This window comes from Onychomys torridus, chromosome 22, assembly GCF_903995425.1.
Source record: "Onychomys torridus chromosome 22, mOncTor1.1, whole genome shotgun sequence".
Lineage (NCBI taxonomy): Eukaryota > Metazoa > Chordata > Mammalia > Rodentia > Cricetidae > Onychomys > Onychomys torridus.
The window spans coordinates 37,772,760-37,832,751 of record NC_050464.1 but is presented as its reverse complement, the minus strand read 5'-3'; the positions used below and the strand labels follow the sequence as shown (position 1 = coordinate 37,832,751).

At 51.0% G+C, this 59,992-nt stretch overlaps 2 protein-coding genes across 4 annotated transcripts; both read right to left on the bottom strand.

Annotated features, from left to right (window-relative positions):
• Positions 1-11,024: 11,024 nt before the first annotated feature.
• Mlec (malectin) lies at positions 11,025-20,458 on the bottom strand. Of its 2 annotated transcripts, XM_036171934.1 has the most exons (5): positions 20,057-20,456; positions 13,686-13,864; positions 13,061-13,237; positions 12,922-12,979; positions 11,080-11,383 (listed from the first exon to the last, which is right to left on the bottom strand). In XM_036171934.1, the coding sequence occupies exons 1-5, from the start codon at positions 20,280-20,282 to the stop codon at positions 11,154-11,156; spliced, it is 870 nt and encodes a 289-aa protein (XP_036027827.1). In that variant the 5' UTR covers positions 20,283-20,456; the 3' UTR covers positions 11,080-11,153. The 2 variants fall into 2 exon arrangements, with proteins under 2 accessions (XP_036027828.1, XP_036027827.1); XM_036171935.1 differs by lacking the exons at positions 12,922-12,979; positions 13,061-13,237 and having other exon boundaries at positions 11,025-11,383; positions 20,057-20,458.
• Positions 20,459-29,274: 8,816 nt separating this feature from the next.
• On the bottom strand, positions 29,275-55,696 carry Cabp1 (calcium binding protein 1). 2 transcript variants are annotated; one of them, XM_036171498.1, is made up of 7 exons: positions 46,728-47,316; positions 41,478-41,660; positions 36,327-36,357; positions 35,692-35,835; positions 31,905-32,014; positions 31,561-31,708; positions 29,275-29,732 (listed from the first exon to the last, which is right to left on the bottom strand). In XM_036171498.1, the coding sequence occupies exons 1-7, from the start codon at positions 46,770-46,772 to the stop codon at positions 29,707-29,709; spliced, it is 687 nt and encodes a 228-aa protein (XP_036027391.1). In that variant the 5' UTR covers positions 46,773-47,316; the 3' UTR covers positions 29,275-29,706. The 2 variants fall into 2 exon arrangements, with proteins under 2 accessions (XP_036027391.1, XP_036027390.1); XM_036171497.1 differs by lacking the exons at positions 41,478-41,660; positions 46,728-47,316 and adding an exon at positions 54,971-55,696.
• Between the last annotated feature and the right edge of the window lie 4,296 nt (positions 55,697-59,992).

The window sequence follows — 59,992 nt, the reverse complement described above, 5'->3', positions numbered from 1 at the left end:
ACACACACACACACACACACAGAAAAACAATGAAATAGTTAAATGTAACAAAAAATATTAACCTTGATGTGTCTGTCAAAAACAGTATTAGAAGTAGCTAGAAATATTTACTCTTGGCTGAAGAGATGGCTCACAGGTTCAATTCCCAGCACCCACAACTGTCTGTGACTCCAGTTCCAGGGGACCTGACACTCTCATACAGACATAAATGCAGGCCAACACCAATGCATATAAAAATAAAAGAGTAAATCCTTAAAAAAAAAAAAAAAAAAAAAGGAATAGAAGAGCTGGGTGGTGGTGGCACACACCCAAGTCTTCGAAAACCTTCTTTTTCCCACCAAAGATTTATTTTTAAATTTTTACATGTATTGTGTATTTTGCCTGCACACATATCTGTGTAGCACATGCATGCCCAGTGCCTGTGGAAGTCAGAACAGAGTGTTGGATCCCCTGGAATGGAACGGGAATTGCAGACGGTTGTGAATGTTGCCAATGTGGGTTCTGGGAACCAAACCTGGGTCCTCTGTAAGAGCAAGAAGCACTCTTAACCACTGGGTCATCTCTTCAGCCCACCCCCAACCCATATACATTCTTACAATTCAAGGTCAGCCTGCACAACAGATTGAGCTCAGGAAGAGTCAGAGCTACATATTGAGATCCTGTCCCAAGCAAGTAAGGAGGAGGAGAAGGACCATGGAATGGCTCAGCAGGTAAAGGCATTTGCCACTGAGCTGTGATCCAAGCTGTATCCCTGGGGCTCACGTGTTGGAAGGAGACAACTGGTTCTCATGGTTTCTTCTCTGTCCTCCACACATGCATCAGGACATACATGTGCCCACACACACAAATAAACGAATGTAATTAGGAAAAAATTTAAAGTTTAGAATCTGGGCCTGGAATACAGACTAAACACAAATAGTTTCTCTTAGCATTTGAAGGCAGAGAATGTAGTTGAATGTATATTAGTGTTTGCCTAGGGAAAAGTTTGGAGGTCTAAGACCCAGACCTCACAGCGGCACCAAAAAACAAACAAAAACAAAAACCTCAAATTTGATCACACTTTCGAATAAGAAAAGTGAAATACTGTCACATAAAAAAGGTGGGGCAGGTTCTCTGGTCTCTACCTATGAGCTGTCGTTACAAGGAATAAACTAATCTTTAGGAATATACGCATGTACAACCACAAAGAACATGAGAAAGGCACATTCACAGATACAAAGAAGTGAAAAAAAGACTATTTTTTCTTTTTCTTTTCTTTCTTTCTTTCTTTTTTTTTTCCCCAGCAGGGTCTCACTGTGTAGCCCTGGCTGACCTAGATTCATTCTGTAGCCCAGGCTGGCTTCAAACTCACGGAGATCAGCCTGCCTTTGCCTGCCGAGTGCTGGGTTACCAGTGCATGCTGCCACCGGGGGCCTTCAGTTGCATTTCTAACAAGGTTGGGAGACCAGAGTCAGGACTCCCAACCTGACTTCCCTCACTACTTTCTTAGGTTATGAAAGGCTGTCTTTGAAAGAAAGAAAAGAAGAACCTCCAGAATTACCTACACTAACAGTTTGAAGAAGGAAGAAAGGTAGAAAATTACTGCATTTAATAGTAACTGGCCTCCCTTTGGCCCCTAGCACTGTGCTGAGCCTCACAGGCCACTGTAAGAAGAGTGACTATGACGTGGGACTGTGGCCCTTGGCCAAGGCGGTCCCACAGTAGCCAGGCAGTCTGCCTCCACTCAGGCAGGGCAGGTGGGGCCTGGGGCTGGAGCAGCCGAGGTGAGCCAGACATCACAGGGCTTTTCTCTGCAGATGGGGGGTGGGCAGTCCTCCCTCCTGCTGCTTCCCTAAGGATGCCTTAGGTAGCTCTGGCTGGATGGCAGGCACACCTTGTGGTCTGGGACCAAAGACTAGTAATTACCCTGGTATCCAAGTCACTTCACTCCCAGGCTGAGGGCTTTTTTTTTTTTTTTCTAAAGGCACCAATTCTTTATTTATATCCTATCTGTTCCCAAAAAAAAGTTTCTAGCATACTCCATGCTTGGGAACTACAGCTTTACATAGCTTTGTGGAGGGGTAGCACTGTATCACTATTGATACAGTGATTCCTGAAAGGAGTGTGTGGTACTCTGAATGAGAACGTCTCCCATAGGCTCATGTACACAGAGGACTTCCATTTTCTTTTCTTTCTTTTTTTTTTTTGTTTTGTTTTTTTGAGACAGGGTTTTGCTGTGTAGTTTTGGTGCCTGTCCTGGATCTTGCTCTGTAAACCAGGCTGGCCTCGAACTCACAGAGATCCGCCTGGCTCTGCCTCCCAAGTGCTGGGATTAAAGACCTGTGTCACAGCCGCCCGGCAGGACTTCCATTTTCCACAGGGTCTTCCACTCACCATTTCAGCTACACCGGCTGGCCAACAGACCCTGGAACACAGCTACCTGCATCACCAGCATGGGGTTAAAAGCATACACCACCACTTCTGGCTGTTACAGGGCAAACACTTCACCCACCGACCCGTCATCTCCTCAGCCCCCGTATTCTATATTCCTGTACCACTGCGTCTTAAAAGGTCACTTTCCTTTAAATCTTTGGGGTATGTGGGTATTTGTCTGCATGTATGTCTGTGCACCACTTGCAAGTCTGGTGGCCACAGAGGCCAGAAGGGGGAACCAGATCTTGTGGAACTAGAGTTACAGATGGCTGTGGGATTAAAGGTGTGTGCCACCATCGCCTGGCTCCAAGGTTAATTTTTTTTTTAATTTTTAATTTCTAAAACTTTATTATGAAAACAGTTGAAAATATCGCAGACCAAACTTAACCAGACACAAAGACTATACAACTCAATGAACTTCTATACAATTGGAGCAGATGGTTGAACAAAGCCAAGGAGTTTCACATTGATTTTATACTTCACTAACACACACACACACACACACACACACACACACACACACACACACATATATTTAAATTTTTCAGACAGGGTTTCTCTGTGTAGCTTTGCACCTTTCCTGGAACTCGCTTTGTACACCAGGCTGGCCTAGAACTCACAGAGATCTGCCTGCCTCTGCTTCCCAAGTGCTGAAATTAAACGCATGTGCCACCACCACCTGGCCTCAAAATTATACACTCATCCCAAGGTTACTATTTTTTATGTTGAAAAAGAATCTATTTCTCTGTACTTTGAATCTACAGTGTGTTCCAGGCTAGCCTGGACTATAGAGTATAACTCTCAAAAAAACAGAACATATACACACCACATACACACACACACACACATCTCCATGTAACCACAGCTTTCATATTTTAAAAATTATATTAGTATGTCAGGCAGGGGTGGCACACACCTTTAACCCCAGCACTTGAGAAGTAGAGGCAGGTGGATCTCCAAGTTTGAGGCCAGCCTGGTCTACAGAGCAAGTTCCAGGATAGCCAGGGCTACAGAGAAACCCTGTCTTGAAAAACCAAACCAAACCAAACCAACAAAAATGTGCATGCATATGTGTGTATACACCTCACAGCATGCATACAGAGAGATCAAAAGACAACTAGGGAAAGTTGGTTCTCTCCTATCCTTTGGGTCCCAGGGAAGGTTTTCAGACTTGGAGGCTGGCACCTTTATCATGGTATTCAAGTACAGGCTTGGGCTGGGCACTTGGGAAGTGAAGGCAGGAAGATCACAGGTTCAAAGCAGCTAGGCTACACAGCTAGATTTTTGTCTCAGAAAATTAGAAAGTTCAGGTCCTAGGGTCAGTTAGAACCGGTTATAACAGCTGTGGGGCTTTTGGGTAGGCCATTCCTCCTGAGTCTGAGTCCTTGGTTATGAGGACAGAGTATAAAACAGCAGCAAACAGTGCTGTGCAGACATCTAGGGAACCGTCCTATGTCACATTCACAAGTGGTCCTTCCCCAGGGACCACTCCAAAGGCAGAGGGAAGACATGGAGCTGGATGGGAGGACACAGGTACCTATATCAGTCAGAGGTAGGAGAAACCAGCTGGGGCCGGAGCTTGGAGACACAACAGCTTCAAATGAAGACAGAAGGGAGGGAGCTCAGGACAGCAGCAGTTCTCTGTCTTTTCATGGCTTTCCCTTTTCTTTTTAAAAAATTCTTTATTTATTTTTTGAGGTCTCATTATGTGGCTCTAGCTGGCCTGGAACTTGCTGGGTAGGTAGACCAGGCTGACCTCAAACCTCAAACTTACAGAGATCTATACACTAGCTTCTGCCTCCCAAGTGCTGGGATTAAAGGCTCAAGCCACCACTGGGCCTCAGAGAGTTTTTAGTTCAAGGCCTGAGCCAAAGAGGAAGGGGTTCACATGCACTAGTGTATGCGCCACGCTCCACCCCTTCTGTCTTGACTCCTCTGTTGCTACAACAAGAGACTTTGCAGTAAGTGTGAGAATGTCACCTCTCCCTCTATGGAGGACGGGGTGGGGGCGAGGTGTGTTAAGTATGGAGGAAGGTCTGACACACAGGCTCCAGCCAACCGGGAGCCTGATTTCCTAAGTAAGATTAATATCTAGTCCCACAGAGCGGTCCAACCCAACAGCGGCACTTGGCCCAAGATCTTCTGTCAGACCGTTTCCCTGTTAGTCCCTGGAGTAGTGCCTTTTCAGGCCCCATCCCCACATGGCAGGTCACTGCTGGTATGACACTTAAAACAGTAACATCTACCTCTGAACTCTCAAGAACTCTCCCTCCGGGTGGGCTCAGCCAGCGTCTCCACGGGCCCTGGGAACAGACTCCACCAGCATTAGCGTTATTCTTAGAGCTGAGCACAATCCAGCCATTGAAAGGATAACCCAGCAGGCAGGACCACACAGAGCCAGAAGCTTCCACTCCCGTTTGCAGAAACAGCGGGTATGTCCTGGAGACATGTCACAGCATTCTGGGGACAAGCAAGGCAGTGGAGAGTAAGTAAGCATTTCAAGAGTCCAGGACTAGGCATGGTGGCCACACTTTTAATCCCAGCATTCAGAAAGCGGAAGCAGGCAGGGCTGTCTGTGAATCAGAGGCTAGCCTGGTCTACAGAGAGTTCCAGGTCAGCCAGGGTACATGGTGAGACTTGATACAAAAGTAAACCAATCAATCAAGAGTCCTGTTCATTTTGGGGTAGGTTTTTTTTTTTTTTTTTTTGTTTTGTTTTGTTTTGTCTTTTTCTTGCTGGGTGGCCTTGGGCCAGTCACTCTCGAAGGAGAGTGTAGTATGGAGTAACATCTGTAAAGTGCCTGGCACTGTGCCCAGCCATTTCAAAGGCTCACTGGAGATAGCTGTAATTACTATAACCCAAGAAAGAGTATGGGCGTTGATAGTGGATAAGGCTGGGTCTAAACCATTTCCTAACCAGTCGGAGGCAAATTACTGACATTTTGAGCTTCTTGTATGCTGCAAAACACAGCTGATAAATGTTAGGGAGAAAAAGAAACCTTCCTGCATTCTGGTCTTCCACCTGCCAGAAGAGGAAAGCGAGAGAAATATCCTATGGCTTCTCTGGTAAGTGACCCCCAATAGAGGGAACAAGACAAGACAGCTGAAGGCTTGTGTTCCAAGTTAGGGCTGGGTACTGAGGCAGCCAGGCCAAGACTTATTATAATTGTTCCATATTTAGCTGGAGTGAGGGAGCACGTGGAGGCTTATGTTTGGTGGTCAGGTGACAACCTGTGGGAAGACTGGTTCTCTCCTTCCCCACATGGGCTCCGGGATCTAAGTCAAGCCGTTATGCTTGGTGGCAAGGACCAAGGACCTTTAGTTGCCGAGCCATCTGGCCAGCCCCAGGCCAAGAATATCATTCCCTTAATCCTCCTTTGTCTCCCTTCCCTTTTCCTATATTACCTTCTGTTACTATTTGGGGGGATACATTTACTTATCTATTGGGGAGGGGCCACAGCATGTGTGTAAAGGTCAGTTCTCTCCTTCCACACTCTGGGGATCAAACTCAGAGTCTGGTGGCAACTGAACCATCCCATTGGTCTTTTTTGGGGGTGGAGGTGAGGAGCCCAGACTCACTCTTCAGTGAGTCTGGTCTTCAATTCCTGATCCTTCCAAGTGTGATAAGGAGCATGTGCTGCCACAGCCAAACTACCATCACTTCTTTGTGAGTTAAAATTCAACCTCAACACGGAGTATCACTGCAAATTGTTTATTAAAACACAAAGCAATGGACAGTGAAAAACATCCTGATTTTTTTACTTTTTGGTGGGAGTTGGGTGGGGCATGGGAGGGGTAGAGACTGATGGAGACAGCCCATAAGGAAAGACAGCTCTATCCACCCCTACTGCTTCCCTGGCCAGCAGGTTCAAAGCCCCTCGGGTACACTTTGCTGTGCACTGCTGTAAATGCATGGTATGGCCACAGAGTCAGCCTGGCCTCGCAGGGAAAGATGGGAAGAATAGGAGCTACAGGAGCCACTAAGGATTTGATGCCTTTTCTCCAACACTCGGTTTCACACAAAGCAGCCAGGTTCAATACTGAGGGCAGGGTTGGTCTCCTAACAAGCCAGGTTGGGCCAACAGTAGGTGAAGAGGCGGCCCTGAGCTTGGAATGGACAGCCATCCTATCCCAGAGGAATATTGTGGGAAGGTAATGTTCCTTAACTCCAACAAAGGAACTAATCCAGGGTCAAATTGCTTTTCATTCCCTGGACTGTGGCACACCAGGGAAGAGAAGAGTCAAGAATGCCTCTTTTCCTGGTTTTGCCATGACGTCTCTCCTTGCCAAGTCTCCCCTCCCACCTGGCACCTCACCTCTCCTTTCCTGACAGCTGTCCTTGGAAAGGGCGGAAAGCATACTTCAGTTTGTTGTTGTTTTTCCTCATACTGAATAAAGCACGGGGCTCAAAATAGAGGTGAGGATGGAGTTCTGCTTCTCCTGATGCTATGTGCTGCCATCGCATGAGACTGCCTGGATGCTAGCGTGCCAAGGCCCTCTCTGCCAGCTTCAACAGGCACCACTGTTTTCCTGGCTGCCAGCACAATCGCAGCCCCTTGTTTTTACACTCCTGAGAGGAACCCATCCCAAGAGATCCACTCTGTTCTTTTCCTGCCAACTGAGCCAATCCCCAAATCTGCTCTTATCAAGATGATCTCACCACCCAGAGCAAACGAGGCCAACACAGGTGGGGAAGGACAGAACGGTTCGAAAGCAAGCCACACATGTACAAGAAACCAGGCCTCCCTGGGCAGCTGACCACCAGTGCCAAGCTAGTTTTCTACCATCACGAAGAAAGCTAGCCCTTGTCCGAGAAGTCCAAACACAGATAGTGTTAGCTCCAGCTGGAAGAGAAAGCCATCCTGAACTCTCCGGTGTGAGCAGTAAAGCTTCTTTGCAATTTCCTTAGCACACTTTGATCCCTAATTACACCTTCCCTAGAAGAGAGGCCAAGCTCTTCTGCGATCTCTGAGCAGAGGCTGTCTGTGGTTTTCTCCTGTGTATTCTCAGTCGATCTTACCTGAGAGTCGCCTTCTCCAGAGGCTACATCAGGAGGACCAAAGTAACCTCCCTAGCTTTGTCTTTTAATAGCAGGTGCATGTGATAAGTCTCTCTCATGTGAGAAAGCTCACCTGCTCTCTTAGGCCCTTAGAGTCACAGAGAAGTGTCACATGTGGTGGCCACGATTCCATTAAGGTTCCTCAAGGCAAGAAGACACTTGAATTATGTCAGCGTAGGCCAGCAAAGAGAGGGAGCTAAGGAAACAGCCCCATGGCGGGGACTGCAGGACCCCTGCCCAGGCCTGAATCCAGGTTAGGGATGCCCACCTGACTCAGAGCAGGGGAGAAAAAGGCACTGTGCTGACCGGGGTGGGTCCTTCCCCAGTTCTCAGGGAGGAAGGGAAACTCCTCCAGGTGAGCCCGTTTCTAAGGAGGGGGTCTGAGTGCTAAAAGGGGGGTGGGGGGGACGGGGGGGGACGGGGACTGCTACCGTCTTCTCAGACTCCCAGCTAAGACTCTAGAGCAGGGCCAGGCCTTCCCAGGAGAGGCTGGGCACAGGACAAGGAAGAGAAATGCCTTACAACAGAAGCTTCTCGACAAAATCAAAGGAGTCCCAGCACAGCTGCAGACCGCCCCAGGCACAGAACGAGGGCCCCCAACACAAACTCTACCCCACTCATCCAGGCTCCCGACCTTGGGATCTCCTAGTCAGCAGGAGCAGGAAAACAAGGTCACATCTGTAATCAACAGGCGGCCCCTAACGCCATGGGTACTTGAAGAACATCTTAACCCATCAGAACTGTGGGTGTCCATGAGCAGCTCCTCCTCGGAAGTGGAGACTTTCCAGAATGACAGATTTGGTTTAGGAGACATGAATCCCACAGATCACTTATTGGCACAATGTTTAAGATAGTTTGAATTAGACCCAAAGCAACCCAGTTGGAGGCCAGCTGGTCCGACCTAAACCATGCTGGACCCTCGGACTCAGCCCCAAGGCACTGCTTGCTCCGCCCACCAACGTTAAAGGACCACCCTTCCAGCAAAAAGGAGCTGTCTGCCCTTTCCTTTACCTCTGCCAGCTGCATCAGTGGGCTCTAAAACCCTGGGTCAGACTTCGTCTCAAATAGAAAACCTGGGCCTCTGCTGCCCAGCTCCCTAACTGGGACTACTCACAGCCCAGTCCCAGGCAGGCAGACTCCTTGCTCTAGTCAAAACACAGAAGGGACCAAACAGTGCAAAAAGCAGGATGAACAATGGAGTAATTCTCGACACATACAATACAAAAATAAAAATAAAGTGTGCCCCACCCAACCCTTTAACCTAAACCTCATGTACCTACATCGTCTTGGAGGAGGGGAAAGCTTTCAAGTTCAACATATGAGCTGGCTGTCGCCAGCCCTAAGCAGCTCTTATTAGCTGGGCAGGCCTGGCTCAGGGGAGTCTACCCCAGCCCCCACCACACCCCTTCCCTGCCGTTTCCTCACTTCCCTTTCAGTTTTTGTTAGCTACAGAAAGATGTTCCTTCCGTTCGGACACAGCTAGAGAGGAAAGCACCCATCCCTATCCCTACGGGAAGGGGTGGGCTTGGAAACAGAGGCAGGAGCAGAGCTGCTTGGCTTACAGTACCATTAGGAAACAGCCCCAGGAGCCAGGGTTTCCTTCAGGGGCTCTGAGTCACCAAAGGGATGAGTTGGGGTGAGGAGGCAGGACCCTCCTTCCTCAGAGACCCAGGCAAACAAGGCAACATGGAGGCAGCTGTTCTTCATCTTGATTAATCTGCTGACGGTGGCCCACGGTTTGCAAATAGTGATGGACCAGGAAGCAGAGCCACGTCAGAAGCCCAATTAGTCAGGACATCCGTTGCCCTAGGCAGGTGGTCCCCAAGACCATGGCAGTACCTCATCCTGTGAAAGCAGGAACTTTGGAAGCACTCCAGGAAGTGCTCCTGACAGCAACCTCAGGCCTCAGCCATCCAGCTGCTAACTCAGTACCCTAGGGCCAGCCTAAATCATAGAGAAAATAAAGGACAGTTCTCAGATGACTAAATGCTGACCTCGAGTCATCATTAGCCCAAGAGTTACTTATTTTACCACAGAGTTCAAGCATCTGATAAGGCAGACGCAAACTTTAAACACATCCTAGAAACCTGGGCCTGGCCTGAGATTCTACATTGCTCCAACTGGAGCTGAAGCAAAGCCTGTTGTCTCTGACCTACAAAATCCCTTTAAGCTTAGCCAGGTTGTCCCTCACTGTTGTTAACTGATAAATGGATGAAGGAGAGCGAAAGTTGGGGAACAAGGAAACTTCGTCCCTACAGAGTGTTGACTGGGAATCTGAGACAGACACTTGGATGCTAAAGTTAGACATTCAGAGCCTCCAGAACTACGGCTGACTAGGAGTCTGTCAGTCCCCATGTAAGACCTTGACTGCTACTTGCTAGGGGGCATCTGATTACGAGCAACGAGGAGAACAGCTGGGCTGGTTGGTGTAGTCTTAGTTCTTTGGGGCAACTCTAGGCATAAACCCAAACTAGCTCAAGTAGGACAGAGGACACGGGGATAAACAGACATCAAATTCTGGACATTCTCAACAGTGGTCAGTCACTTAGCGGGCAAGTCTCTGAGGTTGCTAACATAAGCCTTTTCTAATCCAAAGACCAGAAGAGACTCTTAAGGTCAAGTGTTCTGTTGCTGCAGGCTGGAAAGCATCCCTGTCCCCTGGCAGCAAGGCCCTATGGAGGGGCCAGTGAGAGCTGCTGGGTCAGGTCCTCCTGGCTGCTGGCTCAGGGATTCAGGGAGGGAGGTACCAACAAGGTGAGGTCACGGTGGAGGGGAAGACACTCAAGCAGACAGAACTCTAGTCTCCGGTCTCCTGCCCATTTTGACAATGACTTAGCTCTATGGTTGAGAGTGAGAATTGAGAAGAGATTTCAAATGAACCAGATTAAGAGAAAAATTAAGAAGAAATCAAGTCCTCAACAGGCACTGAAATCAAAATGATGTGTTGTGGCAACAAGTTGTAGGCAATTTGAGGACCTGACATAACTCGTCGTCCTGGATACCAGACAGTCGAGAAGGTGAGAAATGACAATGGAAATACTCAGGTGGAGCCATCCAAAGATGAACCCAGAAAGCCTTCCAAGTAGAGAAACGCTGACTTTCTTTTTTCCAATTCTTCCCTTTTTCCTTTGTCTTTACCATCCAACTTATTTACCTCCACATACATACTTTGAATACCATGACATCTGAAATCACATCAGATGGAAATTCAGAACACAACCTACTCCCGGTGCAGGTTTTGCCAGGTTATAACATTTTTCTGCTGTTAATGTCTACCCTAAAAACAACAACCGTGACTGCTGAGTTCAGAGTCCTTCCTGCTAGGTATGTAAAATAAGGATCCTTGGAGTGGAAGGATCCACTCATCTACGTACCCCAGAGAAAAAGAGAGCTGGGGCCAGCCACAAAGAGCAGAGCAGGACTGAGCAGCTCTGGGACCAGTGGTAGATGGGCACTGCCCCCACCCATTCTGCTTCTTAAGTCTTTTCATTTGTGTGTGCATGTGTGTATGTGCGTGCGTGCATGCGTGTGTGTGTGTGTGTGTGTGTGTGTGTGTGTGTGTGTGTGTGTTTTGTTTGATTTGTTTTTGTTGTTTGTTTTGCTAAACACTGTCAAGAATACAGACAGCAGCATGTCTGGTTTCCCCCCACTCCCCTCCACCCTGCTGAGGATGGCCATTGTTCTCACAACCGGCAGAGGCAGAAGAGGGTTGGAATGAACACTCCAAAGGCCACCAGGATGGGAAACATGAGGCTGCTGTTGTCCGAGGCATAGGGGTTAGGCGTGCGGGGGCCTGACTGCACCCTGTTCTTGTTGGTCTGTCTTTTGAGATTAGACCCCTCATCATATTCTTCTTCTTCTTCCTCTTCTTCTTTCTTCTCCAATCCTGGATGAGGCTGCAACTTTGGTACATCTAAAAGAAGAAAGAAAATACCTTTTAAGCATACTAAGACCCACAGCATTTACATAAGCCATTCAGAGCAGTGAATGAGCCACAGTAGAGACCCCTCTGACCTCACCAGGGTCCACACAGGGAAGAGCAGCAACCAACCGTCTCTAACCTAAGCAGAACTGTAATCATATTCAGATTTCACTAAAAAAGGGATCCAGGGCCCTCCCCACAGGGAGACTACTTCCCTCTCCTGTCTCACTTCAAAGCTCCATGAGGCCCACGCTAGGCAGGAGCAGTGACCCAACATCTAAAACTTATTTCAAACCCTCTTCTTCCTCTCTAAGACACATGCCTTTTGACTCAGACACTGAGGCCGATCCCGGGGGCTTGCGCTCCAGCCTCACTCCACCTGTCCCGACTCTTCCTACGGGTCTCAAGTAGAACTGGGTAAAGTGCCACCTTCCTCCAAGTTGCTCCGTGCCGGGGACGGGCTAAAGGGACAGCTCCATGGTTGAGAACACTTGTACTTGCAGAGGACTGGGGTTCAGTTCCCAGCACCCCACAGTGGCTTACAGCCATGCATGACCTACACTTCCAGTTTCTCTCCTGAGCTCTGAGAGCACTGCACATGTGATGCATAGATAACCCACACACAGAGAAAAAAACACTCACACACATAAAATAAATAAGTCTAAAAGGGGGGGGGGGGACTTCCTATGCATTCAAAATGAGAAAGAGCACAGAGAAAAAGATGGGGAAGAAAAATGAGTAAGATAAAGTTTTCTCTATAAAACGTCAGCCCGGGAGGCTGGCAGCCAGGGCAACCCAAACCCCAAGCATAAAATATATAGAGGCTGAGCTCCAAGGCCAAGGAGACATTAAGAAATTAATTTAATCTGAGTATAGTGTAGCAATACCTACCAACACCCAAGGGGACTCCTGCTTCTATCTTTTTCTCCAAAGGACTAGAGCCCATCCCTCAAATGGAACTTAAGACATGTTTCACGTAATTTCTAGTACATTTATTTTCTGTGTGTGTGTGTGTGTGTGTGTGTGTGTGTGTGTGTGTGTGTGTGTATGCACGTGCGCTTCTGCGTGTGTGCTGTGCCACAGAGGTCAGAGGACAATTTGTGGGGATCAGTTTTCTCCTACCAAATGGGTCCTGGAGATCACATGCAGGCCGTCACAGGGCAGTTAAGAATGTGTCAAAGGCCAGGTGTGGTTGTGCATCAGGGAGACTGAGGCAGGAGGATCTCTGTGAGCCAAGGAAGCTTGTCTACTTAATGAGCTGCAGGACAGTCAGACTTAGACAGACTATCACAGGGAGGAAGAAGTTTTGTCAAGACCATTAAACAGTAGCAGGAAGGTAGGAACACAGATCCGACCTTAACCTTGTGGCCAGCATCATGTAAGACGTTGTCCTTATCCAAGGGACTCTGAATTCCCTATAATTCGGCTTTCAATATTTCCAATAATGACCAGCTAAATTTTCTCAAGCCTTCCTCAATCATATCCTTTGGCATGTGTCAAAAAGCAGAGGGTTAAAAACCCTAACTCACCGTCCACTGTCCCCGCCATGATGTAGAGGGCACAGACTTTGGGATTGTCATAGTACCCCTAGGAAACAGGAAAGCACAGTCAGCCACACGGCAGCAAACATCTTCATCTCCCTCAGATGTGAGGCGTGGTGACCATTACCTTGACAAACTCAATGTAGAGCTTTCCTGTGAAGGTAGACACCTCCCCTTGGACACTCAGCTTCCCCTTTCTGATACTCATAGGGATGATTTCATCATGAGCCGTGCTGTGCCCAACACGATCAAAGATGTCCAAGTCCTTCACCACAACATGGCCATTTAATCGGACGTCAAATACCTTCCAGGATTAGGAAAAAAGATAATGTCAACACCATCAGCTTCACATCCTTTCAAGGAATTAGACATGATGCACCTGCTTGATATTCATAACTTAAGTTATGGCTCTGGATATACTCCAAGGTGCTGGAGTCCTTCACCTGAGTCAAATCACGGTCCTTTACTGTCTTGTGGGGAGAAAAGGGGGCATTTACAGGAGAGCACCAGGGAAAAGGATGAGGGTATCAGGGAGGGGATCAAGGGGGGAGGTAAGCAGAAGCACCTAAAGGACCAATGTATTACCAACCCCAAGACAGGTAACAACTATGGGCAAGGAGACACAGCTTCTCTAGGGCAGGAGGCTCTAACTTTCCCTCAGAGCTCACAGCCCCTCCCTTCTGAGGAGGGTCACCAACTGCTCAAAAGCAGCGATGTGCCACTGGTCAAGCAGGGGCCTGAGCATGCCTCACCTTCTGCTGAGACTGTGCAAAATAGACCTCAGCAAACTTCAACACCAGCACGTAGTCCCCCTCCTCCTTAATGGGGACTTCGTAGCCAAAGGTCTCCTCATTGTACCGCTCTGTTTGATACAGGATCTGGTCCTCAGGGTTGGAACGCAGGATTGGCAGTTTCATGCCATAGTCTGAGGCTGGGGACCAACACAAAGAGAAAGCACATCAGAGGCAAGCCATGAAGAGTGGAGACTCCACAGAAGCACCAGAGCTGTGGTGTTTCCAGGGCAATGCTGACAAGGTACCACTGCACCCGGCTCCACAGTGTTCACACACAGACAATCAGAGCCACCAACGGAAGAGCATCAGCAGCACAGTGAAGTTACTCCTAAGCCTGCTGGAAAAGGATGGAGACAAGGAATCTAGCCCACGATGTGAAGGGAGTGAAAGGCTGCAAAGCTCCCTGGGAAGAAGACCTTCAGAGAACACTTCCCGAACCCAGGGGACAGCAGCAACTCTAGTCAGTTCAAGTGCGGTTTTTCTCAGTCTGCAGCTTCCTCTCGAGGCAACTCTCCCACTTCCACGGACTCTACGGCCACTGCTCTTTAATCCAACAGGAGAAAACTTCTACCAGAACCGGAGCTCAGCAGCCACTCGGTGCAGCTCCTAAGGAAACAAGACGAGAGTGCCCTGCACAGCAGCAGAGCCATGCCAGCCAGCCTCACTGAGGACCACTGCAGCCCGGGCAAGAGCCTGCCTCTAAGAGGCTCGAGTCTCCAGAAGCCACCTTCCCACTTCCCAGACTGACAAGAAGGGTACAAGGAAACCTCTACAGCCCTTCGTCCTCCTGGTGACAAGCTGTAAATGAGTGTTTTTCCACCTAACGAACTAGAGTCTTTCCATATACCACCCTCCAGTCCCAAGAGATGAAGACTCATGCATCCTGAGGAGAACAATCAGGCTCTTTCAGTCCACACACACAATGACACTTCTCAGCATTCCATAAAACTGCCTTCCCAAACTACAAACAGGAGTGTATCTCTGCCCGGCACGAACTGAAGACTTTAAGACTGCCTTCCACTTGAACATGGGGACCCTGAACACATTTGGCACCTAGATCCTTTGACAGACAGGCCACACCACCCTGATTGTGTCTAAACTCATCTGACTCACTCCCAAGAGCTCTATCCTCCAAATCACCATCATTTCAAAGGAGCAGACCTGGCAAAAGGTGAAAGATGAGCTGGAAGACCCAATGGCTAAGGTCAAGCCCTCAAAAAAATAAACATAACTGTTAACAGTTCCTGTAAATGACATTAGCCTTGTGATCAGATGCACTCATGAGACAATGGAACAGGAAGTTCATTGTAGTTGTCTTCAGACTCTTCTCCCTGTATCTCCTCAGGAAATCAAAGAAGCATGGCTTACAAAGGATGTGGGGCTCACACGCCCTAGCTCCTTCCCAAGGAGCCCCGGGATGTACATCTCTGAAACCTAAAAGGCCATTTCTCTTCTAGTTGAGTGCTAAGAATGTCTTCCTTCTAGGAGGGTGGACTCTTGCAAACTTGGACCATTAGTTAGATTTAATTTATAGATCCACAGAAATTTTTGTACATGTGTGAAGCTTTTTCCCCTCACTGAATGGAAAACTCAAGAAGCTATCAGTAATATTATCTGCAGCCCTCTCAGTTCCACAGCTCAGAAAACAGCATGTGAACAAGAATTAAACAATCTGGGGTTACATCTAACTGTTTTCCCTTTAAGCCCCAAGTGGCTATCCTAAGAGATCTGCCACAAAGTCCCAAGAGACAGAGTAGTTAAAAAAAAAGGGGGGGTGTCTTCCTCTTTCCTCCTTAGCATTTATGTACTGACAGCAAAATGGGTTTCTTTAAGCTAGAATGAAAGTACAGTCAGCACACTGCTCTACGTGGCACAAAACAGCTCAGACAGTTAACTAGAAAGGAAGGAGGCCAAAGGGTCTACGTTATATCTGCTACTTTCAAGCACTAAACAATAGAGCAGCCAGGCTCTTTGGAAAACTCAACCCAGTTTCAGAGTAAGACAGGCCTAGATTTGAACCCTGGCCCTACCACCTGTTAAGTCATGCTAAACTAGTTATCTCTTTAAGATCCATTTCCTCAACTATAGAATAGGGCTATCACCCACTCCACAGAACTGTGGTGATGATGAGACACCTCACCCTATAAAAATCTTAACAGATGACTGTACAGGGAGACAAACAAAAGATAACTAAGTAGGGATGCCCAATGGGCAGAGACATGCACACAGTAAGCAGTGAATAAAATACCTTAATATTCAAACAGTAAGCACTAAATACAGTGCCTCGACACTGAGAGTTTAGACAACAGATTAGCAAGTTCTGGAGTGGGGGTAGGGGACCACATCTGTAACCCCAGTATCTAGGAGTCAGGGGTGGACAAAGATCTGTGAGCTGGAGGTCGGCCTGGTCTACAGAGTGGGTTTCAGGCAAGCAGAACTACACAGTGAGGTCCTGTCTTAGTAAATACATAAGAAAATGGATTGTAAGGAAATGAATTAGAAATTACAGTGAGCGTGGGAGAGCCAGAATGAGCAAGGCTATGAGGAGAGAGGTGGCTCGGGCTAGAAGTCAAGTACAGCATTCACACCTGCAATCCCAGCACTCAGGAGGCTGAGGGAGGAGGGTTGCCACAAGTGCAAGCCAGTCTAGACCACAGTGAGACCCTGTTTCAAAATGAATACATGGATTGCTTCTTCTAGGCCTCCAATGACTCGATTCTTTTTCTCAATAATTTCTTTTTCAAGTGAGGGTAGTTTCCAGTGAATTATTCTGGATGATAGAGGTAAGGAGGCTCAGATCTAAACTGTACTCGTAAAGTACTTCCAGTACTTGGGAAGGCTCACAGAAGAAACATTCCTGTGACAGTCTAGGAATTGAATTCCAAACAAATCTCATGGCCAAGAGCAAAGCAGAGCAGCAGTGGCCAATGGACTCTCCACTTTCCTTTCTCTTCCTCACACCCTCTACCAAGCTCTACCTCCTCAAGGCCAAACCTCAGCCAAAAGGCAGCCCAACAAAGGGTCTGCTTTAGGGTCAAACAAAAGTCACTTGACAAGCTCAGGTCACCTGACAGCATTTTTCCCCTCTGGAGACACATTCTGACCTATTTTTAATTCCATGCAAAAGGTCATCAAGCAGGGAGAAAAAGAGACAGTGGCACTTTACCCTCCTCTGGACAGCAGAGGTTCCTAACACACGAGGTGTACTATCGGGAAGGAAGACAAGGCCCAGGGCAGTAAGTTCTAGCAGGGATTTCTCTAAGAAAGGAAAGAGTTTCCCTGAACCAAGCCAAGCTCTGTGCCCTTAGTTAAACAGTAAGGCCTAATCACCAAAGATGACCAAATCAAGAACCTGGAAAGCCAGGCCTGGTGGTACAAGCCTGGAATCCCAGAGGACCTGGGTTCAAGTCTCAGCACCCACAAGGCAGCTCAAAACTGTCTGCAACTCCTGTTTCTGGGGACCCGAAACTTCCCACGGCAAAACACTAATACATATAAAATCTAAAACAAAACAAAAAACAGAGGAAAAAAAAAGCACCCCCACACACACACACACTGCACACTATGCCACTGTACTTTCTATAGTGGTGTTCCCATCTGTTGAATTGAAGCACACAGATATAAAATGTCTTTTCCAGGGTGTGAACACTAGCTATCCCAAGGCAGAAATGAAATTCAATAAGCATTATGAAGTGCCTTTGGAAGCATAAGCCACCGGGTGCCCCAGGCCACTCAATTAAGAATGCTGAACTACAAAGAAAATGTCGAGAAACAGCAAGTTCAAAAGCAGGCCAAACCCTCATCTGGACTAAGTTGGCAACAAATACCTGAATTCATTCAGCAGAAAATGAACTTTCCTCAATGGGCCACAATCAGTGTTACAAGCATTTGGGAAAAAATGAACTACACAGTTTCGGCATGAATAGCTGTGTGAGACAAGGGTCTCTAATACCTGGCATACCCTAATCCACAGAGAAGGAAGGGCAGTGTGAGTAGCTGCTCTTCCCTGGGAAGGACTGACTCCTCAGCACACAAGAAGCTTGAAAGCTGACTCTTGAGAGGAACCTCAACTTATCTGGTCCCAGACCTAATGCCAGGAAGCACTACTTTGGGGACTCTAGTGAGCACAAAAACCCACTGGCCCCACCCAGACAGAGACTTCATTTCTAAATTGTCCCCAAATGCTAGTGTCCAAAAATGGAGTCTGGTAGGCCTTATATAGTTGTATTTGCTATAATTACTGCCCCCAACACTATCCCCAAGTGCTTGTGCCTCCAAGGACAAGAGAGCCTGGCTGGCTGCTGACGAGGCCAGACAACTAAACCTGCAGCAGCAGCTTCAAAGCAGAAGTTGAGAAAGAGCAGTACCTGGGGACTGAACCCAGAGTCTTAGCCAGCTCTATCCTATGTACTGGGCACCTAGTGAGACAATGGAGCCAGTTGAAACCTGGGTATCTAAATGCAAGAAGCCATCTGCACAACGCCCTTACCACACCATTATCTCATGAGGCAAAGTCCACCAACCGTCTAGTTTCCCCAGGGACTCCTTCCTCTCTGCCCACAACCATGAAGAAAGAGGAACGATCCATAACAGAGGCAGTAACAACCGGCTGCTACGAAGTCTGGCCTTGGCTGCCACAACTTGGAGCCCTGACTCAGCTGAAACCTGGTTCCTGGCACCTACATGCCAGGGCTAAACAAATTCCAGGACACAGGACTTCAGAAAATAGCTCCACGTGCCAAGACCCTCACATGTATGAAAGCAGTTAAGTTCTGGCTTGTTTTGTTGAACAAGCTCTCACAATGTTGCCCCGGATTTCTGGATGACCTGGAACTCCCTATGTAGACCAGGCTGGCCTTCAACTCTCAGGGATCCGCCTGCTGCTGCCTCCCAAGTGCTGGGATTACAGGCAGGAGCCACCACACCTGCCTAATACACTCCTAACTATCAGACACTAAGAAACTAAGTTAACCCTTCAGTAAAGTCAAGAGCCACATGTGGACACTGTGGGATAGGAAACTGTGTCCTCGCTGTCTAGATAGGCACATAACCAATTTGGTAGCCTCTGCACCCAGCATAGAGCATCAATTTTCCAGAACATGACACAAGGAAATTCCCCACCCCCCTTTTTAAACTTTTTAAAAAGCTTTACGTGTATGGTTATTTTGTCTGCAGGTATGTCTGTGCACCTTATGTGTGCCTGGTGACCACAAAGGTCAGAAGGAAGCCCTGGATCCCTGGAACTGGAGTTATAGGCAGTCATGAACCATATCTGGGTGCTGGGAATCAAACCTGGGTCCTCTGGAAAAGCAATCAGTGCTCCTAACCGATAAGCCATCTCTCCAGTCCCCAGAATTGCCTTCTTAAACCTGTTTCTCAATCCTACTTACAGAAGAATCTAGAGCAGATATCTCCAAAGAATGGATTGGGATGACCTATAACAGGAGTGCCTGCTGCAGAAATCTGAGCCCCTGCTAGTTAAGAGATACAAGTTTGTCTACTGGGTCTAGAGCCGGGGCCCAGGGACCTTTATTTTTAACCACCTGCCCTAGCAATTCTCAATCTGCCACTAACTCTGTAAAAACCACTGTTGCTTCATCGGTTAAGTCTCGACAACGTCTCTCCCCCCATCCCAAGCTGCGATCCTACCTCTTAGGATCTCGGGCGAGGGGGGGGCCACTGGGACACTCAAATCTGACATAGGTGGTGACCTGGAGGACACACCACCATCTGCCTCACACGCAGGGCAGGCTTCCATCTACCAACACCCGACGGGTGGCTTTTACTTTTAAGCACACCAGAGGAAGGCAGAGGAGGATGCCACCATCAAACTTTCCCGGACCATCCATCCCCTTCGAAGAAGGGGCCCTGCTAGTGTTGTCTAAGAATCAAGCCCCACTCTTGGGGAGAAACGGCACGGAAAGCGGCCGACCTCGGGCTGGGCAAGAATCTACCCCGGAATCGCCGCGAGCGTGAAGCCGTGAAATTGATGACCTACAACCTGCGGGGCCTCCAGGTGCCGGGCCAAAAAGGCCACTCTCGTCTTTACTTGCCCAGCTTGGGTGGCACCTGAGAGGCTGAGAAAATGCTGGAGGAGAGAGATCTAAATAGAACTTCTCGCCAACTCTCTGCCTCGATGGCTCTCGGTAGCTTCGAGCCGGGGCTAGGCCCTGGGCTCTGGCCAGGTCCCTGGCGGGGGGACACTGCAGGGAGAAACTTCGCTCCGAGGAGGCTGTGGTCTCACGGTCGAGAGGAAGGGGCTCGGGGGGCCTCGGCGGCGCCCCTGCTCGCAGGCCCCGGGTCCCAGGGCTCGGCCGGGGGGCTCTCACCTCGGCCCACCCGGCCTTCCAGAGGGTCCTTGCGGAAGTGGATCCCGTGCACGTCCACATGCGCTTCGCCGCCCGCGTTGACGGCCCAAATGACGCTCTCTGGCAGCCCGGCCCCAGCCGCTCCGACCACGCCGAGCCCCGGATCCCGGAGCTCGGGCAACAGCAGCAGCAGCAGCAGTCGGAGAAGCGCCGCAGCGGCTGCATCAGCTGCCCGGGGCCCCAGCATGGCGGCCACCACCGCGGGGGCAGCCCCTGCCGACCCTCGTCCTCGGCCGGACGCCAGGCCGCCCCCGACTCAGTAACACAGCGCCGCGGACCGTTCTGCCTCGGCGACCCGGGACATGTCGCTCTCGGGCCTCCTCCTCCGCCTCGGGTGCCGCCTCCCACCTCGGGAACAACCTACCCCGCCGCCCAGCCCTCCGCCTGGCCGCTTCCAGCCAATCAGAGCGCGGCCCTCATTAATTACCCACCACCCCGCCGAGAGCGGCCCCCCTATTGGCTGCGGCGTTCGGAAAGGGGCGTGGCCGCGCCCCGGCCCCGGCCCAACCACCGGGCACGAGAAGGAGCGCGCGCAGAGGGAGGGAGTTCGGTTGAAGCGGCGGTTCCATGCGGAAGTGGCGGGTGCAGCGCCCAGGCCGCCCCGGAATCCCACACCAGACTAGGAGAGGTGGCCTGGGGCGGGGAAGGTTTAAAGAAGGGCGCACTGACACGTCGCCAGCACTTCCGGTGCTCTAGATCTCGGGACCGAGTCGGCTCTGAAGGGGGCGTTGCCGTCTCCTCCATCACCCTCGGTTTCCCCCTCCGGAAGGCGAGAGCACGGACTCTAGCAGGAGGAGCGGTGTCTTTCCGCCCCGCGTGAGGCAGAGGAGCCAGGCTTTCCCCGAGCTGCCACATGTACAGGTGTCAGGACACGCGTCCCACGAGGATAAGGTCCCGCCTCCACCCCTGAGCAGGCGCGTGGTGTGTGGTAGCGTCCACGGGGTCGCCCAATCAGAATGCTCCAACGCAGCGGAAACGCGTGGCCCGCTAGGGGCGGGGCTCCAGGCTGCCTGCGTCTCCATGGCGACGGTGTCTGGCCGGCCTGAGAAGCCGAGGAGTTAGAGGCGCCCCGGCTTCCTCCCGCCCTCCCCCGGTGCGTGCGGGATCGAGCGTGGCGACCGCTGTGTGGGCACGACCCGAGCTCCCCGGCGCCTTTCTGCATCAGCGTGCCCTGCCCTCGAGTATCTGCCCGAGCTCCCGTTTTCACGCTGGGAAAAGCGGGCTCGAGAGTCTTGAGCTTCACCGCAAGTTTCCGATACAGCCAAGTGGAGGAAGTTCATCATTTGTTCCCTAGACACTTGCCGACAAAATATGGGAAGCCCGGCTAAATTTGACTTTTGTGGTTCAGAAAGAAAGGGACATATACTAAACAATTCTTCTGGGCGTGGAGACACCAGGTGACACGTTCCTGTATCCCCAGTCCTCGGTACTCAGGAGGTTGAAGCAGGAGGATTACCATGAGTTTAAAGACCAGCTTGGGCCACAGAGTGTGAGCTTGTCTCAAAATTCACCAGGAGGTTGGAGAGATGGTTTACCGGTGGAGAGCACTAGCCGCTCTTGCAGAGAATCTGGGTACAATTCCCCGAATCCATATGCCTGCTAACCCCGTTCCAAGGGATGGACCGGTCACCCTCTTCTGACCTTCATTTTTTTTGTTGTTTTGTTTTGTTTTTTGTTTTTTTGTTTTTCGAGACAGGGTTTCTCTGTGTAGCTTTGCGCCTTTCCTGGAACTCACTTGGTAGCCCAGGTTGGCCTCGAACTCACAGAGATCCGCCTGGCTCTGCCTCCCGAGAGCTGGGATTAAAGGCGTGCGCCGCCACCGCCCGGCTCTGAGCTTCATTTTTTACCGTATGCCCATGGTGCACACACATAAAGGTATTAAAACCCCTGCTTGGGCTTGCCAAGCCCCAGATCAGACTTTTCCTTAAACTCCCCAGCACCCTCTCAAGACAGGTGACCTTCAGGGAGTGACAGGAACTACATACACACTTTGGGCTGAGATAGAGCTGGGTTCAGGTCCTCTCTCAGTGACTTCCCGGCTCTACCATCCTATCTTTGAGCTTCCGCTGACCCACAGTGCAAATGACACCATCTACTCACAAAACCCTCTCCCCAACAGTACTTCTCTCTCCCTTTCGGGTCGGGCTGAGCGCTGTGTATGTGCTGCACCACCACCACCACCACCACCACCTCCACCACCTCCACCTCCACCTCCACCACACCACCACACCACCACCACCTCCACCACCTCCACCACCACCTCCACCTCCACCACCTCCACCACCACCTCCACCACACCACCACCACCACCACCTCCACCACCTCCACCTCCACCACCACCACCTCCACCACCTCCACCTCCACCACCTCCACCTCCACCACCGCCACCTCCACCACCACCGCCACCTCCACCACCACCACCACCTCCACCACACCACCACCACCTCCACCTCCACCACCTCCACCTCCACCACCACCACCACCACCACCACCACCTCCACCTCTACCACCTCCACCTCTACCACCTCCACCTCCACCACCACCACCACCCACCTCTACCACCACCACCACCACCACCACCACCACCACCACCACCACCTCCACCTCTACCACCTCCACCTCTACCACCACCACCACCACCACCACCACCACCACCACCTCCACCTCTACCACCTCCACCACCACCTTCACCTCTACCACCACCACCACCTCCACCTCCACCACCATCACCCCCACCACCACCTCCACCTCCACCACCACCTCCACCACACCACCACCACCACCACCTCCACCACCACCTCCACCACCACCACCTCCACCACCACCACCTCCACCACCACCTCCACCACCACCACCACCTCCACCACACCACCACCACCACCACCTCCACCTCCACCACCACCACCACCACCTCCACCACAACCACCACCTCCACCTCCACCACCACCACCACCTCCACCACCACCTCCACCTCCACCTCCACCTCCACCTCCACCTCCACCTCCACCACCACCCACCACCACCACCACCTCCACCCCCACCACCACCTCCACCTCCACCACCACCACCCCCACCACCACCACCTCCACCTCCACCACCTCCACCACCTCCACCACCTCTACCACCACCACCACCCCCGCAGATGCATTTCCAGACTCCAATTATTTTCTTTGACTCTGTCTCTCGTTAAGTTGTCTAGGCTGGCCTCAAATTTGTGATCCTCCTGCCTCAGCCTTCTGGATCAGTATCTGGATAAACAAGCCTCTGCTACCTTGCCGAGCTAGGGGAAAAAAAAAATGCAGGCAACATGGAAGGGAACTTGAAAAAGATAATACAGCCATCCAAAGCCAAGATTAGGACGGTAGCCAAGATGGCCCGACAGCAGGTTCCCAACAGCTGCCCTGTTCCCACGCATATGAATCTCACAGCCACCTCAAGAAGCTGAAAAACAGGAAATGTCCCCAGTTTTATGGATGAGAAACTGAAAAAGTTGAGGAAGGTAAAGTAATTTGGGTAAAACCGTGCAACACCGTTTAGCTTCTAATCTACTTGTGCTGCGATCCCGGTTCCCTAAGAGGCCACATCTGATGCAAATTACAACTCTACCCGGTATCCCCGGGTTACTGGGGAAAGGAAGTCATCTCGCTGTGCCTCAGTGATACAGCCTCTGTGATAAAGAATAATTGTTCATATCTCCTAAGACTGTGAGAGATAAAAGAGAAATTTCAAGTGAAGAGAGTTAAAAGGGCTTTTTGAGAAATCAGATTTTTGTGTTAGTGGTGGGTGGGGGCACTTAGGTGTGTGCCACAGCATGGGGGTGGAGATCAGAGGACCACTTTCCGGAGTCAGCTCTCTCCTTGCGTCCTGTGGATCGCAGAGATCGAACTCCAATCATCAGGCTTTACAGCAAGGGCCTTTACCCTCTGAGCTAGCTTGCTGTCCTTTTTGTCCTGTTTTTTAGACAAACCCCCACCGAAGCCAGGCCAGCCTCAAACTCGCTCTGTAGCTGAAGATGGCAGCAAAGACCCGAACCCCCTAAGCTACCTCACCCGCCCAAGAGCGTGTTTTTTAAAGCTAGCATTGTGTGACCATTGAGTGCATAGGTAAGTGTCGATGAGTAAGCCTTGAGTGTTGACACAGAGACCAGGGTTCAAAGCCTGCTTCTACTTTTTGGAACTTTGTGGAACCTGGGAGTCTCCAGCTTCCTCATCTAAAAATGTAATTAGAATATCCACACACAGAACTTTGAGAAACCCTTAGCAGAGGGCCTGGCTAAGGTATTTAGTACACAGTAGCTATTAATCATACAAGAAGAAATAATTATAACATGTCATGCCGGCAGTCTAAGAGTGGAAAAGGCCCTGTGAACAGGCCAGGTTAACGAGTTGGGAAAAACCCTTCTACCCACGGGAGGAAAAAGGCAAAGGGAACCAGAGTTCAAAAGTGGAAAACGGAGCAACTGTTTATGAGCCCCCAGAGGCAACTTCACCTTGACCCACAAAACCGAAAAGAGGTGTGTCTTCCGGTACAGATAAGAATCCTGAGAACAAAGCATGCTATTAATTAAGTCTGGTCTATTTTAAGTTAATGGGATATCCCCCCCCCCCTTAAGGATAAGCTCACAATAAAAGCTCTAGAGGAAAACACAGAGGGTGGGTGGGGGCCACTTTGTTGGCTGCTGGGTCAACCCTGCAGTCCTCGGGTGCTGAGGTGGGTGGTCTGGTCTCAGAGCCAAGTTTCTTCACCTTGGGCCTCTTGGAAGTCAGATCGAAGAGGGATCGGAGCCACCCAGAGAGGCAGAGACCTGCCCATGGCCACCTCTTAGCCTCAGCTCCCAGTCAGTGGGAAACTCAAACAGTGGGAAAGCTGAGATCTCCACCTTCAGGGGAAGGAGGCGGGATTGGCAGGCCTTTGCTCCCCTGCGGAGGATATGACTCACAGCAGGAGCTGAAGGGCAGAAAAAAGCAAGCTGGGTGGCCTTGGGCAAGTCACTTTCCACTGTGCCTGGTTCTCCTCACCTGAGAAGTCCATCGCCTTTAACTAGACAGCAAAACTTCAGACCTCTGCCTTTTTCCCTGGGTTAATGACAAAATGCATTGGGATGGGAATGCCAAGGACATTTTTATTTTTTCTTTAAAGAAAGGATCCCATGTGTCCCAGGTTGAGCTCAACTTGTTCTGTAGCTGCGGATAACTGAACCCCCGCTTCTACCTCTTATGTGCTGCAATTGCAAACCTACTCCACCATGCCCCATTTCCAGAGACCTGGGGATCGATGGCAAGGCTCGGTGAAGGCGAGGAAAACTCTACAGAGCTCCATCCGGAGCACCGAGGGCAATCTTGTTTGTTTTGCTCTGTATGTTGGCACAGTCTTGCCGTGCAGCTCAGGCTGGCACAGAACCGTCATCCACCTATCTCGCAACCTTCTGAGGGCTGGAGTTACCTTTATACTTTGCTTTCTGGTCACTTCTAAGATGACACATGGTACTCCAGCTAGGAGAGGTTACAGCTGCGCTTTGAGCCGTCCTAAGTCAAGAGGAAGATTCTAGCTCAAAGAAAATTCCAGAGAGAACTGTCTGTGTGAAGGACTTGAGCCACACCCTACACTAAGCACCATTCATGGACATTTTCTTTTCTTTTTTGAGACAGGGTCTCACTTTGTATCCCTGGTTGGCCAGGAACTCATAGCCAATCACATGGTGGCTTACAACCCTCTATGACTCCAGTCCCAGGGGATCCAACGCCCTCTTCTGGCATCTGATGTACTGCACATACATGCATACAAGTAGGCAAACACCCATATGCATAAAATAAAATCTTTAGGGGGGAGTGTTTCAAGACAGAGTTTCTCTGTGTAGCCCTGGCTGCCTGGAACTTGCTCTGTACACCAGGCTGGCCCCAAATTCACAGATATCCTCCTGCCTCTGCCTCCCGAGTGCAGAGATTAAAGGCATTTGACACCACACCCAGCTCATCTTCATTTTTTTCCTATGCTCTTTATAGTATTTTTGTTTTGTTTGCTCTGAGGGAGTATTTTTTGTTATTTGTTTATTTATTTTGGGGTGTGCCATCTCATACAGGGGGGGCGCTGGTCAGAGAACTTTCAGGACCTCTTGGGTCCCGGGGATTGAACTCAGGTCACAGGCTCTGTGGCAATCGCCCTTTTGTTTGTTTGGTTGGTTTTGATGAGCTGGGGTTGGGGGAGCGATCCATGAACCTGTGGCCTCTGTGAATGGTAAGGGAGTGCTCTAACCACTAAGCCACACCCTAGCAGGTTTTTTTTTTTTTAATTTTGAAATTACATTTTATTTGTCTATTTAGAGTGTGTACGTGGTGTGGGGGGTGGTGTGTATGTGTGTGTGTGTGATTCTATAGTGCAGGCTGGCCTCCATTTCACAATCCTCCCCTCTCCATCCCCTGAGTGCTAGGATTATAGGCTTGCCCAGCTCTACTGAGGTAACTCGATCAGCTCCCACGGGGAGTGCTCTGGGTAGCAGAGGCAACTTTTACCTAGAGAAATGTATCTTGGGTCTAGAAGTCACGGAACCCGAATCTTTAAAGATCCTATGGGCGGGAGGAGCTAAGATACAAAGGCGGAGCCCCGGCCCCGCCCCTTGCCTGAGTGAGTACTCACGGGCCTTTCAGCAGGGGCCTGACTGTTTTCTCACGTCCCTTCATCACAGCTGCTGTGTCTATGGCTTTAAGAGGCCACACACTAGCTACAGAGGTGCCCTAGCTCCCTGTCTGCTCCACTTTCTCCTGGACGGGCTTCTGGAGAGCTCCCCCTGCCTGCCGACAGAGCTGTCTACAGAGACCCTTTCTCTTCAAATGGAGCTACAAGCTATTACAGTTCTGAAAAGCCCGGATCTGGAGTCCCTGAGCAGAGCTAAGCCAGTATAGGAACAAGCAGAGCTGCAGGCCTGCCTAGTGAGGCACGGAGCCAAGGGCTTAGTCTCAGAATTGGATTATTAGAATTTGGAGCTCCCAGACCTGCTGGCCTCTGGGACATGCGGATTACCCAGGCGTCTAGCTGGGGCCCACAGGCCTTCCCACATTTCCTGCCAGGTCTGAAAACAAGTGCCCCTCCCTCCGCTGTGACACCCGGGGCCACAGAATGCTCCATCTACCTCCCTACTGTCTCCTTCATCCCCCTATCCCCCCCCCCGACACCCAGCCAGCCTCAGATGCCTGGAAGCACACCTGCACACATGTATCTGGAACTTACTGTGGAGTTGTGTGGCCCATAGACCGTCAGCCTCAGAATCCTCTGAGATCTTGTCAAGGATGGGAAACCCTGGACCTTACCCCAAACATGGCATCAGAATCAGAGGTGGGTCCAGATCTGTGATGTAGCGAATCCTTCAGGTAGGCTGCTGAGATGGTGCATAGGGCTCTTGCTGACAAGCCCAACAGCTGGGGTTTAAGGGCCAGGAACCACATGGTAGACAAGAACTGACTCCCAAAAGTCATCCTCTGGCTTTCATACACATGCCCACACACATACATGCAAAATAAATAAATAAACTAATGTAATTTAAAAAAAAAAATCACGAGTTTTTTTTTTTTTTCAAGACAGGGTTTCTCTACATAGCCCTGGCTGTCCTGGAACTCACTTTGGAGACCAGGCTGGCCTCAAACTCACAGAGATCCACCTGCCTCTGCCTCCCGAGGGCTGGGATTGAAGGAGGCATGCGCCACCACTCCCTGCTTGAGGTGATTCTTCAGCATGCTGACAGTGGGAAACAAAGGCTCGCGGCCCTTAGCTATCCCCATCCGTCCACCCAAGCATGCCCCAAGCCTGCCCGAGAGATTCCAGACCACTTCTACTAACAGATATCTCCTTGCAGGCCCTTCCACCGGCCAGCTCTGGAGACCGACACCAGTGATCATGGTGGCTCTATTCCACATCGCCCAGTGGCGCGGTTCCACGGCAGTCCGCAAACGATATTCCTAAAAATGCACAAGCCAGTTCCCCGCAGTGTGCACTGGCCTTGTTCTTTATTACCCCCACATCACACCGGCTCTGAGAGGGCACACACGACCCAGTGTCACACAGTACACAAGCCCAAGGCCCGCCGGCCACACAGCCGCTGTCCAGCTCAGCCGTCTTTATCTGGCTACTTGCACACTCTGGGATTTCCTCCAGAGCAAAGCCCTTGACATCACTTCCTAAGGAGAGCGTTTCTTGCCTCCCGAGAGCAGGCCAGGCTTCCGTATGCCCTGCCTAGGGTCTGCGCATGCTCTCTTCGTAGCAGGGCCACGCTCTCTAGTCATATATGAGTGCGTTTCCACGCCTCTCTCCTTGAGCAGCCTGAAATCGCCCGGAAGTCAGGAGGTGCTGCTACCCTACTAGGTGCATCCCCTGTACTCACCCTCCCTCTCCTTACAGAACCCTGTCTCTCCTGTCCCCTGTGTCCAAAGGGAATGGGGGAGGGTGGGAGCTGGGCTGGAGATCTGGCTCCCTTGGCAGAATGCTTGCTTTGCATGGGTGAAACCCTGGGTTTGATCCTCAGCCCTGCATAAACCAGGAGTCATAATGTGCTCCAGTAACACTAGCACTCCTGAGGTTAGGAGTGAAGGATCAAAGCCAAGGCCAGAGCTGGAGAGATGGCTTAGAGGTTAAGAGCACCTGGGTTCCATTCCCAGCACCCACATGGCAGCTTATAATTGTCCGGTAACCCCAGTTCCAGGGGATCCGACCCCCTCTTCTGGTTCTGTGGGCACCAGGAACTCGCACAGTGCACAGGTGTACATGTTGGCCAAACACCTGTACTCATAACAAATAAAACAATTTTTAAAATATTCAAGCTTATTCTTGGCTTAGTAAAAGGTCAACCAGACTCTGTCAAGAAACAAAGAACCAGGTCTTATTTGGGGCAGCTGCCCAGCTAACCATAGTGGTCTCTCTTAGAATCTCAGGCGAATCTCTGCGAGTTTGAGGCCAGCCTGATCCAGAGTTCCAGGACACCCAGGACTGTTAAACAGAGAAACGTTGTCTTGAAAAATGCCACACTCTGGCCTATGTAATAGATGAGAATGGAAATTGCTGGGTACAGAACAGTTGCTCAGTCAGCGTATGTGGCGGGCAAGAAATTCCATCCAATACTGGACATCCTGGGGGTTCTGGGGAAAGGTGAATATCCATCCTCTAACCAGGCCCAAAGCAAAGAACACCTTGGCTGTCATTCTGGTTTTTTTTTTATTGGTTCTGAGATCAAAGGGCTAGGCGAGCTGGGGCGGGCGTAGAGCTCAGGAGGGCGCTGAAAAGCTCTGCCCCGGGGCAGACATGCTGTGTGGGGTCTGCTGGTGGGCTCCCTGGCCCACCCAGCCAGCAGCGGCTGGGCACATGGCACTTGGCGCCTTACATGTCCTCTACCGGCTTGGCACTGTGGCCTCCTCGCCGGCGGGCGCCTCCCTTTTTCCAGTTGCAGGAGTTGTGAGTCTTTCACAGTGCGGAGGGGTGGGGGTCCGGGGTGGGCACCTCCCCGGGGTGCAGGCAGGCCCCATCCGCCAGTTACATCCTGGGCTCTCGGCATCTACTGCGGAGTGAGGCGAGCTCCGCTCTTCTCCCCGCCTGTGGGAGTTGGCAGTCCTGGAGGAGCCCTGGCGGCCTCAGCGGGACATCATCCGGACAAACTCTGGGAAGGGGACAGGAGCGGTGGAGACAGTGGCAGTCAGGAGCCAGCACAGAACACTGCAGCCAGGGCCCGCCCCTCCTTATCGCCCCGCTTCGAGGCTGCACTGTCCCCCACCTCCACCCTGCATCTTCGTGCCGCAGCTCTGGGAAGGGTTACAAAGGCCAGAAGAGAGGAGGCTCAGTCTGTAGAAGAGGGAAGAGGTGTTCTGGGAAGAACTCCGTCTACTGGGTCTTGGAAAATGAACAGTGTTTCACTCAAGGGTGGGTGAGATGGCTTAGGATGTAAAGGCGCTTGCTGCCAAGCCTGAAGACCCGAGTTTGGCCCCCAGGACCCACTTGATGGAAGAAAACAAAACAAAACAAAAACAAAAACCAAACAACAACAACTCCTGCAGGTCATCTACTCCTGCCATGGAACACACGCGCACACACACACACATACATATACATACACACACACACACACACACACACACATACACACACATACACACACACATACACACACACACATACATATATATACACACACACACATACATACACACATACACACATATATATACACACACACATACATACACACATACATATACACACACACACACATACATACACACATACACACACATACACACACACACACACATACGCATACACACACACACTTTTTAGATAGACAGAGGTAGATAGATAGATGATAGAGAGATAGATGATAGACAGATGATAGATAGATAGATAGATAGATAGATGATAGATGATAGATAGATAGATAGATGCAATTAAAACAATTTAGGGGGTTGGGGATTTAGCTCAGTGGTAGAGCGCTTGCCTAGCAAGCGCAAGGCCCTGGATTCCTTCCTCAGCTCCGGCAAAAAACAAAACAAAAACCAACAACAACAAAAACGTTTAGCCCAAGTGAAAAATAAAATGAAAGGCGCCTGGCACAAAGAACAGCGTATTCATGGGACAGCCTCAGAGGTTCACATATCTTGAGCATTTCAGAGTGAAGGAATGGTAGATGCTATGGCTGGGCTAGTGTGCTGTGGTCAGATGTCAGAGGCCTGAGGTCAGGCCAAGGAGTGTGGTCCTCAGAAAATAGCATCAGTGGGGAGCAGACAGATGGGGCAGACGGACACAAGGATGGGGACATGTCTGAACAGATGGGTATAAAGTGGATGGGGAAATGTCTGAACAGACAGAGAGACTGATGGAATTGTGGGTAGAAATACGGGCAGCTGGAAGTGTATGACTATCTGGACAAAGTACAGAGGTATAGGGGAACAGAGAGATGTGGGCAGGGACAAAGAGACTGAGGTGTGTGTACTGGCGGATGGATAGCAGGCTGAAGGGATGGATAAAAGCATGGATCAATGGTTGTGTGCATGGCTTTTAGAGATGATGAAAAACTGAACAGATGCAGTAGATGGGTGATGGCCAAGTAGATGGCTGTACCCATGAGTGTGGGGGTGGGAGGTGGGTCAGCATACACACAGGTAAGATGGTGGACCAGCGTATACACAGGTACGATGGAAGAAAGGCGAGGAGGAAGCGTGAAAACTTGAGTTGGATTGGTGACAGCATGGGGCATCCGCAGTCAGAGGGCTCTGTGGCTGGCTTGTTTCACACACCCCCTTTTTTTTTTTTTTTTTGGTTTTTCAAGGCAAGGTTTCTCTGTGTAGCTTTGCACCTTTCCTGGAACTCACTTGGTAGCCCAGGCTGGCCTCGAACTCACAGATCCACCTGCCTCTGCCTCCCGAGTGCTGGGATTAAAAAGGCGTGGGTCACCACCACCCGGCATTTCTCCCCCATTTTTAAGCCCCGCCTACCTTCAAAGTCCACTCGTCCATCTCCATTGAGGTCCACATCTCGGATAATCTCTTCTATGTCTCGGTGACCCACCTGATGGCCCAGGAGCTTCCTCATGGCCTCTCGAAGCTCACTGGTGCTTATCTCCCCATCGCCGTTGGTGTCAAACTGGAGAATGTGAAGGGAGGGGAGAGCGGCATGGACGGGGAGCAGACCTCAAGACTGAGCAGTGCCCCCCATCCCAGGGTTCCTTCCAGCCAAGTTCCCTCCGGGGTTGGGGACCCAGGGACTTAGAACTCTTCATAGTCATCCTGAGACTGGGATTCAGCCTGCCCACCGCTGCCTGTCGCCAGCTGTCACTCACCTCTCGAAAGGCATCTCTCAGTTCCTTTACACCAATCATATCTGCTGTCTCCGCCAGGAGCTTAGGTCCCATTAGTTCCACAAAGTCATCAAAATCCACATGGCCACCCACTGGAGCAGAAAGAAGGAATCAGGTCATCCTCAACTCCCCCACTGCCCATTTCTCTCCAAGCAACCTCCTTGGTCTCCCCTGTAGGAAGATTTCTCCGGTCCTGCCTAGGCCCTGCAGTCGGGACAAATCTCTTACCCATGGTCGCATAGAGGCTTAATATTATTTATAACCGCTTGGCCATTAGCTCAGGTTTATTACTGACTAGCTCTTACACTTAATTTAACCCATAATTCTTACCTATGTTTAGCCATGTAGCTTGTTACCTTTTCTCAGTTCTGCCTTCACATCTTGCTTCCTCTGTGTCTGGCTGGAGACTCCTGATTCAGCCTTCCTCTTCCCAGAATTCTCCTTGTCTGCTCACCCCACCCATACTTCCTGCCTGGCGACTGGCCAATCAGTGGTTTTTGTTTGTTTGTTTTTCGAGACAGGGTTTCTCTGTGTAGCTTTGTGCCTATCCTGGAACTCACTTGGTAGCCCAGGCTGGCCTCGAACTCACAGAGATCGGCCTGGCTCTGCCTCCCGAGTGCTGGGATTAAAGGCGTGAGCCACCACTGCCTGGCAATCAGTGTTTTATTACACCAGTGTACAAGGGCATTATCCCACAACACTCCCCAATCTCCAGGCCCAGGGGGTGATGGAGGCAGGTGAGGACAGACCACAGACAGGTGGCTCGTCAAAAGAATGACTGGAAGGGTGGCCAGGGGGTGAAAACAGCCACAAAGTGGATGGAAGGAAACAGGGATAGGAGAAAGAAGCACTGGGCCACAGAGCAGGGTGAAGAATTTCAGAGATGGAGAGGCCAAGACGCTCTTGGAGGAAGGCTGAAAGAGCCTTGTTTTACTTTAGCTGTGCAAATACAAACTCAACTTCCAAGGGACTCTCAGGAGGTGGACAGGGCTGCTGACAAGGACTGCTAAACAGGACCAACTGCAGCATGAGGAGGAAATATGGGGCTGGAGGGATGAGGGCTGGGGGACTCCAGCGTAGCATGTATTTGTGTATGTGTACATGTGCCTATTGTATGCAGGTGTATGTCCGTCTGTAAAGGCCAGAGGTCAATGCTGGACACGCTCCTCCATCGTTCCTACCTTATTTTTCTGAAGCAGGGTTTCTCACTAACTCATAGCTCACTGATTCAGCTACAGTACTAGACCAGCAAGGCTCAACTAGCTCTGACTCTCCAGTGCCGGAGTTATAGGTACATATTGCCTCACTGGCTTTCTCCCCAGTGCCAGTGGCCTCGTCAGAGGAACAGCAGATGGCAGTTGACTTTAGGGTGTTAGCCCACCAGGAGGCGAATCCCTGATGGGTGAATCATGGATAGACAAGACCCTGGAGACCACAGACCCTGGAATGTCTTTTGCTTCTGCTGTGCCCTCACATGCTTGCCACTGCCATCTTTCTCTGGGATCTGGCATGGTGTGAATGGGTGTGGGGAGACCCCCACTGCTTGTAATGTAGTGTGCTTATCTCATGAAAACATCCCACCCTACGGGGCATTTTTACCTGTGGCTTATTATGAAGATGATTTCTTCTTAAGCTGTACTATCTAACTGATAATAATGTTAGTTTAAATAGAGTTTTAATGATTAAATATATAAACAAGGAAGTGTCACACTGCTACAACACATGAGTTTCCATTGAGGAGCCATATAGATTGTGGCTGAGGTTAATGATTAAGAAAAATAATTGAGGGTTGGGGATTTAGCTCAGTGGGTTTGATCCTCAGCTCCACATTTAAAAAAAAAAGAAAGTAAAAAAAAAAGAAAGAAAAATAATTGAGTACCAGTAGCCCAACTAGCTTAAATTCTTTTAATCTTAATGTTGGGAAATGGGTTCACAGGTTTCAGGAGGCAGCAAAGCTTTGAAAATAACTTGAAGTTAGACCAAGATGTTTTTGTCAAATAGCTTTGAGGTGGAAAACCCAAGAAGACAAGCTAAAGTGTTAGGAAGGCACAGAGTCAGGGAACAGGAACAGAGCAGCCCAATTATCATTAGCTGATGTGCCTTTCCTTCTAGGACTGGTTGATGACCAAAGGTGATGATTAATTCCTTATACTCATTCCTGCCCTCAGTCTTCTGTATATAGAAAACTATTGATGAGTGGGTATGCACCCTAAAGATTTAAAGTAGAGCTGACTGTTTTTCATGTATAAAAGTTTAAGTTTGTGATTCCTGTAAGATTCCTTATAAGGTTACCTTTCAATATAAGTAATAAAGTGATTGGTCCTTTCTTTGTAACCACAAAATGCAGCCTGCCAGTAAAAGAACATCTTGCTTGCTTACACTGTTAATCTATAACTAGTTGCTTGTGTATGAATGTATGTGAGTTCTTGGGGTAGTTTGTTCTCACCCATAATATGTAAAATGTTTAATCATGTAAGGGATATGGAAAACATGCTGGTTTTTAATTGTATTCATTGTAATCATTCACTTGAAAAATAAAATGTAACCACATTGCAATTCCTATATTCTTTGAAAAACTTTGTTGGGGTATATATGCTGTAGAGAAAAAATATATAGTAGAAGAATAGAGAATAATAAAGAAGGAAATCATCAAGAAAGTGTGTGGTGTCTTTTCCCTAACTCTTTCAGATAAGAAAGTCATAGTATGCCCACTCTGTAGATTCCCTTTGAGCCCTGTGCTGGTGGGGGCTAGCCCCTCAGGCAGCAAAACTCCAGCCATCAACACTACCATCATTACACCATCATCATCACCACCACCACCACCACCACCACCATCATCATCATCATCACCTCCACATCACCATCATCACCATCATCATCATTATCACCACCATCATTGACACAGAATCATACGTATTCCAGGCTGGCCTCAAACTTGCTATGTCACTGAGGATGACCTGGAACTTCTTTTTAAACATTTTTAAATAAGATTTATTATTTTATGTGTATGAGTTTTTCACCTGCATGCATGTCTATACTCCATGTGCATGCCTGGTGCCCACAGAGCCAGAAGAAGGGTCAGAGCCTTCTGGAATTACAGTTATAAACCGTCGTGTGGGTTCTGGGAATCAAACTTGAGTTCTCTGGAAGAATAGCCAGTGCTGGACCATCTCTCCAGCCCCCATCTAGAACTGATCCTCTCTCTCCATGTCCCGAGTGCTGACTATGGCAGTCTGTATACCTGTGTTCTCAGCACTGGGGAGGTGGAGACAGGAAGATCCCTCTAGCCAAATCATATGCATTCCTGAGGACCAAACCCAGGGCTTTGAACATGCTAGACAAGCGCTCTACCAACTGAGCTACATCCTCTGCCCTTAGTGCCTATGCTGTATCAGCTTCTTGAGTGGGCTGACACTCCATTGTCCCCTGTAGTAGCTGGTGTGAGTCGACCCTTTGTGGGCCCCTTCCCTCCCCATGACCCTACCCTTCATGCACTTTCCTTATTTAATAGACGCCTTGAACCCAGATCCCTGTTTCTGGAGAACCCAGATAAAGACAGAGGACTTCATAATGCTAACAACATCCTCTGACTTCTTACTGTGAGCCACGTTCGAGGATGTTATACCCTAACTCACATCTACTGTCTCATGATGACCCTGTTCACACGGGAGGAAACTGAGGCTCAGAGGAGGAGTGGTTTGAACTGGACCACAGAGCTGGAATCGGAAGCTGGCCCCAGGCCTGTGTGACCCAGAGGACAGGGACTCACAGTTCATGTTGATCTGCTGGGACAACTCAATGAGCTCCATCTCGGTGGGCATGTAGCCCATGGTGCGCATGCAGTTCCCCAGGTCCCGGCAGTTGATGTAGCCGTCCTTGTCCTTGTCGAATTCTCGGAAGGCCTCTCGGAGCTCTGGGGAAGTGAGTAAGGGGTAGATGTGGTCAGAGAGGGGACTCAAGAACCTCCCAGGCAAAGACAGCCCCGGGCCAGCACAGGGAAGTACACCCTGGAGTCCTCTAGGGCTCCTGCTTGCCCAGTGTGACCTGCTTTGTGCCAGGGACTCTTCCCACCAACGCCTCGAGGCACGTGGGTCCCCGTGAGTTCAAGGCTGGCCTACTGTTCCACATAGTGAGTTGCAAGACAGCCAGGGCTGTGTAGAGAAATCCTGTCTCAAAATACCAAACCAGCTGTGCGTGGTGGCGCACGCCTTTAGTCCCAGCACTCGGGAGGCAGAGGCGGGAGGATCTACATAAATTCGAGGCCAGCCTGGTCTACAGAGCAAGCTCCAGAACAGCCAGGGCTACACAGAGAAACTCTGTCTCGGAAAACCAAAACCAGAACAAAACCCACCCACACCTTCCTGTGCAGCTGAGCAGCCCTTTCTCCTGGGGGCTTGACCTTACCTTCGATCTCTTCTGGTCGTAATGATCTGTCCTGAAACAAGAGGACATGTCACATTAGCAGTGGCAAGGGACCTAGAATTCACAATATGCCCATCCAATGGGGGCCATCCGAGCGGCAGCGGGCTCTAGGTGGGACGTGATAGGACCTGAGCAGAGGTCTCTCTGGACCTTGAGGGGGGAAGATACAGTCCCCAAGTCTTGAGTCACAGCGGAGTGTTGCCAGAGGAGCCCTGAACCCAAAAGTCCCCACAGAAACTAGCCCACCAAAGCACTGCACCCTTCTCCAGACACAAGAAAAAGCTGGGAACAAAGCTGGTCCAGAGGCAAAAACCTGTAAATAAAACAGAGCCAGGGGAAGTCACCACCCAAGAACACCAGGAGGAGCCAGGCATCAGAAGCCTGCAGGGCAATGGGAGATGGGGATCACACAAGGACAGCAGGCAGGGACCACATAGGCAGCCCCAGAAAGAGAAAGGGGGATTCAGGCTATGTGAGGAAGAAGTGGAGCTGTGTCCTGCATCCTGGGTACTGTCCCCACCTTCCCCAAATATGACCCCATGCCTCCACCCTGCCCATTATAGGACACAGCATAGGATCTGGGGCTGCCAATGTCCAAAGCACGAAGCTGCACCCTCCGGCAGGGCCCAGATCTCCACAGGGAACCATGGAAACTTGGCATTAAAACTGGTACCAGAGAAGTCTCCAAAATGCAGATTTAGGGAAACCTGGGGAAGGGCCCTGATGGTGATAGCCATCACCCCAGGCCTGCCGAGAAAGGAGGCAGACAGGTACAGAACAGATATGTTCCAGCTCTCTGCCTTCAGATGGGAAGAGTACAAGGCAGATCTGTGACCCTAAGGAGGCTCACAGCAGGCACAGAGTCCCAGATCATCAATGCAGACGTATAGGAATGCTATAGTGAGTACAAGGCATCTCAGCTGGGCACAAAGGTTTCAGTCAGTGAGGCCAAGAAGGGTGGAGACAATGGTGTGTGCAGGAGACAATGGCTCCCGGATGCAGCACCCAGTCTGAGGATCCTGTCCAAAGGAAAGGGTTGTGTTGTTGTTCAAAGTGTGTGTAAGTTTAGAATGAGCAAGCTACAGACTTCCTGGGTCCTCCCAGGGGGCATTTCTAGCTGAGGGCAAAGGGTGCCTTGCAGAGAGTGCTGTCTCCAAGACGGTGCTGCGCGGATTTTCCCTTAAAAGTCTGGCAGAGCGTCTGTGCCACAAGGTCAATCCTGACCCCAGACAGAAATCCACGTTCCTGGACATTCTCAGGTGGCCAAAAAGATGTACTTCCGTGCATCCTAGCACCAGCAAGTGAAAATAAGTGAGAGGAGTCACCCCTTACTATCAGTGGGGGACTGATTCCAGAAACCCCAGGCGTGCCAAAATCCAAAGACTCAAGTCCTTTACATAAAATGGCATGCTATTTGCATATAATTTACATACCTCCTCTGGTACACTTCAAATCATCTCGAGATGACTTATTCTATTTATATGATGCAAATGCTATGCAAATAGTTGCTGTGTTGTATTGTTTAGAAAATGAGAACAAAAAATAATCTGTGTGTCTTTCAGTACAGAGACAAGGCCAGAAGAGGACATCGGATCCTCTGAAACTGGAGTTAGAGACAATTGTGAGCCTCGGCTGAGTTTTGAGAATCGAACTCAGGTCCTCTGCAAGCACAGCAAGAGATCTTAACCACTGAGGTATCGCTCCAGCCCCAGATGAAAGGTTTTTAACAATGTATTTGTGTGTGTGTGTGTGTGTGTGTGTGTGTGTGTGTGTGTGTGTGTGTGTGTTTAGGTCAGAAGATAATTTGCGGGAGTCAAGTTTTGCCTCGACCTGGTGAGTCTGAGGGTCGAACTCAGGTCATCAGACTTGGCAGCAAGCACCTTTACCATCTCAGCAGCCTCAGATGCCAGGTTTTTTGTTTTTTGTTTTTCTTTTTTCTTTTTTAGCTGAGTTCAGGGCCTTGCACTTGCTAGGCAAGCGCTCTACCACTGAGCTAAATTCCCAACCCCAGATGCCAATTTTAAAAATACTATTTCTTGCCAGTCGGTGATGGAGCACGCCTTTAATCCCAGAGGCAGAGACAGGCAGATCTCCGAGTTCGAGGTCAGCCTGGTCTATAGAGTAAGTTCCAGGACAGCCAGGGCTGTTACACAGAGAAACTCTGTCTCGAAAACAAATAAATAAAATTATTTCTTGATCTACTGTTGCTTGAATCCCCAAATGTGGGGCCCCAAGGAAACGGGGAACTGAACATACGCATCTGTACACCAGTATGTGAAGTCTCCTCAGTGGGACAAGCTACTTCACTAGAATTGGGCCTCTCCCATCCCAGGCCCTAAGCGGCTGGCTGCTCTTCCAGGCTGCGTTCTGCAGATCTGGGGAGAAAGTGCACACTGCAGACCCTTTGGCTCTGTTGTGTTCCCAGATTCCAAAGAGAGGCAAAGCAAGGCAGCCCTGGTGGCTGTTCCCAGGCTCACTCAATGCCCCCCACCCCAGGCAGGGCAGTGGAGGACCATGCTGTGTCTGGAGTAGTTAGGATTACACACTGATATATGCACTAATCCCGGGGGTGGGGGTCAGGAGCAGGCAGCATTGGGAACATACATAGTTCCTTCCCAGTTTGTGCAGATAGAAGCCCTCAGAGCCTAGAGTCAGGCAGACCCACGGGCAAAACTAGTAGTTGCTACCTTCTAGCTGAGGCTCACTCCTGTTCATGAAGCCAGCCTCCTCATCTGTAACATGGCTCCATGCCAGTACCTACCTCATAGGGCCTTTGTGTGCATTCCTCAAGGCAAGAATTTAGCATCTGAAATTTAATCAGTGCAATCTACAAATGTTTTTATCCATAACATCCTCATTACCCACTTCCTGTGACAGCTCAGACACATTAGGAGGCTGTTCAGTACAGTAGCCACACGTGGTTACTTATATTTGAATTGGAGGGCTGGGGTATAGTTCAGGATAGAACACTTGTTTTGCATATACAAGACCCCAGCTCAATCCTCAGCAAAAACAGAGCTTTTAATTAAAATAAAATAAAAATCAATAATTCTGTTCATAGCCAGGTGGTGGTGGTGGTGGTGGTGTGGTGGTGGTGCACGCCTTTAATCCCAGCATTCAAGAGGCAGAGGCAGGCAGATCTCTGTGAGTTTAAGGCCAGCCTGGTCTACAGAGCGAGATCCAGGAGAGGCTCCAAAACTACGTCGAGAAACCCTGTCTCGAAAAAACCAAAACCAAAACCAACAACAACAACAAAAACAATTCTGTTCATTAGCTACATCCCTGCAGCCACATGTGGTCAGTGGCTTCCACACTGGATATCACAGTGTAGAATACCAGGAGACCCTCTGAGTACATAGAATTGCTGGTAAGAGCACAGCAACTGTAGAAGCTGGGTTGCCTGAGTTTGAATCCCACCTCTGACACCTGCAAGTGTGACCTCAAATGTGACTCAGTTCCCCCACGTGTGAAATGGGGCTTTTGTGAGACAATTCACCATGACACTTAGCATAGTGTTGGCTTTCTCAGCATACTGCGGGCATGCTGTAAGGCACCCAAAGGATTGTATATGCTTATTTATTTATGCTGTAAGGCACCCAAAGGATTGTATATGCTTATTTATTTATGTATGTGTGTGCAGGGGTGGGTATATAGGTGTTTTGCAGGGGTGTGTGTGCAGAGATGTATGTATGGGTGTGTGTGGGAGGGAGTGGGGGGAATGTAGGTGTATGTGCAGGGGTGTATGTGTAGGTGTGTGTATAGAGGTGTATGTGCAGAGATGTTTGTATAGGTGTGTGTGTGTGTGTGTAGGGGTAGGTGTGTAGGTATGTGTGGCAAGTGTGTGTGTAGGGGTGTGTGTGCAAGTGTCTATGTGCAGGAGTGTGTGTGCAAGTGTCTATGTGCAGGTGTGTGTATGCTTGCATATGAGCAGTGTGCATGTGGAGAACAGGGGTCAACCTGTTATTTATGTATACAGTGTTCTGTCTGCATGTATCCCTGCATGCCAGAAGAGGGCGCCAGATCTCATTACAGATGGCTGTGAGCCACCATGTGGTTGCTGGGAATTGAACTCGGGACCTCTGGAAGAACAGCCAGCACTCTTAACCTCTGAGCCATCTCTCCAGCCCCGTTTGTTTGCTTTTTTATGAGGTGTGTGTGCACACATGAGTGCAGGTGCCCTTGGAGGCCAGAAGATGGCATCAGATCTCCACAGAGCTGGGGTTAGAGTCAGTTGTGAGCTGCCTAATGTGGGTACTAGGAACTGAACTCAGGTCCCCTGAAAGAGTAGTATCACTGAGCCATCTCACCAGCCTGTCCCCTGCCCCATCCACCTTATGTTTTGAGACAAGGCCTTTCGTTGGGGCCTGGGGCTCACTGGTTTTAGGCTGGTAAGCCCCAGCACTGGAGCCCCTGTCTCTGGCTCCTCAGCAGGGGATATACAAGCACCCATCACCATGCTCAGCATGTTAGTGGGTGATGGGAACTAAACCAATACCATCTCCCCAGCCTCTGTTCTTATTATTTTGTTTTAAAAACTTTTATTTACCGGCCAGGCTACAGTGGCGCACGCCTTTAATCCCAGCACTTGGGAGGCAGAGGCAGGCAGATCTCTGTGAGTTCGAGGCCAGCCTGGTCTACAGAGCGAGATCCAGGAAAGGCACCAAAACTACACAGAGAAACCCTGTCTCCAAATAACAAAAACAAAAAAACCCCAAAAAAACCTTTTATTTACACTTGTTTTATTTTGTCTGAGTGTTTTGCCCATATAAATATATGTGTATGATTTACATGCCTGATGCCCATGGAGGTCAAAAGGGCATCAGATCCCCTGGACCTGGAGTCAGATGGTTGTTAGCCATCAAGTGTGTGCTAGGAACCAAACTCGGGTCCTTGGGAAGAACAGCCAGGACTCTTAACCATTAAGCCATCTTTCCAGCCCCCTGCTTGAATTGTTTCTTCCTGGTTGATACAAACACACTTTGGAGCCATGAGTGGGAGACTTCAAGAATCAGATTCGTAAGTTGGGTGTTTGAAGACAGGGCCTGCTGTGTAGAGAACCCCTTTTCTCCCCCAGCACCCCCTCCTGCCCTATGAAGTCAGGTTTGGCCGGCGGTACTAGGCCAACTTACGTACAGGTTGTCTGTTCTCAGCAAAACCCTTTCGAAGGAAAATGCAGGCGGGACCCAGAAGGTTGTGCATGACAGCGCAGTTCTGGGCCAGCATCATGAGTGGTCCTGGAAGCTCGCCGCCGCCGCCAGCCAGTCCCTCCTCACTTGTCTGCACCACCATGTAGCTGGTCTTCTCCTCCTGGCGCATCTTCAGCCAACACCAAGCAAATAAAAAGAGAGGTGAGGTGTCACCTCCTGGTTCATCTGGATCCTCCCAGCCCCGGCCTGGCTGGTGATTCTAGGAGATCCTTGAGAGTCACATGGCGAAGTTCTGAGAGCGTTAGCATGTACAAGGACAGTCTAGAATTGATCCAACAGATGGAGACTCCAATCCTTGGCTGAAATAGTTGTCCCCTGGAGCATTCTATAGATATGATGCTTGAAGTAGGGTGTTCTCATGCATGGGCTCATGCACACACATACACACACACACACATACACACACACACACACACACACACACACACGTATACACAGGGAATCACATACTGTGTGCATGCATGCAGTTCAGGGAGTGAGGCAGGCAGAGAGAGCGGCTTCTGCCTTCACTGGAGTGCATCACAGAACCACGTCCTTCCCCCAAGTGTTCCCAGTGTCTCAGTTCAACCCTCGTGGACCTACATCCTGTCCCCCAGCTTTCTCATGGACTCAGACCCTGCCCCAGCTGGACAACCCCCGCCCCCCACCCCACCCCACCCCCGCCCCCGCACTGGAAGGCCCAGAGGAGAGCAGAGCTGGTTACACTGAGAATGGGCTCCTCAAGTCTCCTGACTAAAGGTCACAAAGGTAGATGCCATCGCTGACTAATGAGGCAGGTAGGCTGTGAGAGGTGAGGACGGGGTGGGGGGGTGGTAGGGGGGATGGGGGGAGGGGGAATGGGCGATGTGTGCCCACGCTAAATGGGCGGCTCTACTTACTGCCCACAGGTGCCAAACCTGGTTGAAAGCACCAGTGGGTCAGACAAGACCCACCTGTACCCGGATTCCACCTGCTTATGACAGCGTGACTGGGCAGTCGTCCAGCAATTTTCCTTGCCTACCCTCCCTCTTTCCCTGGCTCCATGCCCAGGCTGGCTCGGCCTGCTTGACCTCTAAGAGGCTGAGGCTGGGGCCTCGCCAGCTGACCGAATATAGCTGCGCTCTCAGGCCCCGGCCAGGCTTTCGTCCTCCTCACAGATTCCCACAGTTATAAAAAGTCAGCACTGCCCCACAGACCTTCCGGTGCCCAGACACAACATATGGCTGGACGCAGGCCTCCCAGCATGCCAGGGCCTCTCAAGAATCCAAGTCCCAGCCCTGCAAGGGACAGCCTCTCTTCAATGTGGAAGTCTGTAGCAAAACTTCCCCAAGGACAGGCAGCATAGCTGGACTCCCAAGAGAACTATCTGTCTGAGACACACAGAGCTGTATTCTCTCTGTCCCATCCAGCCCTCTTCCAACTAACTAGCTGCCACTAGCTGAGCAAAGGTCACGTGTAGACGGGGAACCGTCTCTTCTCCTGTCCTCTCATGCTTCTCCCCTAAGCCCTCCTCTAAAGCGGCTGTTGATGGAGACTCAATTCCAACCCCTTCTAACACCCTAAGCCCCTTCCAGACCTAGAGAGGGAAGAACAGTATGTCAGGTCCTCAAAGGAGACGCAATGTCTCAGACCAAGGCTCACGGGGTGGTTGTAGGAAATCTCTGAACACAAGGGATGTCAGACAGACCAAGGCCCGCTCTAGCATCCATCTTTGCTCCATTCGCTCATACTATATGCTGGAACTAGTAAAGAAAGGAGAGACTCTCCTTCTAAGAAGGAGTCCAAGAGAAGCCCAGGACTAGACGAGGGTGGGGGTGGGATGGGGGCTAACTCCAGGAAGCAATCTTATTGGGGATGTTTGTGGAAAAGCAGACTTTCCGTTTCTGGCTGAACCACACACATGTTGGCTCAGGAGAAGCCCAGTCCAAGAAGGAGGCGGCAGCAGGTGGCACAGGATCCGAAGAGGGTTTAATGTGCCGGCTGGGGACACCGTCTTGCTCTCTCTGTGACCTTGTGCAGCTCTGTTCATCCCCTGTGCCCCAGCATCCTCCACACACTGGGGGTCATCATCTGTATCCGCGAGGTTCTTGTGAGTAACGAGTGAGCCACTGCCTATAAGTGCTCTGCACAGTGTTTAGAACACAGTAAGAGCCAAATAAATGAAGTTGCCATGGTTACGGCGATGATGATGATGACAAGGATGATGTTGGTAGAACAACTTAAGAGATGTTGGGTGCCAGAAGGCATTTACTTCTGGCTCCAGAGGAAGTGGGAGAACATCTGCCAATCAGCCAAGAAATGAGAACGATGGACAGGAATTTGCTCCCACGAAGAAGGAACCAGTGGTGGCTGGGGAATTTCCACTGCATCTCTTGATTATAACTCTGCCTGGCACCAAGTTGCCCCGGGAGGCAGCCGTTCTTCCCCAGTCAGCGATGATGGCACCTGACAGGCTGGTCCTGCCCAGTTCAGGGCCCGAAGCAGGCCTATCTATCCCCATGTCCAGCTCTTCAGCTTCCACTCAAGAAGCTGAGCCAGGGGCCAATAATGTCTGGCCTGGAACCAGAAGAGGCCAGCCTATTAGGGAACACAAATGACCTCTGGCTTCCTAACAATGCAAGCTGGCCGAGGGCACACAGGTCAAAACTCCCTCTCTGCTCACAGCCAGGGAGAGTTCAAAGAGGACATTTTGCTGCATGGGGTAGGGAGCTGGACTAGACAATCTCAAAGGTCATATTTGGGAATTCATGAATAATGTTTCTGGCAGCGGGAGAAAGAAGAAGCCCACGTAAAACACCAGCTCCGACTTTGCACGGTGCAGGCTCTAAATCCCAGCTCTGCTTGCTAGCGACTGAGTGACCTCGGAAACCCTTATCTCTGAATCCAGCTCCCTTCCCTGCCAACTAGCCAAGAGGACTATTTGGTGGAAAAGAGCAAGTGAGATGGAAGATGTCTGATATGTTGCAAATAACCCAGAAAAAGAAATAATTCCTAAGATTTAAGATTGCTTATCCAGTGGACCCGGACCCTTGCCGGCTGCATGCACCGTGGCTCGGTGGTAGAGGCACAGGCCTAGCCTGTACGAGGCTCTGGGTAACAAGCTCTGCCTGGGTACGGTGGCTCATGCCTCCTATATGATATTTCCAACCTGCCGCAGCTAAGCCAAGAGGATCTTGAGTTCTAGGCCAGCCTAGGCTACAGAGCAAGTTCCAGGCCAGCGTGGCCTACCAACAGAGGCCTTCCAAATAAACAAGGAGCAACAGCCAAACAAAAAACCTGAGAGCAGTGGAAGCCATCCCCATCTTTACTGATTTTCAACTCCACCCTTTATCCCTGATGACGATGAACTCTTAACATGTGTCCGCTGCTACACACTTGGCACCGTGCACAGCACACAATCATTTTGAGAGTTAAATATTAGGGACTGGGTGTGGTGATGCACACGTTTGATCCTATCACTTTGGAGGCTGAGTTAGGGGATCTTGGAGTTTGGGACCAGCCTAGTTGACCTAGGGAATTCCAAGCCAGTCACGGCCACATAGTGAGACCTTGTCTAAAAAGAAAAAAGAAAAAAAAAGAAGAGTTAAGTTTTAGGGGTCCACTGTTCTGCCTCACACCTGGAATCCCAGTACTCGAGCTGCTGAGCTGTAGCTTCCAGAGTAAGCCCGTTTTCTAAAAGGTAGAACAAAACAACAACAAAAGAGGCTACACATCTGTAAGGCTCTGGGGCTGCTCCCCGTTAATACACACACCTTGGAAGAGGAAGGTAGACATCAGCACTCCTTACTGATTGATGGGCCAAGGCACTAAGTCACAGAAAGTTTAGAAATTTGTCCAAGATCACGTGGACTGAAAGAGGAGACCTGTGTGCTCTGACTTAAGCTCTGAAGGTGGTCGGAGGCAGAGGAGAGGGCTCGCTCTTAAATTCACCTCCCCAAGCTTAGGAGCATTTGTGTCGATGTTTGCCTGTGATCTTCTCTAATTCAGATCGGTGTCTGCCTCCCCAAATCACCTCCCTGAGAGGCAGAGCCTCCCCAAAGAGAAGGACAGACTATGAGGCACTGGGGATACACAATAGAAACGCCAGGCCTCCCAGCAATCCAAGGAACAGTGAAGATTAAATGGAATTTGATGTGAGCAGCTTAGCCAAATGAGGAGGGCGACAGGCTAAAAAGCCCCAAGTGTCCTAAATTGAGAGGTCAGAAACCTAATGGGAAAGAGGGGGTGGGACCTGAGTGAAGGCTCCATCAACCAATCCAAAACCTGACACGAGTCACCTGACCCTCCAGACCCCACCCCCTCAATTGGCAATCATTTTTTATTTGGAAAATGAAAATCCGGGGAGCAGATATCTTTATCAGTCATGTCTTCTGTGACGCATGGGTCTATGACCTGACTGCAGAGGGCTGGTAATCTAGGCAAAGCCCGCCTGAAAGGAATCCGCTGCAGATGCGACCCAGACCTTCCTAAAGACCACAGAGGGGAGAACCCTTGCTTCCCCAAAGGGATTTTTGCAAAAGGATATTGTCCTAGCATATAAGCAATAAATCCACTCAGGAAAGTGACACTCAGGTACACTCCTGGCCCACATATCTCTTGGGCACGCTATTTCTCAAAAGAAGCCACCCTGGTCCCTAAGACCTGCTCCTTTGACACACTCACACCGGACTCAAGAATGGTTGTTGGTACAAGCAAAAGGAGATATGTGCTTGGTTAATGGGGTTCCTTCAAGCCCCCCAGTTTTTTAAGGCTTAGGGAGTACCAGTGAAGAGCACAGAACCCCTACGGGCCCCCAGGCCTGCTCCTGAAGGATGTCTGATTCCTTAAGGCTCTAGGATGGCTATACACTGACAGCCTATGAATCCACACTTTCATGTTACACCCCAGACATCCCAAAGTCACATGATTTCTTTCCTAGCCCTTGTGTGAATCCCAAATATGGTCTTCCCGGACCCTGCTGCCCCTCAACCCCCACCCAAGGCAGCTATGAGCCCTAACTTTAGTTCAGAGCTTGCCTAGGACGCAAGAATCTGCTAAGGGAGGGTATCTTGAAGTTGGAACAGGGATACAACCTTGGGCAGACACCCTAGGAAGGGTAGCGAGCATCAGATGCCCACCCACTCCATGCCCTCTGCAGGCAGGCAGCAAGATGCCCCCCAACCCCGACAACCAGGACTTGGGCGCCCCGCAAACATACCTTTCTTGAGAGGTTTCTCAGTGGGGACTTGACGCAGTTGCCCATCCTACACTGATGCAGCCCCTCTGGCGATCTCTGGGTCCATGAAGGAGGCTCCTGGGGGGCCAGGAGACCTCAGTCTGGGTCACTGCCAACCCCAGCGTCTCTCTGCCTGCGCCGCTCTTCCTCCAGGACAGAGCTGAGCCCGTGCGCGCGTGCTCGCCTGCCTGCTCCTGCTGATTTTTTTTTTCTTTCCTGGTGGTTTGTATGTGTGTTTGTGTATCTAGGTTTAACTTTCTTAAGGAGACAAAGGCGGAAGAGAAGAGTGCCTAGCACCGAAAAAAATCCCCTGGAGAGTTGATGGCAGAGGGCACTGGCGCTGGGAAGCCTTTCGGATCATCAACATCAGATTAGCCAGAGTCCCTTCTCTGCTTCTCTCTCCCTTTCCCTCAGCCCCTCCTCTCCATGCCGCCAAACATGCAGGGAGATTGCCTTGAGGAGGGGGACCCAAGGTGGCAGCTGCGGCTGAGAATTAGGCCAGCAGATCCAGAAGGGAAAGCTGGCTAGTTTGGACCCCCAAAGCCAGGGAGCCTGACAGCTTGCAAAGCTATCTTCGCACACACACACATACACCACACACACACACACACACACACACACACACACACACACACACCACACCACACCACACACACATGCATGCACACACAGGACCCCAGGGAGATGTATGCCTCTTCTGAAGAGCAGTGAGCCGGGCAAGCATGCTTCATCAGCCACTGGCACTTCCAGCTGGATGGACAGCGAGGTGGTTCTCGATTGAGGGCCTGGGAGATCTTGTGACGTCTCTATTACGCTCCATTTTTCACACTTGCCTCATCGTTGACATGGGATGAGGCTCCAGGGCTGGCAGCAGCTGAACCCGCAGCTGTAATCACCTCTTTCCTTCTGCTCTCTTTGCTCTGTAAAAGCTCCCTGACCCTTGGGGAGGCAAGAGATGGCCCTGAGCGGGGCGGGATGGAGGCGGTGCTGGCACAGAGGACGGGACCAAGGTCTCTGGTCCCTCTCATCCTCTGCCTAATCCTGACCGAGGGTCTTTCCCTGGCTTCGTGGGAGTGCAGACCAGGGAGGCTGGTCTTTTAAAAATGATCCTCACAGCCCCACAGCCGGGACTTTACAAATGACTGGATAGTCCTCATCCTTCCACACTCTTGCTTTGGCGTGAGAATTCTTCCCAAGCCTCGGATGTTGGAGAGCTGCGATTGAGGCCGGTACCCAGAGATTCCCGTTTCCTTGCATCCAGCTTTTCCCCAGCAGGGGGCGCCAGAGATAGCCCAGGAGGTTGACCCACGCCCAGGCCCCTGATGCAATCACAGACTTCAGCCCAGACTGCTTCCTCTCCTGGGGACTTTTGTCCTGTTTGGGTGTCTGCTCAGAAATCTCATTAGGGAAGATGACTGGGTGAATTGCCCAGTGGGTGACACAGAGTCCCTCCTACGAGGCCGCTGGCTAGTTCACCGTGGCTGTGGTGCTGTGTGCCCGTGGCTGTCCAGGGAATGGTTTAGCCCAGGAAGTTTCTTGGTGCCGAGTTTGGGCCCTACTCCAGGGGGAGGGGGAGAAGGGTGAGGCCACTCCCCGAGAACGAAAGGTGGAGCCCGAGTGGGAACAGCTGAAGGGCAGGAAAGAGGGTACAGATGCCGGGAAGGGAGGAAGAGGCAACTAAGGGAAATGCAAAAACCCAGGAAGGGAGCACTATGCCGGAGCAGGGGTCAGGTTCGGTGGCCTCTGGTGAGTGGGAAAGGATCTGGGGTCCGAGGTTGAGGCTCGGCTCGGCCTGTGATCCCCTTCCATTTCTGAGCTTCGGTTTCCTCCGTTGGAAAACGGGACTTTCCCTGTCTGGCTAATAGAGTGCATACAGGAAAGCCTGTGGTACATAATAGGCTCTGATAAGTAATTATTCAAGCGGAAGAGGGGAGTATCGTTTGCCCAGCGTTTATGCGCCGGGTGCTGTGCTTGGCTCTGGGAACAAGGAGGAGGAACAGCAGGAGTCTACATCCCAGCTGATGGACAAGAGGTAGAGGAGCACAGTTAAGATAACCGCTAAGAAAGAGACCCACAAACCCCGATAGACGACACGAGGGTGCTCTAACTTAGTCCGGGGAGATAGGGAGAGGCGTGCAGACAGGATCCAGAAAAGGAGACATGGGCTACACCAGGTAATACATAAATAGTGTTTCCTGTAAAAACCTAGGAGACAGATTGTCTGGCCTCGAACTTACGGAGGAGACTCCTGCCTCTGCCTCCCAGGTGCAGGTATATAGGTGTGCACCACCATGCCTGGCTCGTAAACTCTTTTTGTTTGTTAATTTTTTATTTGTTTTATTTTTGTTGTTTCGAGACAGGGTTTCTCTATGTAGCCCTGGCTGCCCTGGAACTCGCTCTGTAGCCCAGGCTGGCCTCGAACTCACAGAGACCCGCCTGACTGTGCCTCCCTAGTGCTGGGAGTAAAGGCGTGCACCACTCCGGCCCGGGCTTGTTTGTTAATTTTAAAAATCACATTTATTGATTTGTGTGAGGAGAGGCAGTGTGTGGGAGCCAGAAGAGGACTTTTTGAAGTCAACTTCCTCTTTCTCCCACGAGGATCCTGAGTTTTGAACTTCGACCGTCATACTTGGTGGCAAGCACCTTTACCTGCCGAGACCCACATTGGCCTGAAGCTCAAGATGTCGTAGATTATGACCTTGATGTGACCTTGCACCCTGGACCCTCCTCTAGCTCCCTCTCTGTGGTGTGCCCTCACACTCAGCTATGCATTCTTTCTGAAATGACCAGGCTGCTCCAGGCAGCAGCGGGGCTTGGGTTAGGCCTCAGGTCTAACCAGATGGAGAGAAAAGCACGCTACGACGGGTCCTCAGCCCTGGCTGTTGGAACCTGCTCAGTGGGTGTAGGTGGTCCTCTGTGCACTGTCTACTCCCTCGGGAACTCTAACCTGTAGCTGGCATTAAGACCCACTGAGAGGGGCTGGAGAGATGCTCAGTGGTTAAGTGCACTGGCTGTTCTTGCAGAGGACCCGGGTTCGGTTCCCAGCACCCACGTGGCTGCTCACAATCCTCTGTAACTCCAGGTCCAGAGGATCCGATGTCCCTCTTCTGAGCTCGGAAGGCACCAGGCACACATGTGGTACACATACTTACATGCACTCATACACTCATACGCATAAAATAAAAATAAGTAAATCTTAAGAAAGAAAAGAAAAGAAAAACATAAAGACAAAAGATGCACAGAGAAAGGGGTCCAAGCTTGGAATGCAGAGGCAGAAGGACCTGCTGCGGATGGGATTCACATTAGACTTTGGGGGTCTCAGTCTCAGAGCACGAAACAATACTTGCACAAGCCCCCCGACATACACTACCACCACTGTCTGGCCTCTGAAAACTGTCCCTTCCTCTGCCTAGGTCTGTCTTAAAAAGGCTAGGCACAGCATCCGCTCAGTGTCTTCTTAGCCCTGGTGACTCCTGCCCCCTGCAGGCCAGTCCCAGCCATAACAGGTGCCATCGACCTTGGACAATGCCTCTGTCCTTGGAAACAGGAGGCAGACGACAGCAAAAACCAACCAAACACCCAACGAAAGCCCATTCTGGGGGTGCTCAGTGGGTCAGAGTGCTTCCTGATGAGCCTCACAACCCGAGATGGATCCCTGGGACCCACGTGTTGGAAAGAGTCATCTGAAAGTTGTTTGCTGACCGATACACACATTCACATATACATTGCACAGATACACATACAGGTGGATGCACACATACAAATACACACACATGCACATACACATGCATGAACACACATATACATACATGCACACACTATATATGCACACACACATGCACAGTAGCACACACACATACACACATACTTTATGTATTCACTTTTGCTTTTTGTTCAGTCAGCGTTTCTCTGGGCAGCCCTGGCTGGCCTGCAACTGGATATGTAGACCAGGCTGGCCTCAAACTCACAGAGATCCACCTGCCTCTACTTCCCAAGTGCTTGCTGGGATTAAAGGTGTGCGCCACCACACCTGGAATACACACATTTTAAGAAAGTAAATGTAAAAAATTTTGAAGTCCATTCTGCTTTGGGGTAAGAATAGGGTTGACACTTAGCTTGAGGTTTACGGTCAGCTAGGGGCCAAGGGGGACGAGATCTGGGGTTTAGAGCCTCCTTAAACTGGGTTGGCAGAGGGCAGGAGGAGGCACAGATGGCATGACCGTCCGTAGAAAATGCAGACTGGCTGAAGGTTGAGGGGCTTCCTCTGAGAAGCAAAGAGCACCTTGTACCCCCATTTTTTTAACCCATTCATAAAATGGCCTCTGGAGCCACACTTTGAACTCTGGAATGAAATAATAGGATCAGAGGGATGAGCTCATCACTGGTTATCCCTGATTAGTGGGGAGACTGGCCCTAGGTCTTGATCAGCTCTGTCGGTGGCAAATGAACTTGGGTGGCACCAGGACACTCAGGGTGGAAGCTCGGGTACAGCATGAAGGTGCTCTGTGGACACTCCTGATGAATTCCCTTCCCAGCCAGCACGGTGCCACTCAGGTGGCAGGTGTTATGGTTTATTTACTATGTGACCTCTGGCAGGCACCGCCCTCTCCAGAGCTTGTGTCCTCATTTCTAAAATGGGGGAGGACAATGCCAACCCTCCCAGGTTGCTGAGGCAATAAGGAGGACAGCCTCTGATCATTGTGTAGGGGGCTCCGGACTGAGGTCTTGAGTACCCTCAATGGCCACTGCAAACAGCTGGAGGCAGACACAGACACCAGACGTCCCAGAAGATGCTCATCCAACTGACTCAGCCACCTCTATCATCCATGATTGACACACACCACAAGTTGACCATCTCTCCCCTCATCCCCAGGTCTCATAGGGGAGCTGGTGGAGCAGGAATGAATTTTCACAGGCCTTCAAAACACAGGCTTGGTGTGGCTGAACCCACAGGACCCAAACCATCATGACCTTGGCAGAACTCTTCATTGGTACCACAGGAACTAGGAGCCCTACATAGCCTAGACACAAGTGACATTAGTCACTTGTTCATTCATGGACAATGTGATCCCTTTACATGTTGTATGGACACTGGGCTGGTCGTCCCCCCCACCCCAACCCTCCCCCTCCCCCGCCGCCGCCGCCGCTGCCGCCACCGCCCGACCCCAGGTCAAGAGAGATGTTTCTCTAGGATGGGGCCAGAGCTGTGGGTTTATATTTGCATCTGTCTCTTCTCAAGCAAAGTGCTAGAGCAGGTTTGTTTGTTCATAATGTGTCTTCCAAGACCCAAAGCCCCATATTGTGCTTACTGGAGGTCACTTCTCACGCCACAGAGTCTGCCTAGGTGGCTGGGTGACACTCCTTAGCCAGCAGAACCAGGGACAGTTCACTGACATTGAGCTCTGAGCCCTTTAATGCCCTTCTTCACTCGGCACAGAGGCTGCTTCCCTTACACAGCACTTATTCAGACAACGCTCTTTTAATGACTATTAATGAGGGCCGTCCCATTAACTCAGGCTGCTCTCTAGCCAGCACTCACTGTGAGACAGGCCTCTGATAGCCTTAATTTTGTGTGAGCCTCGACAAAACCCTGCAAGGTACTTTTTCCCCCGGTCTCATTTCTGGATGAAGAAGCCAAGGCCATGGAGAGAAAATGATGCCAAGGTCATAAATACACGAAGTGACAGAGGCAGGGTTGGAAGGACCTTCCCAGCCACCAAACCCACACCTCATCCTCAAAGCCACACTGTCTCCCTGCAGATAGCAAAGACGCCCCAGCTTGTCACGGGAGGAATCTTAATTCTCTTTTCCCAAAGTGTGCAGAGTCTGTCTGGATACCTCTAGTGTGCCTAATCCCGGCTCTCTCTGCCTCCGTCACCAACAGAAAGAATGCATCCTTGGAGTTCATCGTCATCAACAAGAACAGCAATAATACCAAACACAGACACAGCCTTGGCTCTGTAGCACGCAATGGACTAAAGCTCTGCACATGTGTCCGCATAAATCATCTGACCTCCCCAATTCTCCTTGAGACACTATGATTGATTTCTATTTTTCAAGTAAATAAAAGCCTTGATGAAATAAAGCAATTCACCTAAGGCCAAAAATAAATGAGGTAAGAGGCATGAACAAAATATGTTTTGCCCTAAGCAGATCCATCTGAAAATTTCTGTATTCAGGGCCTATTTTGCTGACTCTCAGCCCCCACCCTATCTCTAATGCAGAAAAGAGATAGCAAGGAAAGACTAATTCCTTTATGTCACAGGAGACTAGTGGCTCTGACACTGTAACTCCACACTGGTTCCGTCCTCCTGGGTCTCTGCTGATGGCTGTTCACATGGATGCCTTGGAGGTGTCACCAGGAAACTCAAACTGAATGTGCTGGGGGTGGGGGTGGGGGTGGGAGTCTGCAGCTCTGAGAGGCCGGAGCCTCCAGAGCGAGGTAGTAAATATTTCATGGGACCTTCCAAGCTCCTCCTGACTCAAGTGACCCTGTGACATTTCAGAACGTGGGGCTGGAGAATAGTCTCTGTTTAATGACTGGGAAGTCGGAAGACTGGAGTAGCAGGGTGCTGGAAGGCTCTGAGCCCAGACAGGGCCTGTGTAGGCAAATTCTGCAAGAGCGGGGAGCTAGGGTCCTTTCCCCAGATCACTGGCAAACTGAATCACCAGTCTGTGACTGGGCACCTTCCAAACTGCTAGGTCATGGAGCTCCGAAACAGGGCAAATCTTGGCTGTCTTTTTCATTGCTCTCCTCCTACCACCAATGCCCGGGTACAGGAGGTATTCATAAACACATGGCAACTGAGTGAATCGCAATCACCCGCTAACAACATAGTATTTGGGTCACAACCCAGCCCAGACCCACAGATCGGTCCTAACATGCTACAGCTCCGAGCCACTGCGGTGAACATTTTCCCTCGGCTTGTAGCCAGGCTAACTCTCTCCGGGCTCTGCATCCAGACCTCTACTCCTGAGCACGGTTCTCTCAGAGAACCGCTAACGAGGGCTCCCTGCAGGAACAAAGCCGTGTGCCCGCTGGCCCTGTCACACCATCACAGCAGTCCCGTGCAACCCGAACCCACGTGCAGCCGCCTTCTTGACAGAGCCCCACCCGCATAAGCCACTGCGGAGTAGTATTTTGAAAAGGAGCGAGCAGCTCTGAAGCAAAACACACACACACACACACACACACACACACACACACACACACACACGGCCTCCTCCTAGTAGTGCTGATCCAGCACAGCCAGCCGGGAGCTTGAGGTAGTTTCTTTGCACCAGATCCGACCACAGAAACGCCGCCGAGAGCCCCTGAGTCTGAAACCATGCCAGCATTCTGATTGCGCCCCTGCAGAACTGACCGCCACGAGTTCGATTCAATGAACAGACTCGCAACCAGTGGAAATCTTGGCTTTCCTCAGAAGTTCACAGGCTCCTATGTATGACACAATCCCATACTGTAGCCTTGAATTGGAGGGTGGAGCTGTTTGTAAATGCCCGGCTGACCGGAATCCTCGCGGGCAAAGGTGTGCGTGAACGAAAGAGGTCTCTGGTGACCCTCGGTGGCCTCCCTGACCCTAGAATGCACACCAACTCAGGCTTGTGTTTTCTGGGTCTTATCCCACAACTGCCTTACTGACATCCAGATGGCATCCCTGGAATACCATCCTCCTTAACACACTCCAAAGTTCCAGATGGAGCTGTATCTCTGGACAGACCCTCCATGTCTACCCAGACATCTCTTCTCCTCCCCATTTTTCTAATCCCCTAACTTTTCTCAGACCTTTGAGGACACTCTGGGTAACGGCGAGCGTCACACATCTACACGCAAGTCCGTGTACTCCCAGGCCCTCCTCGCCTTTGCCTACCAGACCCCAAGCCCTTCGCTCTCTTGGGTAGCCAGAGGCCAGAGGAGCGGGTTGGCACCGCCTACTCCAAGCACCGCTCACGACCCGGGGAAATTCTCCGGGAGGATTGCGGAGGTCGCTCCTGCAGGTGCGAGGCAGACTCGGCTGAGTGATGCCCAGGAAGAGGCCCGGAGTGTGGACAGCGCATAGGGTGCTGAATCAGACACGGGGGTGGAGGAGCACCAGGGCCGCGGGAGGACAAGCTGAGTCGTGGTGCGCCCTGACCGGGCAGAGCGAGCAGGGCCAGGGACGCGCCGCCGCCGTAGGGTCCCGAGCGCCGGTGCCCCGAGCGCGGGCGAGGGGCGCGGCCCTTACCTGGCCGAAGGCGGAGCTGAGCATGGGGTGCAGCCGGTGGAGGAACGGGTCCGCCTCGGGGACACCGGTGGGAGCCGGGTCCCCGCGACCCCGCGATCGCAGGGACCCCCGTAGACCGAGCGCCGGCGCCAGCCCCCGTTCCTCCCCATCGCTCCCGCGGGCTGGCGGCAGCGTCTCCCGGGGCCTGCAGTGCGCCTGGGGCAGCCCACGCCGGCTCCCGCGCGCGCCCTCGTCGCGCGGCACGGGCCGGCACAGGGGCCTCCGCGAGCTGGGATCCCCGCACGGTGGCGGCGAGCTGGGGCAGGGACCGGTCAGTCGGCGGCCACGCAGCGCGGGGTCCCGTGCAGAGCCGTGGCGGGGAGCCCGGCTGCCCCCGCTCGCCGCCGCCGCCGCCTTGAGCAGCGACGTCTTGGACTCGCTCTTGGCGATGTGCGAGCTCATCGCGGCGGGGCCCGCGCTCGCATGGCCCGGCGGGGGTGGTGCGGGGCCCCCGGAGGGCAGGGAGCGGGCCGCCCGGCGGGAGCCGAGCCCGAGGACGCGCTGCAGGCGGGCGCCGTCCCCCGGCCGCTTAAATGCGGCCCCGTCGCCGCCGCCCATGTGACAGCGCAGCCTCTGCGCCCGGAGCCCGGAGCTCCCGGCGGCCGGCGCTGCGGATCTGGGGGGGCAGCCTGCTGTCCCCCGAGAGCCCACCCCCGGCTCTCCCGCAGCCCAGGTGCCGCTGCGCCCCGCCCCTCGCCCCGCCCCGCGCTCGGGGAGTCCCGCTTCCGGGTGCCTCTGGTGGCCAAGGGGGCGCTGCGGCACCGAACGCGAGCGCTAGGGAAGGGGCAGGCGAACCTCCCCAAAGAGACTGGCGGAGCCCCTTATCTTCATGTCTGCGGGATCCCACCGTGCCCGGGATCAAGCCAGTCGCCCCCAAACGCAAGTAAGGGTGCACTCTTCAAAGGGAACAACTTTGGCTTTAGGACCAAAGGGGTGCAGGACACTAGAGACTCAGTCGGGATGCGGGCACTCTGTGACACCACCCACACAGCAGTCAGATGACCTGGAAGGGCAACGCTGGAAGGAATGTATCTATGCATCCTTCCCTCCACCCTCCACGGAGCGCAGTGGGACAGTAACTGCCCCGGCAAGACAGCCACAGAATTCAGTTATCACAACAGAAGAAGAGCCAGGTGGCACCAGGCTGCGGTCTACCTGTCCCGGAAGTGCCTGGTGGTGATCAAGTTCCAGGTAGGACCCATTCGCTGCGTCTGTTTTTCTACCCTCCCACCCTCTGCCCTTCTGGCTGTTGGGAGACTTCTGCCTTTGGTAAGCAGCCAGGAAGTCACGCTGGGCTGGTTTCAGTCTCAAATCCCAGCTCTGCAGTTTGCCATCTGGGTAGCTTGGGCAAGTGTCATCAACTTCCCCGAGGCTGTTTCCCCTCTGCTGTGAAATGCAAATTCTTCCAAACTAATTTCTTGGTGACATCAGAAGACACCGTAACATCAGAAGACACCGTATACACGAAAGGCTGGACCAAGTGCTTAGACGTGGCTCTCTCCCTTCTGCATCTCCTGAGGCCCACCTTCCACTCGTGTTTACTAGTGTGAGAGTTAAGATTCCGAGGTGGGGACTTCTCCCTGTTCTAGACTCGGTCCCTGCTTTATCGCTACAACCCGCTGATTGCTTAGCCTCATTGCCATGGATGGGCAGACTCCAGACATTACACAGGATTCCAGGAAGTCCCTCTTTTCTGCATGGTGTACTTTGGTTTATGCACATGCGAGAAAGAGAAGTGGATCTGGATGTGGTGGTACATTGCTGTCATCTTAGCACCGAGTAGGCTGAGGCAGGAGGACTGTTGTGAACTTGAGGCCAGCTTGGGCTAAAGAGCAGTACCCTGTCCAGCTCCCACCTTTGGGGGGAAAAATGAGTGTGGAGGCACATGCCTGTAATGCCTTGGGAGATGCAAGCAGGAGGATTCGATGTTCAAGACTGAGAAGAGGCTAGTCCTGGCTGCATAAAGATTTCCAGGCCAGCCTGGGCTACATGAGACCCTGTCAGGAGGAGGCAGCATGGTGGCACACACCTTTCATCCCAACACCCAGAAGACAGAGGCAGGCAGATCTCTGTGAAGCTATCCTGGTCTACATAGTGAGTTACGGGCCAGCCAGGGCTACATAGTGAGTCCCTGTCTCAAAACAGGCAGGCAAGCGAATATCAAAACACAAAGCAAGCAAATGGACAAACAAAACCAGGATGGCCCGGGAAAGCAATTGCCCAGAACCAACTGAGCAAGGAAAATTTTACAGTTTGTTCCCAGTTCACTTAATACGAGGAATAGACTTCCCTCATGAAAGTGGCTCAGGTTCTTTTGTTTGTTTTTTTTTTATTTTGTTTTTGTTTTCTGAGACAGGGTTTCTTTGTGTAATCCTGGCTGGCCTGGAACTCGCCCTGTAGACCAGGCTGGCCTCGAACTCAGAGATTCACCTGCCTCTGCTTCCTGGAGTGCTGGGGTTAGAAGTGTGCACCACCACCACCTGGTGGGCATGACTCAGGTTCTTAACAACCAATATGGAGGAATGGGGTACGGGTGAGGGGAAGGGGGAGACAAGAAGAGAATGCAATCCTAAAGACTCTTGGAACATCTATTGGGAAATGCAGGGCCTAAAGGGCCCACCCTTGGGCAGCATCTAACCTGCTCCAGACCCGAGAATACCCAGTGTTTGGAGGACTGTGTACAATGTCCATACAATGCAAACCTCAGGAGATGAAGAATGGAACCCCTCAGGACAGCCGGTCAGCAGCAAAGGGCCAAGGGAAGCCCTGCTATGCCGCAGCTCACTAACCTTTCTGAAACCTAACCACTCCTGAGAAAGACCCCTGTTGGGCACTTGTTTGGAAACCCTAAGAACCCGGTCATCTCACGATTATTAAAGCAAATGAAATAAGCCGGAATTAAGCTCACAGAATAAACGGCCAAGACATCTGTATTCACTTCTCAGATCATCCTGGATGGGGGCTGGAACTCCAGTTTCATTTGTAAAATTTGTGAATTTGCTGGGTATCCAATATTTATGTATGTGACCAGGTGTTGTGCTACACATCTGCTGTACAAAGACGTACCCATTCAGCAAGTACCTGTGTTCCTTTGTTAAACCATGCAAGGGTTAGAACTTGGGCCTAGCATATGCTGGGCAAGCACCTGCCAATGCACTATGCCCCCGTTTAGACAGCTATCAGGAAAGGCATCTCTGCAGGGAGTGTGTGTGTGTGTGTGTGTGTGTGTGTGTGTGTGTGTGTGTATTGATCAGAAAACAAAAATGAAGTTAAAAAAAAAAAAGCGATTCATGTATCTTTCCGGGAAAAGAGTTTTCACAGAGGGGAGAGATTCAAATGTTCTAAGGAGAAGAGAGCTTGTATTCCAGAAGGCCAAGAGGCAAGAAGGGCTGTGGTGAGCAGGACAGTTGTGGAAGGGAGACAGGGGACAGCTACTCGGAGACCTCAGATCATAGGATGGCTTAATGCGACACAGCCTCATCACCGTGGACGGTGTCACTGTGGACGGTGAGTGTGGAAATGCAATAGCAGGCCGGTGTTGTCTCAAAGCACAGGTGAGAGGCAATGATGGCCGGGACTGGGGTGACAGTTGGTGGAGGAGGTAAGGAAGAGGTGAGATCCAGCCAGGCAGGGTGGCACGTGCCTGACATCCCAGTGCTCTGGAGGCTGCTGACACTGGAGGACCAGGAGTACAAGATCATCCTTGGCCACATAGAGAGTTCAAGATCAGCCTGAGTTACCAAAAAAAAAAAAAAAAAAAAACCTGACTCAAACAAAACAAACAAAATGTAACATCCGTTCCCTGTAATCTGTGCTCCGGGAACTTGCAAAAAAGAACCCCCAAACAGAACAAAACAAACACAGAGAGGAGAAAGCCAACTGTAATAAAATGGGAACTGGGCAATTAGGGAATTACAGGCTGGGTTCTCTGGAAGCCGGAAACAGAATCATCAGGGGGGTTAGAGAAGGCTGCAGAAGAAGTGACATTTGAGGGGTGTGGTGTGTGTGTGTGTGTGTGTGTGTGTGTGTGTGTGTGTGTGTGTGTGTTTAAGGGAAAGTGAATTCTATCATCTGAATAAAGAGGGTCAGGAGAAGGTCGTTCCACACAGAGGGAACAGTGTACGGGGACGGCTGAGTGCTCTTGGGAAAGTGTCTGGCAACTGAGGAGGAGAGAATAAAGATTGTAACACAGGCCAGGAGAAGTGGTTTGGCACCAGGAAAGACCTGGGATGTGACATTGGAGAGTTTGTACTTCATCTCACAAGCAATGGCGAATTCTTGAAGAAGCTGATGTGGGGGTATGACGCTAGCAGAGCTGCGGGTTTTTTTGTTTTTCTAAGAAAATGCAGCTATTTTTGGGAAGCCGCTAACAAGACAAGAGGATCAGATCAATTAGAATCGTTCATCTAACAGAAGTTAATGGGGGATGCTCCTGGTCTCCATCCGGGCAGATCAGGGTGAACTCTGCCTTGGTGTCTGTGTGGAAGAACAATGCAGGCAGACAGACAGCTCATACACAGACAGACAGCTCTCAGGCCACACAGATAGCTTGAGGGCCAGACCCTGTGTTCTCCAAAGCTAGATACACTGGCATCAGGAAGGATGAAAAGATTGCGGCTCACACTGCAGATCAGTGCGGTGGGGGAAGGGAGAAACCGTAGAGAAGGGGCCCAGGGTTCACAGTGTGACGTGGGAAAGAATAAGCTTTGGTTTGGGGGACCCAGGAAGACAATCACCTGAGCATCACATACGACCCACGCGTTGGTGTCTATGGTCTGGACTTCCATGTGGTGACTTCCTTGTGCAGGCCAGGTTTCGTCACTTCAGACAAGAATCACAGCCAAGCTAACGCTGAGGTCGAACAGAATCAACAAAGAGGAAGCCAAGCACTGGTTCCAGTATGATAGGTCATCCTTAGGGGGGAGGTGTATTGGGGGGGGGATTACATTCCAAAAGGTCAGGAAAGGGCTGGAGAGGTAACTC

Excerpts from the sequence above, each read along its gene's own strand:
- Mlec (XM_036171934.1), bottom strand. The coding sequence starts at position 20,282 with ATGCTGGGGCCCCGGGCAGCTGATGCAGCCGCTGCGGCGCTTCTCCGA. Across the intron at positions 12,980-13,060 it reads TCTACATTGAGTTTGTCAAG|GGGTACTATGACAATCCCAA; the intron begins GTAATGGTCACC and ends CCTGTTTCCTAG. Across the intron at positions 11,384-12,921 it reads CATGGCGGGGACAGTGGACG|ATGTACCAAAGTTGCAGCCT; the intron begins GTGAGTTAGGGT and ends TTCTTCTTTTAG.
- Cabp1 (XM_036171497.1), bottom strand. The coding sequence starts at position 55,567 with ATGGGCGGCGGCGACGGGGCCGCATTTAAGCGGCCGGGGGACGGCGCC. Across the intron at positions 36,358-54,970 it reads TCAGCTCCGCCTTCGGCCAG|GACAGATCATTACGACCAGA; the intron begins GTAAGGGCCGCG and ends CTCTTGTTTCAG. Across the intron at positions 29,733-31,560 it reads TGGACGAGTGGACTTTGAAG|AGTTTGTCCGGATGATGTCC; the intron begins GTAGGCGGGGCT and ends TCCCCTTCCCAG.